A 51,832-nucleotide genomic window follows, 5' to 3' on the forward strand; every position below is an offset into this window, starting at 1 on the left:
AGGGCGGGGGGATGTGCTTGGTAGGCAACTGATTCTCTTGAAAAGGTAACTAAGAGCTAACTGCAGCCCAGATGGCTACGGAGGGCAGGGGCTTTCTTCATATTTCACTCCTTTCTCGCCTTTGGTATCTCGCTCTCCTCTTTTCTCTCTTCTCTCTCTTCCCCCAGTCTCCCCGCTCCACGCCGTCTCTGTCTCTTTCTCTCTTCCCCCCATCCTGTCTCTTGTCTCTGTCTCTCCTTCTCTCTCCGCCCCCGCCCTCCCCCCATCCCGCCTCCCTGTCTCTCTCTGCGTCTCTGTCTCTCTTCCTACCATGAGCCGCTGGGTCAGAAAACTCGAGAGTGGCTCTGTACCCTTCTGCAGCTTCGGAACCATCAGAGCCACGTCAAAAGGAGACTCTCGAGGTCTTGCCTAAGAACCACCGGGTGCACCGGGTTAGGCCCCGAAGCTCCGCAGCGAGCCTGGGCCCCGGGCAGCTCCGCCCCGCGGAGAGCCCCGCCCCTTGCGCTCCGCTTGGCCGCGATCCAACCCACCCAGCCTCGAGCCCGCTCGGTCGTTCTCCGAGGGCCCTCGGACGTAGGGCACGATGGCAGCCCCTTCCGAGGCCCCGGTCACGCGGCAGGTCAGCGGTCACGCCGCCCCAGCCCCAGTCCCAAGCGGCCCCCCGAGCTGGCAGCCCCTGGCCGCCGCCGTGGCCGAGCTGCCGGTGCTGGACGCCTCCGGGAGGCCTGTGCTGTTTGGTGAGCTGTTCCGAGAGCGCCGGGCTATCGTGGTCTTCGTGCGGGTGAGCACGGGCGACGGGACGATCCAGCGCAGGGACCTCACCTGCAGGCAGGGATGGAGGTTGTTTCCACGGCCTCCCCTGGGGGGAGTTATATCGGGCCTCTGGAAGGGTCCAGGACCAGAGAACGGAGCCCGCCGGGCCTGACCCTTCCTCTAGTGGTCGTGCACTAAAGGTTTCTGGAAGGCGTACTCCGCTCTCGCTTCCTTGAACGGAAAAGGAAAAGCAGCCCGCCAAGCCAAGGCCATTTTCTCAGCGAGCGAAGAGGCCTAACAGAGACTGCGTGGGGCCCAATTTCAGTGCACATTTGGGCACCCTTGACATCTCTAACCGTCTTGGGTGTTGCATTACGTCACGCATAAGTACTTGGTTATTTCTGACTCCGAGAGTGTTAGTTGCTAACTTGTCCTTTTTGCCTGTGTTGGGATTTCAGCATTTCCTGTGTTACATCTGCAAGGAATACGTAGAAGATCTGGCCAAAATCCCCAAGAGTTTCTTACAAGTAAGTTTCCCTAGAGTGAGCAGCAGCGTGCCCGCTTCTGGGCGGCCTGGTGAAACTCACCTGCAGTTTATGAGGAGTGTGATGGCATGAGGGGCGGAATGCACTGCCTCTCCAGCGCAGACGCTCACAAATCCAGATTATCACCATCCCACACATCTCCCCAACACCTCCAAAAAGGGAAGAGACTCATTGGAAGTGTATTTCTGTCCTATTCATTACTGCCTGACTATAAAAGTACTAACCGTAATAATAATTTTGATGTTACCTGATAACCTACCTATTCTCAAATGTTGATTCATAATTACCAAAAACAGAAATGCTAGAAATATTTTCTTTTCTTCAGTTTTATAATACAGACACTCCAAATAGTTGTTCATTACAGGAAGTTACTAGTATAACTTAAAGGTGAAAAATTTGTATCCTTAATGGAATTACAGTTCCACATTCTTGTGACAGCCACGTACAGGTGTATTTCTTCAAGCATATAGAGATTTGTCCCCAGGTTAGCTTTTTAGTGAAAGCATTGGTAGCTTCTGTAAAATTAAGATCTGTTTTCAGCAGACCTTGTCAATTGAGATGTGAAAGAATAAAATTGTCTGATTAAATAACCCTACTTTAATAGTTTTTATTCTAGTTCAATGTATGCCTTTTGGGAAAATGTAGAGAATTACTATTATTTTTAAATTCTTACTTAGCAAAAGAATCATCTGAATTAATTGAATATTTTAGCATAATTGCTTTGACTCATACCATTCTTCTGGAAGCCTATAGATGGCATTAAAATGGAAGAAAAGAATTGAATTAGGGGAAGTTATAATTAGGGGAAACATAATTTCTAATAATATGTATATGTACTTTTTCTCTCCTAAAGGAAGCAAATGTCACTCTCATAGTGATTGGACAGTCATCCTACCATCATATTGAGGTAAATATATAGCCAATTGGGACCCTAACAGGCTAAATCTGTTTTAGACATAAAAATTATATAATTACTTAAATCACTGAAGTGTTAGTCACTCAGTCATGTCCAACTCTTTGCAACCCCATGAATTTATAGCCTGCCACACTCCCCTGTCCATGGAATTCTCCAGGCCAAGAGTGGTAGCCATCCCCTTCTTCAGGGGATCTTCCTGACCCAGGGATCGAACCTGGGTCTAAGTTTGCTAAAATTTAGTCAGATTATCACTATTTTTCTCTCATTTGTCTTGATAAAAATTCCAGCTATACATTTTTTTTCAGGCTTTCTGTAAACTAACTGGGTATTCTCATGAAATCTATGTTGATCCTGAGAGAGAAATTTATAAAAGATTGGGAATGAAAAGAGGTGAAGAAATTGCCTCCTCAGGTAAGACATGTCTCAAGTAGGAAATGCTAATAGTGTATTTCACATTTCACATAAGTATATATATGCATAGGGGAACAAATGGTAAATTCATAAATCAGCCTGCTCTTTATCATTCTAGTAAGTGGTCCAGATTCATGATACTCTAAAAGATTCATTTCCTGGATGTAATGACATGGAAGGCTGTTGGTGAATTTCTAAATGAATGAAAAAATGCAAGTTCAAAGCAGTGTTTTCAGTATGATTTCATTTTTGTGAAAATAAAAACCATTTTCATAAACATAAGTATCTATACTATTATATATGTGTATGTGATGAAAATTGTTTTAAAAGACATTGCAATGTTTACCCCAAGACATAGGAGTGAGAAAAGTGGCTTTTATATTTTTTTTTTCACAATGAGTATATTTTACTTTTGTATTTAAAAGAAAAATAATATTGCTTAAGTTAATATATTTTCATACCTCAACACATGGCTTTGAACACTCTTATGTTCTTTAACTGATGAAATGTTAGTTTTCATCTAAAGCCCAACTCAAAGGGGCTGTAAATAGCTCTACCAGCAGAAACAATTGCTTCCCTCATTTTTTTTTAATAGCACCTTGTACTTTATTATATACTCTATGATCGAACTTAAGGTGATTAGTAGAATAGTTAGTTGAAAGGTTTGATGTTTTATTCATCTCTATATGGTCCACATTCCCTGCCCTTGCACAGTTCTTTATAATTAAAAGTGCCATAAGCTTTAGGTGAACTATTGATATGTGTTTTAGATAAAAGGAACTTGGCTTCTGAAATACCAAGCAAGAGAACTCAACTAGAACCCAGATCACTTATTCTCAACAAATGTTGAGAATGACACCCATGGCACCCACTGTGTTGGCTGTTCCCAGGACAACTGTGACAAAAGACGCAGCCCCTGCCCTCCCAATGCTCATAATCTGCCCTGGGAGAAAGAAGCAAACAGTTAATTACATTACAGCTTAGGGCTTGTAAAAGAGGAGAGCATGTATTGGCAATACCTGTAATACAGAAATGCCTGTAATACCAGAAAGGCACAGGGAGAGAAGAATCTGGGAGGTCTTCTTAGAAATGGTGTTGTCTAAGCTCACTCTTTAAGGAGTTAGCTGGATGAAGTAAGGCTGGGAATGCTGCAGCTGACAGAAAGTAGCACATCAGTATGAAAAATTTTGACTCTTGGAGAACTGCAGTTCTCTATGTCTGGCCAGAGCCTAGGAGCCAGTTGGGAATTGTGTCAGCCAAGGGACTGAGTCTGGGAACAAGCCAAGGAGTTTGGATTTGTTCTCAAGGCAGTGGGGGAGTCATAAAAGTGTTTGAGTGGAGAAGTCTTGTTGCCAGGTAGAGAAGCAATTGGAATGTGCCAAACAGGAGATATCAATTGTCATTGGTATTCTTGACAAGTTTGTAGTAACAGGCTAGAAAGAAATGACAGGGCCTGAAGTAGAGACACAGAGGGACAGATCACAGAGCTGCTACTTATGAAGCGGAGTTGACATGATCCCTTCCTTTACTAATGTTTTTGAAGAAAGCGACCTAAACTTTATTAAAACTAATGATGAGGTACCATAGATAAAGAATTTGTTCTTTTTTTTCTCCTCTCTTTTTAGTATAGGAAATTGCAACAGTACAGATTGTGAATGTTAATCTTTGGTAGACTACTTTCCTGTGCTGTATCAGAGCCTCAGCATATGTAAGGTCTGTTTATCATTTAGCTGCTTTTGATATAAACTGTGAGTTTTACTTTAGTAACACCTCATCATTCATTGCCTCAATAAAGAGAGAGAATTGCAAAAAAACATGAATTTAAAGCAAAATATATGCTTATAATTATAAAGAAACTATATTCAAATCATTTAAACTCCTTTGATCTGTGTCAAACAACTCTTTTTCCAAACAGAAAACATTAGGTGCTCATGAAATCATTTTTTAAAGTTCCCACCTGAAAAAGCACAAGTCTTAGAATCAGTCTAAGAATAATCCTACTTGAAAACAACATTGAAAATAAAATATAATAATTTAAAATTAATGGGACAGGTTATAAAGACAAAGAATAAGAAAATAAAGCCACTAAATTCAAGGAAGTAATGGGTTTACCTGATATTTCATTTTGCCTTACTTGATAATAAGCCAGTTTATGGTATTAAATCTATAGTGATTGCTATAGACAGCAGATAAGTGCATGCAGGAAACATGCTTCTTACAATACTTAATCTAATATTTCAAATTCAAATTCTGGTCTTGAGTCCAAGAATCAAAGTAAAGAGGAAAAAATTAAAAAAAAAAAAAAACAGGAGTTTTACACATAACTAAATTCATACTGGCAAAATTAGATTGTGCTTTACAGCCAAGACTGTGAAATTCTAGGTTGTGGAATCTTCTTCTATTGAATTTTTAAAATTTCAGAAATATTAAATGACCCTTCTTTGGACATAAGGGGATAGTTTGGATTTATGAACATTTATTTTAGGTATAAAATCCTTAAAAACATAAACTTTAGTCTCTTTACCCATATCTCTAAGTTAATGAGAATGTATTTGTTTCTTGGTAAGATGAATGAATGTCCATCCTCCTATAAACATGAAAGAAACAGAAAAGTTGGAGAGATGAAGAAAATAATAGTTATCTGGATATATTAAGAAATCAGGCAGGTCAAAGGCAGCATAATCATTAAAGTAAAAAGCCCAAAGCACTAGTTGAAGCTGGACCCCAGGGCTGAGGGGTTAGCTCTGTGCTGTGACTCCCACAGGAGAAGATAAATGGGACTGGTAACTGGTGTGCACTGGTTGACATGCACTTGGAGAGGCAGGAAGACTTGGGCTGCAATGTCTCACTGCTCTGTCACTCTCTGGCCTTAGAATTGGTGGAGTCCAGATTTTTTTTTAATAAAAGGCAGGGGTAGGAAAAGGATAAGTTATAAGAAAGGTAGTTTCTTTACTCAAAGGTAGTGAAAGTATCAGTCACTGTGAGAAAGGAAATAGAAAAACTGACAAGCAAAGATGGAGAGGTAGCTATAGTTACTGTTGTTACAGCTAAACCTCAAAGTCTCAGTGGCATATAAAGAATGAGGTTAGTTCCTATTCATTCACATTTCAAGAAGGATATTTCTATTGGGTGCTTCTCCAAGCAGCAATTGAGGGACACAGTAGGAAAGACTCAGGCCTCTTCCATCATGTGGCTCTGCCATTGTCAATCCAAATTCCAAAGGATGTATTTAGGTTGGTGCAAAAGTAATTGATGTTTTAGACCATAAATTTTAAATCATAAGTAGACTCAAACACATCTTTATTAATCAAAGTAGGAATCATTACAATCAACACATTTTTGCCAACAAGAAATAAGTTGGTTTATTCCTGTAGTGTAGAAATCCATTCTTTGGGATTCAATGAACTCTTGGAAAGCATTTTCTGCCTCCTGCTGGCTGTGGAAGCATTTTCCTCGCTGAAGAAGTGGTAGTCAGTTGGCAAGAGGTCAGGTGAATATGGCGAATGAGGCAAAACTACGTAGCCCAATTCATTCAACTTCTGAAGCATTGATTGTGCTATGTGTGGGCATTATCATGGAGAAGAGCTGGGCCCTTTCTATTGACCAATGCCAGGGGTAGGTGTTTCAGTTTTTGATGCATCTAATCAATTTGCTGAGCATACTTCTCAGATGTAATGTTTTCACCAGGATTCAGAAAGCTGTAGTGAATACAGTGACCACGACCTTTTTGTGGTGCAAGTTTGGCTTTGGGAAATGCTTTGGAGCCTCTTCTCTGTCCAGCTACTGAGCTGGTCATCACCAGTTGTCATATAAAATCCACTTTTCTTTGCACATCGCAATCCAATTGAGAAATGCTTCCTTGTTGTTGCATAGAATAAGAGAAGACAACACTTCAAAATGACATTTTTAAAAATTTCCCGTCAGCTCATGCGGCACCCACTCATTAAGCTTTATCACCTTTCCAATTTGCTTCAAATGCCCAATGACTGTAGAATGGCCTATGTTGAGTTCTTTGGCAACTTCTCATGTAGTTGTAAGAGGATCAGCTTTGATGATCTCAGTTGGTCGTTGTCGGCTTCCAATGGCTGGTCACTACGTTCCTCATCTTCAAGGCTCTTGTCTCCTTTGCAAAACTTGAACCACCACTGCACTGTACATTAATCAACAGTTCCTGGGCCAAATGCATTACTGAGTTGTTTCTACTGCTTTATGATTCATTTTAAACTCAAATGAGAAAATTGCTCAGACTTGGTTGTCTAACATCATTTCCATAGTCCAAAATAAATATGAAATAAATAGCAAGTAATAAGTCATTAGCAAAAAAACATAAAATGAGAAATGTGCATTAAAATGATATATAACATAACCACATTTATTAAGAATGTATTCCAAAATCAAATGGCAAATTTCAACAATGCAAAAACTGCAGCTATATTTGCACCAACCTAATAGAAGAAACATGGATAATCACCTCTGGAGAGGTTTTTAGGAGATGCTGTGGAAGTGGCACACATTATTTTACTCATTGGTTTGATTGTAATCATACAGCCCTACCAAACCCCAGGAAGACTGGGAAATGTCTAGTTGCGGTCCCAGAAAGAGTAAACAAGTTTCGACCAGCATATAACAGTAGTCTGTGCCACAATGTCATCTGAAGAGGAATGTAGTTATCTATTACTAGGTAAGAGACGAAACCAAATATACATGGGGATTAAAAAGGAAAGTGCTGCCAGTTGGAGAATTCTATAGCTGACATTTTTCAGTGGCAGAAAATTGTCTGGGTCAGTCATCACTTCTTCTTTTAAAGCAGTAGTTCTCAACTGGGGACAATTTTGACCCCTCCCCCCTGCCAGGGGATATTTGCCACTGTCTAGAGACATATTCAGTTGTCACAGCTTGGTGAATGGTGGTTGCTATGGCATGTAGTAAGTTCAGAGAGCACGGATGATGGTATTCACCCTACGTTACTCAGGACAAAGACTTATCTGGTCTAAAACATCGGTAGTGAAAGGCCGAGAAACTGTTCCTCGAAGGAAGAGAAAAAGGCAAGTCAAAAGTAAGATAACACATAAGAGAGAGACTGTTTTCTAAAAATACTAACATTATCTTAACATCAAGTCAAATATAAAATGATAACATCTAAAGACAATTCCTAATATTTCAGGACAGAGCCCCCATGTAAAATCAAATATACTCTCAGGAAGCATTCGGAGCCTGTGGAGAGCAGTAACTGGCCCTCTTTTTGATTTTCAAGGAGATCCAGCTCAGCAAGGCGGAACACTCATTTTAGGTCCAGGTAAGCATCAAAGCTCAGCTTCAGCAGTGTGCTTTTCATGCTTTCTAGAACTCAAGAGGCCATCCACTTTCTTTTTAAAATAGCCACCATGTAAAAGTGGACATGGCAGCAGTCAGGATGCTCTGCTTTCACAGGGGACATCATTGGTTTTCAAACACTCCTGTATATTGTTGCTGTCTGTTTACTGGACGTACTGTGGCCGTCATTCCATGCCTGAGGGATTCCAGGTATTTGGGATAGGGAAAATCAGTGGTGCTTCGGTAATTTGTATGTGGCTATCATACTCTTTAAAAATTTCAGTGGAGGTGAGCAGACGACCCACAAAATGCAGAACAATTATACCAAAGAAATTCTTGCACTGTTAAGAACGTTCTAGGACCCACAACAGATTTCCTAACCTGGGGATCTGCCAAAGGGACTGAGAACCCCCAGAGAATTTGACTTTGGAGGCCACTGAGATTTGATTACAGAAGTTACACAGGACTAGGGAAACAGACTCTTGGAGGGCACAAACAAGACCTTGTGCACACCAGGACCCAGGAGAAAAGAGCAGTGACCCCACAAGAGACTGACCCAGACTTGCCCGGGAGTGTCTAGAAGTCTCCGGTGGAGACATGGGTTGGTGGTGGCCTGATGCAGGGCCGGGGGCACTGAGTGCGGCAGTGCATCCACAGGACCTTTTGAAGGAGGTCACCTTTATCTTCATTACCTCCACCATAGTTTGGTCTCAGGTCAAACAACAGGGAGGGAACACAGCCCTGCCCATCAACAGAAAATTGGATTAAAGATTTACTGAGCATGGCCCTGCCCCTCAGAACAAGATCCAGTTTCCCCCACAGTCAGCCTCTCCCATCAAGAAGATTCCATAAGCTTCTTATCCTTGTCCTTCATAGGGCAGACAGAATGAAAACCACAATCACAGAAAACCAATCAAACTGATCACACAGACCACAGCCTTGTCTAACTCAATGAAACTGTAAGCCATGCTTTGTAGAGCCACCCAAGATAGATGGGTCATGGTAGAGAGTTCTGACAAAATGTGGTCTACTGGCAAAGGGAATGGCAAACCACTTCAGTATTCTTGCCTTGAGAACCCCATGACAGTATGAAAAGGCAAAAAGATATGACACTGAAAGATGAACTCCCCAGGTCAGTAGGTGCTCAATATGCTACTGGAGAAGAGTAGAGAAATAACTCCAGAAAAAATGGAGAGACAGAGTCAAAGTTGTGGATGATCCCAGTTGTGGATGTGACTGGTGATGGAAATAAAGTCCGATGCTGTAAAGAGCAATATTGCTTAGGAACCTGGAATGTTAGGTCCATGAATCAAGGTAAATTAGAAGTGGTCAAGCAGAAGATGGCAAGAGTAAACATCTATATTTTAGGTGAACTAAAATGGACTGGAATGGGTGAATTTAATTCAGATGACCATTATATCTACTACTGTGGGCAAGAATCCCTTAGAGGAAATGGATTTTTTCAGCATTATGTTTCCCATGTAGCTTATTACAAAATATTGAGTAGAGTTCCCTGTTCAATACAGTAGGTCCTTGTTGATTACCTATTATATATATAGTAGTGTATATATGTTACTTTCAGACTCCTAATTTATTCCTCCCCCCATCTCTCCCCTTTGGCAACCATAAGTTGAAGTCTGTTTCTGTTTTGTGAATAAGTTCATTTGTATCATTTTTTTTAGATTCCACATGTAAATGATGTCATATGATATTTCTCTTTCTTTGATTAGTTCATTTAGTATGATAATCCCTAGGTTCATCCATGTGGCTGCAGATGGCATTATTTCATTCTTTTTTATGGCTAATATTCCATTGTGTATATGCGCCACATCTTCTATATCCATTTCTCTGTTGATGGACGTTGGGTTGCTTCCATGTCCTGGCTATTGTAAATAGTGCTGCAGCGAACATTGGAGTGCATGTATCTTTTTAAATTATGGTTTTCTCCAGATTCATACCCAGGAGTGGGATTGCTAGATCATATGGTAGTTCTTGGGGTTTTTTTAAATTTTTTATTTCTTTATTTTTGGCTGTGCTAGGTCTTTGTTGCTATGCAGGCTTTTCTCTGGTTGTGGCAAGTGGCAGCTATTCTCTAGTTGAGGTGCACAGGCTTCTCGTTCCAGGGGCTTTTCTTGTTGCCTGCGGAGCACTGTAGCACTGAAGCCCTACTGTAGGGCTTCAGTAGTTGTGGCCTGTGGGCTCAGGAGTTGTGGCTTTGGGGCTCTAGAGCAGAGGCTCAATAGTCGTGGCATGTGGGCTTAGTTGCTGCTCAGCATGTGGAATCTTCCTGGATCAGGGGTTGAACCCATGTCTCCTGTATTGGCTGGCAGATTCTTTACCACTGAGCCACCAGCGAAGCCCTATATTTAGTTTTTTAAGGAACCTCCATACTGTTCTCCATAGTGGTCGTACCAGTTTACATTCCTACTGACCCTGTAAGAAGATTCCCTTTTGTCTACACCCTCTCCAACATTTATTGTTGGTAGACTTTTTGATAATGGCCATTCGAACCAGTGTGAGGAGATACCTTATTGTAGTTTTGATTTGCATTTCTCTAATAAGTAACAGTGTTAAACATCTTTTCGTGTACTTTTTGGCCATCTGTATGACATCTTTGGAGAAATGTCTCTTTAAATATTCTGCCCATTTTTGATTGGTTGTTTGTTTTTTGATTTGAGCTGCATGAGCTGTTTGTATATTTTGGAGATTAATCCCTTTTGGTTGCTTCATTTGTACATATTTTCTCCCATTCTGTGGGTTTTCTTTCCATTTTGTTTGTGGTTTCCTTTGCTGTGCAAAAGCTTTTAAGTTTAACTAGACTTAATTTGCTTGTTTTTGTTTTGTTTTCATTACTCTAGTGGAGAAGGCAATGGCACCCCACTCCAGTACTCTTGCCTGGAAAATCCCACGGATGGAGGAGCCTGGTAGGCTGCAGTCCATGGGGTCACAAAGAGTCGGACACGACTGAGTGACTTCACTTTCACTTTTCACTTTCATGCATTGGAGAAGGAAATGGCAACCCACTCCAGTGTTCTTGCCTGGAGAATCCCAGGGACAGGGGAGCCTGGTGGGCTGCCGTCTATGGCATCGCACAGAGTCAGACACGACTGAAGTGACTTAGCAGCAGCAGCATTACTCTAGGAGGTAGATCCAAAAGATATTGCTCTAATATATGTCAGAGTGTTCTGCCTCTGTTTTCCCCTAGGAGTTTTATAGTATGCAATCTTATCTTTAGGTCTTTCTTTAATCCATTTTGAGTTTACTTTTATATATTGTATCAGGGAATGTTTTAATTTCTTTTACATATAGTTGTCCAGTTTTCCCAGCACCACTTATTGAAGAGACTGTCTTTTCTTCATTGTGTATTCTTGCCTTCTTTGTCATAGATTAATTGACCATAGGTGCTTAGGTTTATTTCTGGGCTTTCTATCCTGTTCCATTGATCTATAAGTAGCTTCACTGATCAATTTGGACCACCTAAAATTCCTTTGGCTTCCCTCTGCTAAATGGTTGGGCATTGGAGCTCAACCATGTTCAAGTATTGAACACCCAAAAAGCCTAACTCACTGTCTCATAAACTAATTTTTCTTGGTTCTTCTTTGTCTTTAAAACTGTCCATATTAGTGAGTGTAGCTGCTCCAAGTTATAAAATTAACATTTACTTTAATAAATTCCACATGTCTAAAAGGAAGTCTTTAGAAGGAAGATTTTGACCAAGTATTGTAACTTTTTGTTGCTGAAGCATTATAGCTAGCTAAAATCTTTCATTTTATTTAATCTCCCTTTTCTTCTCACAGATTTACACTAGTTAGACTAGCCAAAAAACAAGCCTTGTTTTATGAGAATGAATCCTATAAATTCTCCTAGAATGACATTGAGTCATACTTCTGAATGAATTATTTCCATCCTCAGACTTGTAAGGCATTATTTTTTGAGTCCCTCATCTTTAAGTTTTGACATCATTTGAGCATGCATTCTGTTGTTTAAGAATGAAGAGCACACAGAAAGCATCATTTGTGTGCCAGGATGGGAACAGACTTAATAAAGAGAAAATTTTGATACTACACTTTGGAAAAATTATAGCTCCTTTAAGGAAAGAGCTGGGTTTACTTACTTATACAAATATCTTATCACGGTTAACCAAGTATTTTATTTTGGAATCCCTTAGAAGAAATGGAGTAGCCATCATAATCATCAAAAGAGTCTGAAATGCAGTATTAGGATGCAGTCTCAAAAACGAAAGAATGATCTCTGTTTCCAAGGCAAACTGTTCAGTATCACAGTAATCCAAGTCTATGCCCTGACCAGTAACACCGGAAGAAGCTGAAGTTGAATGGTTCTATGAACACCTACAAGACCTTTTAGACTAATACCCAAAAAAGATGTCCTTTTCATTATAGGGGACTGGAATGCAGAAGTAGGAAGTCAAGAAACACCTGGAGTAACAGGCAAATTTGGGCTTGGAGTACAGAATGGAGCAGGGCAAAGACTAGTAGAGTTTTGCCAAGAGAACACACTGGTCATAGCAAACACCCTCTTCCAGCAACACAAGAGAAGACTCTACACATGGACATCACCAGATGGTCAACACCAAAACCATATTGATTATATTCTTTGCAGCCAAAGATGGAGAAGCTCTATACAGTCGGGAAAAACAAGACCAGGAGCTGACTGTGGCTCAGATCATGAACTCCTTATTGCCAAATTCAGACTGAAATTGAAGAAAGTAGGGAAAACAACTAGACCATTCAGGTATGACCTAAATCAAATCCCTTATGATTATCCAGTGGAAGTGAGAAATAGATTTAAGGGACTAGATCTGATAGACAGAGTGCCTGATGAACTATGGACAGAGGTTCGGGACATTGTACAGGAGACAGGGATCAAGACCATCCCCATGGAAAAGAAATGAAACAAAGCAAAATGTCTGTCTGAGGAGGCCTTACAAATAGTTGTGAAAAGAAGAGAAGTGAAAAGCAAAGGAGAAAAGGAAAGATATACCCATTTGAATGCAGAGTTCCAAAGAATAGCAAGGAGAGGTAAGAATCAGTGATCAATGCAAAGAAATAGAGGAAAACAATAGAATGAGAAAGACTAGAGATCTCTTCAAGAAAATTAGAGATACCAAGGGAACATTTCATGCAAAGATGGGCTTGATAAAGGACAGAAATGGTATGGACCTAACAGAAGCAGAAGATATTAAGAAGAGGTGGCAAGAATACACAGAAGAACTGTACAAAAAAGATCTTCATGACCAAGATAATCATGATGGTGTGATCACTCACCTAGAGCCAGACATCCTGGAATGTGAAGTCAAGTGGGCCTTAGGAAGCATCACTATGAACAAAGCTAGTGGAGGTGATGGAATTCCAGTTGAGCTATTTCAAATCCTGAAAGATGATGCTGTGTAAGTGCTGCACTCAATATGCCAGCAAATTTGGAAAACTCAGCAGTGGCCACAGGACTGGAAACAGTTTTCATTCCAATCCCAAAGAAAGGCAATGCCAAAGAATGCTCAGACTACTGCACTATTGCACTCATCTCACACGCTAGTAAAGTAATGCTCAAAATTCTCCAAGCCAGGCTTCAACAGTATGTGAACCATGAACTTCCAGATGTTCAAGCTGGTTTTAGAAAAGGCAGAGAAACCAGAGATCACACATCTGCTGGATCATCGAGAAAGCAAGAGAGTTCCAGAAAAACATCTATTTCTGCTTTATTGACTATGCCAAAACCTTTGACTGTGTGGATTACAATAAACTGTGGAAAATTCTGAAAGAGATGGGAATACCAGACCACCTGACCTGCCTCTTGAGAAACCTGTATGCAGGTCAGGAAGCAACAGTTAGAACTGGACACAGAACAACAGACTGTTTCCAAATAGGAAAAGGAGTACGTCAAGGCTATATATATTGTCACCCTACTTGTTTAACTTATATGCAGAGTACATCATGAGAAATGTTGGACTGGACAAAGCACAAGCTGAAATCAAGATTGGTGGGAGAAATATCAATAACCTCAGATATGCAGATGACAGCACCCTTATTGCAGAAAATGAAGAAGAACTAAAGAGCCTCTTGATGAAGGTGAAAGAGAAGAGTGAAAAAGTTGGCTTAAAGCTCAACTTTCAGAAAACTAAGATCATGGCATCCAGTCCCATCACTTCATGGCAAACAGATGGGGAAACAGTGGAAACAGTGGCTGACTTATTGTTTTGGGCTTCAAAATCACTGCAGATGGTGACTGCAGACATGAAATTAAAAAACACTTACTCCCTGGAAGGAAAGTTATGACCAATCTAGACAGCATATTAAAAAACAGTGACGTTACTTTGCCAACAAAGGTCCATCTAGTCAAGGCTATGGTTTTTCCAGTAGTCATGTATGGATGTGAGAGTTGGACTATAAAGAAAGCTGAGTGCCAAATAATTGATGCTTTTGAACTGTGGTGTTGGAGAAGACTCTTGAGAGTCCCTTGGACTGCAAGGAGATCCAACCAGTCCATCCTAAAGGAGATCAGTCCTGGGTGTTCATTGGAAGGACTGATGTTGATGCTGAAACTCCAATGCTTTGGCTACCTGATGGGAGGAGCTGAGTTATTTGAAAAGACCCTGATGCTGGGAAAGATTGAAGGCTGGAGGAGAAGGGCATGACAGAGGATGAGATGGTTAGATGGCATCACCAACTCAATGGACATGAGTTTGAGTAAAGTCCAGGAGTTGGAGATAGACAGGGAGGCCTGGCATGCTGCAGTTCATGGGGTCGCAAAGAGTCGGACACGCCTAAGCAACTGAACTGAACTTATTTGATAAAAAGCCTATAACTCAAGGTCTGCTTGTAAAGTCCACATGCTGAACTCCTACAAGTGGTAAAACAGAGTTGATGGGTTTATGATCCAATTTTCCAGTTTATTGTGATCCATACAGTCAAAGACTTTGGCATAGTCAGTAAAGCAGAAATAGATGTTTTTCTGTCCATGTGTGACATTACAGATTCTCTCAATTTCAAATGAACCTTGGGACATGACCTGAAATATGGGAATGTCATATCCTCGTGCAATGCCTATCTTGTTGACCCTCCCCAGCCTTTGAGGAGTTATGGAACCATAAAGAGGCTTTGTACCACTGGTTGAATAGCATGCTGAGAGACATCAGTTGTCAAAAATGTGGTATCTGTGGGTTTATGATATTTAATCTACAATGGTTAGTGTGGATAGCATATAGGTACAATGCAGAAAACAGGCCTCTTATGATATTTAGTAATCTAATGTTTTATGTTAAAATTCTGGTCTTGATTCCAAGAATTAAAGTAAACAGGATCTAGACTATACTACTATTTCATTTGAGCATGTAGAAGAAATATATTATATAACTGATTGTCTTAATGCTCTTATTTTTCAGCCTCTTTTAGTCTATGGTTATAATATATGTAGGCTATTAAATTGGTAATTAGGAGTAAATTTTTTAAGGAAGTGATTTATTCTGTTATCACATTTAAGAAACAGATGATTTTCTGGTTTGATATGTACACTAGTTCCATATTCTTCCTATCTGTCTGACAAGCTGTTTCATTTAATTACATTTAATGAACTGTGGTGTTGGAAAAGACTCCTGAGAGTCCCTTGGACTGCAAGGAGATCCAACCAGTCCACTCTGAAGGAGATCAGCCCTGGGATTTCTTTGGAAGGAATGATGCTAAAGCTGAAACTCCAGTACTTTGGCCACCTCATGCAAAGAGTTGACTCACGGGAAAAGACTCTGATGCTGGGAGGGATTGTGGGCAGGAGGAGAAGGGGACGACAGAGGATGAGATGGCTGGATGGCATCACTGACTCGATGGACGTGAGTCTCAGTGAACTCCAGGAGTTGGTGATGGACAGGGAGGCCTGGAGTGCTGCCATTCATGGGGTCGCAAAGTGTCGGACACGGCTGAGCGACTGAACTGAACAGAAGGTTATAATTTAAGAGTCTTTCCCTTTGGAGCTCATAAAGCATTAAGTACCAACCTTATTTAACCATAATTTTTGTCATGCTTTACTACCTTAATTAAAATTTATTGCCTCATTATATGGAGAATGCTATGTACTCCAGGTAAATAACTTTTTCATTTGGACTAATTAGAAGTTAAAATACTGCTCTGATTCTAGAAAGCAGTACATCTAATGAATAACCCTATATGTTAACCTTTACCTTTTATTCTTGTTCTCTTCTAGGTAACAACATCCATTTTATACACCATGATAGGAATAGGTTGGATCATAAACCCATCAACTCTGTTTTACAGCTTGTAGGAGTTCAGCATGTGGACTTTACAAGCAGACCTTCAGTTATCCATGTGTGACATTACAGATTCAATTTCAAATGGACCTTGGGACATGACCTGAAACATGGGAACGTCATATCTCGTGCAGTGCCTATCTTGTTGACCCTCCCCAGCCTTTGAGGAGTTATGGAACCATAAAGAGGCTTTGTACCACCGGTTGAATAGCATGCTGAGAGACATCAGTTGTCAAAAATGTGATATCTGTAATTTTATAGCTTTTAAGGTTTTATTTTATATAACAATTTTGGTAAAAAAAAAAAAAAAAAAAACTAAATTTTACTTACACAAAGTAAGTACACTTACACAAACTTTAAAAGCTATAAAATTATAAATGCCATTCTTTATTTTGCCTTATGCTATATCCATTCAATGAAGATATTTTTGGCCATTAATCATACATTTTTATAAAGAACATATAAGGAGAAAGGGAAGTAACCAAGAACATTTGATCCATTGAGAAAAGCAGGAACTCAAACTCTGTAAACAGCATAATCGTATTTTTGTAGGTATACTTTTATATTTTTGTTTGTGTAAAAAGAAGGACAGGAAGTAAACACACCAGAGTATCATCAGTAGGTATCACTAGGTGGTAGGATTACAGGGGTTTTTTTTTTCCTGTACTTTTTTATATTTTCCAACTATTCTGTAATGAACATGATTTATTTTTTGGCAAAGAAAAGGTCTTTAAAAATTATATGAAGAATATGTTCCTACATAGCAAGCTCCACAAAGGTGCAGTTATACAGGCTGCAGGCCATACATTTCTAATTCTTTACTCAGAGGAAACACAGCAGACCAAACCTACGTATAGCCTACGTGCACAGGCTTTGAGCACACACCCAGTATCTATTTCACTAGGATTTTGTTTAGGGGGACAGGGGTTACTAGTAAAAGGAGAAAAATATGTTTGCAATATTTGATACGTGTTTAATATATAATCAATATGCTTTTTGAAAGGAAATTTTAAGAATTGTTTAAACTGAAAAAATAAGAAATTTTGTAATTTAAATGTACACTATGATTTGGTTGTATACTCTCAAACAGCTTCTACTTCCCACCCCCAAGTTGCTTTTATTTAGTGAACAATTGTCATCTTTTATTTTTCTAGAGTCTTAATATCTTTAGTGGGAAGTGTCCTAGGAATTCTGATGAAAAGTACAGCAAGATTAAAATATTGATAATTATTAGCAAGTATAATACTGCTTTGAACTTAAAATACTTTTATAACAAGCATATAAAGGTCATACACAAAATATACTTTAAAGTGTCCAAAAATCTGAATCTATTTTCATGTGTATATAGACAGAAATCATGTTTTTAATAATGGAAATGGGATAGCTCATAAAAATTAAAATTAAGGTGTTTTGGACTATTTTATTAAGTAAGGAAACATTGGTGGCCCACATCCCTTTAGTAACTTTAGACTTAAAACTGCTGAATCATAGCTGACACAAAATTTATATGTTTACATTTATATTGTATTATAAAAATGTACATATAAAAATGCTATATTTTTTAAAGATACATAAATGCTTCAGCGAGGAACAGTTATATAAATACAGTGCAAGTGTAAATTGCCTACCCAAACAAACTGAGAGAAGCTGATGTTGAAAACAGTTTTTTAAAAAGCAAGCATGGCAGTTTATACTTTATTGTTATTGCCCACCATTAAGCAGACATTAGAAATGTTTGAAGTCTTGAGTAACTGGTCTGTAAGTCAATCTCTGCTGTCCTCACAACAGTGATTTTTTTTTTTAGTGGGTCCTGTATGTTTTGATTTCTTCTATTTAGAAAGTTGGAAATCTTTAATGAATTTATTCAACGAATGATGTGGTGAAAAAAAAGACTATCACTTTTGAAGCTTTTAGCAAATTTATGATTGAAAACTAACCTTACATTGAAATTGTAAGACATTGAAGACATTGAAATTGTCCCCTAAGAAGAAAACTAAACAAAATAAATAATGAAATAATGAAAGCTCAAATGGGATAGAGATATAATTTTAAATTCTATAACTTTGCTTTATAGTTTCCAAACATGATATGCTATGCTATGCTATGCTAAGTCACTTCAGTCGTGTCCAACTCTGTGTGACCCCGTAGACAGCAGCACACCAGGCTCCCCCGTCCCTGGGATTCTCCAGGCAAGAACACTGGAGTGGGTTGCCATTTCCTTCTCCAGTGCATGCAAGTGAAAAGTGAAAGTGAAATTGCTCAGTCCTGTCTGACTCTTAGCAACCCAATGGACTGCAGCTTACCAGGCTCCTCCATCCATGGGATTTTCCAGGCAAGAGTACTGGAGTGGGGTGCCATTGCCTTCTCCATATGATATAGCTCCTACTTCTAATTGGGTAAAAGTGAATTCTGCATCAGAAAGAAATGAATTTTTGTTGTTGTTGTTTAGTCACTAATCTGTGTCCAACTCTTTTGCAACTCCATGGACTGTAGCCCACCAGGCTGCACTATCTACGGGATTTCCCAGGCAAGAATACTGATTGTTGTTGTTCAGTGGCTAAGTTGTGTCTAACTCTCCATGGACTGCAACATGCCAGGCTTCCCTGTCCTTCACTATCTCCCAGAGTTTGCTCAAACTCATGTCCATTAAGTAAATAATGCCATCCAACCATCTTATTCTCTGTTGGCCCCTTCTCCTCCTGCCCTCAATCTTTCCCAGCATCGAGGTCTTTTCCAGTGAGTTAGCTCTTCCCATCAGGTGGCCAATGTATTGGAGCTTCAGCATCAATCCTTCCAATGAGTATTCAGGGTTGATTTCCTTTAGAGGGCTTCCCTGGTGGCTCAGATGGTAAAACATCTGCCTGCAATGTGGGAGACCCGAGTTCTATCCCTGGGTCGGAAAGATCCCCTGGAGAAGGAAATGGAAACCCACTCCAGTACTCTTGCCTGGAAAATTCCATGGACAGAGGACCCTGGTAGGCTACAGTCCATGGGGTCACAAAGAGCTTCAGACATGACTGAGCAACTTCACTTTCTTTCTTTTCTTTCCTTTAAGATTGACTGGTTTGATCTCCTTGCTATCCAAGGGACTCTCAAGAGTCTTCTCCAGCACCACGGTTCAAAAACATCAATTCTTCAGCACTCAGCCTTTATGGTCCAACTCTCACATCTGTACATGACTACTGAAAAAAACATAGCTTTGACTAGACAGACTTTTGCTGGCAAAGTGATGTCTCTGCTTTTTAATATGCTGTCTAGGTTTGTCATAGTTTTTCTTCCAAGAAGCAAGCATCTTTTAATTTATGGCAGCTGTCACTGCAATGATTTAGAGCCCATGAAAATAAAATCTGCCACTGTTTCCATTATTTCCTCTTCTATTTCCCATGAAGTAATGGGACCAGATGCCACAATTTTCGTTTTTTGAATGTTGAGATTTAAGCCAGCTTTTTCATTCTCCTTTTTCACCTTCATCAAGAAGCTCTTTAGTGCCTCTTATCTTTCTACCTTAAGAGTGGTATCATCTGCATATTTAAGGTTGTTGATATTTCTCCAAGCAATTTTTTTTTTTTGCTTTTGTGTAGCAGAATTTTATTAAAATATGAAAAGGGACAGAGAAAACCTCTGACACACACATCAGAAGGTGGAAGGAGAGTGCCTCCCTCACTAGTGTTAGCAAGGGAGTTATATACTTTTTAATTAGTAATTACAATAAATCAAAAGATTGTCTTGAGGTTGCAAAGATCTTACTAGACCCACTCCCATAATTCACATTTTAAGATAACAGAATTAGGCAGAAGGTTTTCAGGGAAGAGAAACTGTCCTCAAGCAGGATACATTGTTGTTATATAATCCTTCAGTTCAGTTCAATCGCTCAGTCCTGTCCGACTCTTTCCGACCCCATGAATCACAGCACACCAGGCCTCCCTGTCCATCACCAACTCCCAGAGTTCACTCAAACTCATGTCCATTGAGTTGGTGATGCCATCCAGCCATCTCATCCTCTGTCGTCCCCTTCTCCTCCTGCCCCCAATCCCTCCCAGCATCAGGGTCTTTTCCAATGAGTCAACTCTTCGCATGAGGTGGCCAAAGTATCAGAGTTACAGCCTCAGCATCAGTCCTTCCAATGAACACCCAGGACTGATCTCCTTTAGGATGGACTAGTTGGATCTCCTTGCAGTCCAAGGGACTCTCAAGAGTCTTCCCCAACACCACAGTTCAAAAGCATCAATTCTTCAGTGCTCAGCTTTCTTCACAGTCCAACTCTCACATCCATACATGACCACTGGAAAAACCATAGCCTTGATTAGATGGACCTTTGTTGGCAAAGTAATATATCTGCTTTTCAATATGCTATCTAGGTTGGTCCTAACTTTCCTTCCAAGAAGTAAGTGTCTTTTAATTTCATGGCTGCAGTCACCATCTGCAGTGATTTTGGAGCCCCAAAAAATAGAGTCTGACACTGTTTCCACTGTTTCCCCATCTATTTGCCATGAAGTGACGGGACCAGATGCCATGATCTAGTACAGAGTTTAAACTGAATTGTTTGTTGTGTAATCATGAGTTTTAGGCTTAAAGAAAAAAGTTCTATGTGACTAAGCCTAAGGAATGTAGAGGGAAAAAAAGATGTTTGTCCTTTCCTCCTCCTTGAGAATTCCAGACCCCTATCTCCACTTCGAGAGCCCCAGACCCCTTCTCTTCAGGAACCCTGGACTTCTTATCAACCTGCCTAGGAACTGATTCTCTCATTCCCTCTTTTCTTTTAGGAGAATTATGTTGCCAAGGGAAAGGAGTGTCATTTTCATTCCATAACTACTTCCTGTTGTTGAGGGGCATGGTCCCTAAATTGTTGAGGCAACATATTCTCCTAACCCTCATATTGAGGCTTTCCGATCCAGGGGTCCCAAGTAATTGTTGGAGGAGGTTGTGGCACTGGTAGGAGCCTGGACAACCATTTGTAACTTAAAAGCTTTCAAACAGTTAGATACAAACCCAGTTGCACAGTTACAGATGCAGGGAGCAAACAGTAAAAACAGAACAATTATAATTATTATGATTATAAGACAGTTTTCCACCATGGGGAGCTAGTTACTGTTTCCCAAGTGAGGTGACTGAGGCTTTAGGAGAATCCATCGCCTGAATCATCTTGTTCATGTGTTTAGTAAAGAGAGTAACATCAGTACTCATATCTGGTATATATGTACAACATTGGGTATAAATAATGGCACAAGTTCCTTCTGGTGCAGCCATTAGAATATCTTAAGGCCAATCTGTTTTGTAAAACCACCTTTCTAATTTTGTATTTTTTCAGTATTAAGGGCTGAAAGTTAGAGCATCAACTGGTAGCATAACATATCATCTGTAGTTTCCAGAGAGGGAACAAATATTGTAGCCAGATAATCATACCAGTGAAATACAGATCTTACCCAACAAGTTTTAAGGTGTGGCAGATTAGGAGGCTTCTCTGGAAGTTCTGAAAATATGAAGCTATGAGGAAAAGTTAGACCTAGGGTGTATCTTCATATCCAGCCAGGGGAAAGCCACACCCATAGGTAAGAACCACATATCCAGTAGGTCCCATTGGGAGCAAACCAGCGTGACTGAGGGATCCAGTCCCAATCAGTTCCTGGCCAGGCAAAAGGAGGACCTAAACTGGGATTGGAAAACACAGGAATGTATATGTCATGAGGCAAAAATCTCACTTGTTTCCAATCATAATTAAGTTGTCAGCTAACTACTGGGGATGGCTCTATTTTTTCCCAGCATATAGGAGCATTAAATAGTAGGCGTCACTTTTTAGGAGTTAGCTGTATCACCTCATCCCATATTTGATAAACATCAGGTAGAAAAACACCAGATCTAGACCCATTTACCTTCTTATATGCAGCAAAATAGTAAACCAAATTAAAACATATCAAAGTTAAAAGTTACATTATGTCCATAGTTACATCAGTCCATCTTAGGATTGTCAGATGTCATCAGATCAAGAAGAGGCATCACATATGATTGTTGTTGGTGAAAGTATTCTCAGAGTTGAAGAAAGTCCTTTCCTTGAAGTGGAGAAATCCACCATGAGAAGTCTTCAATTGATGAGGAGGAGTGCTCCACAGACCCAGCAATTAGACCGATTGTGGAAGGGGCAGGAAGGTGCTGTCTTGAGGGTCAAACGGCAGGCTCAGGACTTTTGGAGTCAGCAGAAGCAAGCCCACCCAGATTCTCAGGCCCACCTCAGTTCCTGGCTCAAACAGTGGCTTGTTTGACTCAAAGGCTGGGTCAGGGGTTAATCTCCCGGTAATGTCTGTTGAAAAGCTAAAAGCTGAGTCACATAGTTAATTTTAAGGCTTCAGGATCTATGACAATTTCTATGCACAAAAACAGTCTGTCATAGAGACAGTCCCTTCTACTTAGGAGCAGTTTGAGCCCTCATTAAAGCTATGGATAAAACTTTAAACCAACTGCCTTGTGTTTCCTGAGTTAACTTATGCAGATGTCTCTTAATAATGTCATTACCTTTTTTCTACCTTTCCCGAAAGTTGGGGTCTCCAGGAACAGTGTAAGTGATATTCTATTCCTAGAGCTTTCAACACCCCTTGAGTTACAGCAGCTTTAAAGGTGTGCATTGTTGCTCTGTCCCAAAGAAAGGCAATGCCAAAGAATGCTCAAACTACCACACAATTGCACTCATTTCACACGATAGTAAAGTAATGCTAAAAAATCTCCAAGCCAGGCTTCAGCAGTGCATGAACCATGAACTTCCAGATGTTCAAACTGGATTTAGGAAAGACAGAGGAACCAGAGATCAAATTACCAACATCCACTGGATCATCGAAAAAGCAAGAGAGTTGCAAAAAAAAAAAATCTATTTCTGCTTTACTGACTATACCAAAGCCTTTGACTGTGTGGATCACAACAAACTGTGGAAAATTCTGAAAGAGATGGGAATACCAGACCACCTGACCTGCCTCTTGAGAAATCTGTATGTAGGTCAGGAAGCAACAGTTAGAACTGGACATGGAACAGACTGGTTCCAAATAGGAAAAGGAGTACGTCAAGGCTGTATATTGTCACCCTGCTTATTTAACTTATATGCAGAGTACATCATGAGAAACACTGGGCTGAAGGAAGCACAAGCTGGAATCAAGATTGGTGGGAGAAATATCAATAATCTCAGATATGCAAATGAAACCACCCTTATGGCAGAAAGTAAAGAACCAAAGAGCCTCTTGATGAAAGTGAAAGTTCAGTTCAGTTCAGTTTAGTCGCTCAGTCGTGTCCAACTCTTTGCAACCCCATGAACCACAGCACACCAGGTCTCCCTGTCCATCACCAACTCCCGGAGTCCACCCAAACCCATGTCCATTGAGTCAGTGATGCCATCCAACCATCTCATCCTCTGTCGTCCCCTTCTCCTTCTGCCCTCAATCTTTCCTAGCATCAGGGTCTTTTCATATGAGTCAGCTTTTCACATCAGGTAGCCAAAATATTAGAGTTTCAACTTCAACATCAGTCCTACCAATGAACACCCAGGACTGATCTTCTTTAGGATGGACTAGTTGGATCTCCTTGCAGTCCAAGGGACTCTCAAGAGCCTTCTCCAACACCACAGTTCAAAACCATCCAGTTTTCGGTGCTCGGCTTTCCTTATAGTCCAACTCTCACATCCATACATGACCACTGGAAAAACCATAGCCTTGACCAGATGGACCTTTGTTGACAAAGTAATGTCTCTGCTTTTTAATATGCAGTCTAGGTTGGTCATAACTTTCCTTCTAAGGAGTAAGCATCTTTTAATTTCATGCCTCAAAGTGAAAGAGGAGAGTGAAAAAGTTGGCTTAGAGATCATGACATCCAGTCCCATCACTTCATGGCAAATAGATGGGGAAACAGTGACAGACTTTATTTTGGGGGGCTCCAAAATCACTGCAGATGGTGACTGCAGACATGAAATTAAAAGATGTTTAACTCCTTGGAGTTATGACCAAAAGTTATGACCAACCTAGACAGCATTTTAAAAAGCAGAGACATCCTTTTGCCAACAAAGCTCTGTCTAGTCAAGGCTATGGCTTTTCCAGTAATCATGTATGGATGTGAGAGTTGGACTATAAAGAAAGCTGAGTGCAGAAGAATTGATGCTTTTGAACTGTGGTGTTGGAGAAGACTCTTGAGAGTCCCTTGGATAGCAAGGAGATCCAACCAGTCCATCCTAAAGAAAATCAGTCCTGAATATTCATTGGAAGGACTGATGTTGAAGCTGAAACTCCAGTACTTTGGCCACCTGATGCGAAGAGCTGACTCATTTGAAAAGACCCTGATGCTGGAAAAGATTGAAGGCAGAAGGAGAAGGGGCCGACAGAGGATGAGATGGTTGGATGGCATCACCAACTCAATGGACATGAGTTTGAGTAAACTCCGGGAGTTGTTGATGGACAGGGAGGCCTTGTGTGCTGCAGTCCATGAGGTCGCAGAGAGTCGGACACCTCTGAGCGACTGAACTGACTGTTGCTCTGAACTTTAGAGTTTAAGATCCCACTTACATCATGAGAAGTCAGTATAGTAAGATTTTGCCCGTTCATTAACCTCCAGCTTTAGTGGATACTGCTTTTGATGTGACAATAGGTGAGGGCCATTGAGCTTGATAAAGATAGAAACAGCATTTTGTGTTCAACCCACAGTTTTTCCATCAGTCCACACTAGTATTTAAAGTTTGTTCCATTAAAAAGAGCTGGTTCCATATTCATGAAAACAGAGGCCTGGACCTTGCTCAGTTTATCCATCCCCAGAAGGGGTGAGGGAGACTCTGGCATGATTAGAAACTCGTGAGAAAATAGCACAAGAGTCCCAGTTGCCACTTAAAGGAAGACTGACATAACGTTTGGCTCATCAGACAGTCCCATTACAGTAGTGGATCAGGAGGAAAGCAGGCCAGGGGCTTCAGTGAGCACAGAGAATGTTGCCCCAGTGTCCAAAAGAAATCGACTGATTGACCTTCCCCACAGTTATTAATACCCGGGGTTCCTCAGGTGTAATTAGGATGGGAGCTTGTGTGGGGAACCCCCGGCACCTTCAGTCCAGACTGTCTTGAGAGTCCGACCCCTGGGGCCTACACCTTGGAGGGCAGTCTCTTTTCCAGTATGGTCCTTTGCAGACCGGACCTGGAGCCGGGACAGCTTAGATGCCTGAGGGCAATCCCGCTTGAGATGCCCCTCCTTTCCACAGTCATAGCAAGTCCATCCCTTTTCACCTGGGTTCCTCTGGGCATTTTTTCCTCAGGCTGTTTCATAGCAGATCTAACCACCACGGTTGGAGCTTCAGTCTGTTGCCTGGTTCTTTTTTGCTTCTTCTTTTCCTCCTTATATTCTCTACCATAATATATCATCTGAGCCAGCTGTAACAGTTTTTCTAAAGACTGATTTGGTCCAAATGCCTGTTTTTTTTTTTTTTTTTTTAAGTTAACAGCAGATATCTGGAGCTGACTGAGTGAGAAATCTTTTAAGATCATTCCTCCTTCTGCACTTTCAAGATTGACGTCAGTAAACTTGTGGAGAGCCTCCCATAGTCTATACTAGGAGTTTATCAGGAGTTTCCTTCTCTCCCTGTTCTGTCAGCAGGCTTAGCATAGTTTAAAGTCTTAGCACGTGCTCGCTTGAGTCCTTCAAAAATACATCTGACAAAGTGGCTCTGTTATAGGAACTGCTTGACTCCTAGTAGGAAGGAGGGCTATTTCATGTTCCCTCTTTCCCTTTGTCTCACATTCAAGCCATTCATCTCCAAAAGTAGTAGCTTCCCCCAAAACTAGAGTCAGGAGTCAGCGTCTGTCCCAAGACATACATTACATCTCTCCAAGTAAGCTCATAAAGTAAAGTTAGTCCCGTAAAGGCTTCTGTGTACTTTTTGGATCCTCTCAATAATCTCGACCACAATTGGTACTGTTTGAATTTCTATTGAGACAGAGGCAACCCCTCCTGGAAGGGTGCCCTGATCACTCAACCTGTTCAGTTGGGAGTCCTGGATACAGAGGCAAGGTAAGAGAATGAGAGGCAGCTGAAGATTCCACACCAAATCTGCACCCTTAGGACACAAGCCTGGCATGTCTCACAGAGAGATAAAGAGCAACACATATGGGACTTCTACCCATTTCTCTTGTTTCCTACAGAACCGTTCTAGTTGTAAAACAGTAATAATTGAGATCCTTCAACAGGTCAGCATTCCCCGTCTTCCAAAGGATACTGTGGCCATTTAGTATCACAGAAGATCAGGCATGTCTTTTTAAATTCCAGGGATCAAACTTGTCCCAGCTTTTTTAAAAAATACATTTTAAAGGCATGGTTCTGGAATTGCTAGCTCCCATCTGTAAGAGAAAAAAAGCAGCATCCACAGCCATGGCTTTTTTCCACCGGAAGCATCTTTCCTTGCTCTAGATGGGGTGTAGACAAGACTCTCCACTGAAGCTTTCCTTCCCTGGCCAGACTTAGTCTGACCCTTACCAACACAGGTGTCTTACTTGTCCCTCCTGGTTCTACCACCAAGGTGGAGTGGAGATGCACCAGGGGTAGACCTGATGGCATCCCAGACTAATTTAGTTCCATACCACCAAGACCTTTGTTTGCTTTGCCCTTTTCTCTGATATGACCCAGAGTGTAACAGAGTAGCTTTCCCGGAATGTTTCCCAAGCTAGTACTACTAGGGAAAGCATCCATCTTACATGTGCCCATGCCCATTCCTGAGTACAGTCCTGACCTTAATAGAAGCAGTGAGTCATTGCCACATCAGTATAGCAAAAGAGGTGGTGAAGGATTGACTAGTGAGGGAAAAGTGATTTTTTTGTCCTCGAGCTACTAGGACCAATCTTTCCAGTTCATTTCCACAGGTTCCACAAAAGAACACCTAAGGAGTTGAGACAAAAGCCACCAGAGAGCCTCCTATGGTCCACTAAGAGCTAGCGCTACCAAAGGAAGAAAAGCCCACTGTACTTCCAATCTGAACAGATCCTGCAATTCCCAATCTGTGTCCTCAAAAACCTCATGGTCACCATCAGTGCTTCTATCAATATAGATAGGAGCCACAGCCATGATGAAAGACTCACTTTCAGATCACTGGCCCCTGAGGCAGGCAGCCAAGCTAGTAACCTCTAGCCTGAGAGACGTTCCTAGAGCTAGAGTTCCACCTCGTTCCATACATGCTCCTAGTTCCTTTCTAGCAAGGATTGCCTAGTTTAGCAAGGCTAAGTGCTTGCATCAGTTCAGTTCAGTCATTCAGTCATGTCCAACTCTTTGCAATCCAATGGAGTGCAGCACACCAGGCTTCCCTGTCCATCAACAACTCCCAGAGTTTACTCAAACTCATGTCCATTGAGTAGGTGATGCCGTCCAACCATCTCATCCTCTGTCATCCCCTTCTCCTCCTGCCCTCAATCTTTCCTAGCATCAGGGTCTTTTCAAATGAGTCAGTTCTTTGCATCAGGTGGCCAAAGTATTGGAGTTTCAGCTTCAACATCAGTCCTTCCAATGAACACTCAGGATTGATCTCCTTTAGGATGGACTGGTTGGATCTCCTTGCAGTCCAAGGGACTCTCAAGGGTCTTCCACAGTTCGAAATCATCAATTCTTTGGCACTCAGCTTTCTTAATAGTCCAACTCTCATATCCATACATAACTACTGGAAAAACCATAGCCTTGACTAGATGGACCTTTGTTGGCAAAGTAATGTCTCTGCTTTTTAATATGCTGTCTATGTTGATCATAACTTTCCTTCCAAGGAGTAAGCATCTTTTAATTTCATATCTGCAATCACCATCTGCAGTGATTTTGGAGCCCCCCAAAATAAAGTCAGCCACTGTTTCCACTGTTTCCCCATCTATTTGCCACGAAATGATGGGACCAGATGCCATGATCTTAGTTTTCTGAATGTTGAGCTTTAAGCCAACTTTTTCACCCTCCTCTTTCACTTTCATCAAGAGGCTTTTTAGTTCCTCTTCACTTTCTGCCATAAGGGTGGTGTCATCTGCATTTCTCATGATGTACTCTGTATATAAGTTAAATAAGTGGGGTGGCAATACGCAGCCTTGATGTACTCCTTTTCCTATTTGGAGCCAGTCTGTTGTTCCATGTCCAGTTCTAACTGTTGCTTCCTGACCTGCATACAGATTTCTCAGGAGGCAGGTCAGGTGGTCTGGTATTCCCATCTCTTTAATTTCCCTGTCTCCCATTTCCCTGTCTCCTGTGAATTTTCCACAGTTTATTGTGATCCACACAGTCAAAGGCTTTGGCATAGTCAATAAAGCAGAAATAGATGTTTTTCTGGAATTCTCTTGCTTTTCGATGATCCAGCGGATGTTGGCAATTTGATCTCTGGTTCCTCTGTCTCTTCTAAATCCAGCTTTAACATCTGGAAGTTCACAGTTCACGTGCTATTGAAGCCTGGCTTGGAGAATTTTGAGCATTACTTTGCTAGCATATGAGAGAAGTACAATTGTGCGGTAGTTTGAGCATTCTTTGGCATTGCCTTTCTTTGGGATTGGAATGAAAACTGACCTTTTCCAGTCCTGTGGCCACTGCTGAGTTTTCCAAATTTGCTGGCATATTGAGTGCAGCACTTTCACAGCATCATCTTTCAGGCTTTGAAATAGCTCAACTGAAATTCCATCACCTCCACTAGCTTTGTTCATAGTGATGCTTCCTAAGGCCCACTTGACTTCACATTCCAGGATGTCTGGCTCTAGGTGAGTGATCACACCATCTTGATTATCTGGGTCATAAAGATCTTTTTTGTACAGTTCTTCTGTGTATTCTTGCCACCTCTTCTTAATATCTTCTGCTTTTGTTAGGTGCATACCATTTCTGTCCTTTATTGAGCCCATCTTTGCATGAAATGTTCCCTTGGTATCTCTAATTTTCTTGAAGAGATCTCCAGTCTTTCCCATTCTATTGTTTTCCTCTATTTCTTTGCATTGATCGCTGAGGAAGGCTTTCTTATCTCTCCTTGCTATTCTTTGGCATTCTGCATTCAAATGGGTATATCTTTTCCTTTTCTCCTTTGCTTTTGACTTCTCTTCTTTTCATAGCTATTTGAAAGGTCTCCTCAGACAGTCATTTTGCTTTTTTGCATTTCTTTTTCTTGGGGATGGTCTTGATTCCTGTCTCCTGTACAATATCACAAACCTCTATACATGGGATCTAAGTAAAAATACACAATAACAGCCTGGATCACAAGTCCTTTGAAAGTCTATGATCCAACAGATTAGATTAGTAGTTTTGATTCCCCACGCAATTATGAAGTGGTCAAAGAGACCAGGAAAAGCTGACCGAGAAAGAAAAGTTTGGTCCACATGCTTCACCCATTTCTGGCTGCTCCCCTTGCAGGGATGTTGGGTGTCTCTTGGCATTGGCAGGTTGGTTAAAAAGCCTAATAAGGCTCCCCTTTTGGAGGCTGTCTTTATTCATTACAAGGCTCTCCTAAACCGCAGAGCAGGGCTCAATGCTCACTTCGTGCAGGGTGTGTCATTCATTCACACAAGCACACCATAGAGCTAGTAAAGTAAAGCAGAAAACGTGAGTACTGAGAAAGCAGAGAGGCTAGAGCTCTGAGTGTTCTTACCTTGTCTTAAAGATCCCGGACGAGCCCTCAAGATGATAGCTTACCATGAACGGTGTCTGATTCTTCATCTCCGAAGAAGATTTAGCTTTGGGACCAGGGACCAGGCTTGATCACTCAAGAGCTTTCGTGTAGCAGAGTTTTATTAAAGTGAAAAAGGGACAGAGAAAGCGTCTGACATAGACATCAGAAGGGGGACGGAGTGTACCCCTCCAAGGAATCTTGATTCTATCTTGTGATTCATCCAGACAGGCATTTCTCATGATTGTATATAATTTTCTCTGCATATAATTAAATAAGCCTTGAAGTACTCCTTTCCCAATTTTGAACTAGTCTCTTGTTCCACGTCTGGTTCTAACTGTTGCTTCTTGACCTGCAGGTAAGTTGATCTGGTATTCCCATCTCTTTTAAGAATTTTCCACTGTTTGTTGTGATCCACACAGCCAAGGCTTTAGTAAAATCAATTAAGCAGAAATAGATGTTTTTCTGAAATTCCCTTTTTTTATGATCCAACTGCCTTTTCTAAATCCAGCTTGTATATCTATAAGTTCTTGGTTCACGTACTACTGAAGCCTAGCTTGAAGGATTTTGAGCATTATCATGCTAGTATGTGAAATGAGCAAGATTGTATGGTAGTTTGAACATTCTTTGGCATTACTCTTCTTTGGGATTGGAATTAAAACCAACAGTTTCTAGTCCTGTGTCCACTGCTGAGTTTTCCAAATTTGCTGACATATTGACTGCAACACTGTAACAGCATCATCTTTTAGGATTTGAAAGAGCTCAGCTAGAATTCCATCACTTCCACCAGCTTTGTTTGCAGTAATGCTTCCTAAGGCCCATTTGACTTCACACCCCAGAATGTCTGGCTCTAGGTGAATGATCACACCATCTGCCTGGGTCATTAAGGCCTTTTTTGTACAGTTCTTCTGTGTATTCTTGCTACCTCTTCTTAATATCTTCTGCTTCTGTTAGGTCTATTCCATTTCTGTCCTTTATTGTACCCATCTTTGCATGAAATGTTCCCTTGGTATCTCCAATTTTCTTGAAGAGAGCTCTAGTTTTATTTCTTTGCATTGTTCAGTTAAGAAGGCTTTCTTATCTCTCCTTGCTATTCTCTGGAATTCTGCATTCAGTTGGGTATATATTTATTTTTCTCCTTTGTCTTTCACTTCTCTTCTTTACTCAGCTATATGTAATGCCTCCTCAGACAACTACTTTAAAACTACAATCCCACAACCTCCAGAACAAAAACCAGAATCACAGAAAGTTAACCAAAATGATCATATTGATCACAGCCTTGTCTAATTCAGTGAAGCTACAAGCCATGCCATATAGACCCACCCAAGACAGATGGGTCATGATAAAGAGTTCTGACAAAATGTGGCCCACTGCAGAAGGGAATGGCTAATCACTCCAATATTCTTGCCTTGAGAACTCCATAAACAGTATGAAAAGGTAAAAAGGACACCAGAAAATGAGCGCTCCAGGTTGGTAGGTGTCCAGTTTCCTGCTGAGGAAGAGCAGAGAAACAGTTCCAGGAAGAATGGACCAAACAGAAACGATGTTCAGTTGTGAATGAGTCTGGTGGTGAAAGTAAAGTCTGATGTTATAAAGAACAATATTGCGTAGGAACCTGGAATGTCAGGTCCATGAATCAAGGTAAATTGGACATGGTCAAGCAGGAGATGGCAAGAGTGAACAGTGACATTTTAGGAATCAGTGATGTATAATGGATGGGAATGGGTGAATTTAATTCAGATGATCATTGTCTACTACTGTAGGCAAGAATCCCTTAGAAGAAATGGAGTAGCCCTCATAGTCAACAAGAGTCCAAAATGCCATACCTGAGTGCAATCTCAAAAATGACAGAATGACCTTGTTTCATTTCCAGAACAAACCATTCAACATCATAGTAATCTTAAGTCTAGGCCCCAACCACTAATGCTGAAGAAGCTAGAGTTGAATGATTCTGTGAAGACCTACAAGATCTTCTAGAACTAACACCAAAAAAAGATGTCCTCTTCATTATAGGGGATTGGCATGCAAAAGTAGGAAGTCAAGAGGTACCTGGAGTAACAGGCAAGTTTGACCTTAGAGTAAAAAATGAAACAGGGCAAAGGCTAATAGAGTTTTGCCAAGAAAATACACTGGTCATAGCATATACCCTCTTCCAATAACATAAAAGACAACTCTGTACATGGACAACACATATGATCAATACTGAAACCAGATTGATTATATTCTTTGTGGCCAAAGATGGAGAAGCTCTATACAGTCAGCAAAAACAAGATCTAGAGCTGACTGTGGCTCAGATCATGAACTTGTTATTCCAAAATTCAAACTTAAATTGAAGAAGTAGGGAAAACCATGAAAATCCCATGGATCACAGAGCCTGGTAGGCTACCATCCATGGGGTCTCAAAGAGTCGGACACAACTGAGCAACTTCACTTTCATTTTCAGGGAAAACCACTAGGCCCTTCACGTATGACCCAAATCAAACCCCTTATGATTATACAGTGGAGGTGATGAGTAGATTCAAGGGATTAGATCTGGTAGACAGAGTGCCTGAAGAACTATGGACAGAGGTTCATAACACTGTATGGAAGCAGTAACCAAAACCATCCCAAAGTGCTATATCAGATCAGATCAGATCAGTCGCTCAGTCGTGTCCAACTCTTTGCGACCCCATGGACTGTATCCCACCAGGCTTCTCTGACCATGGGATTCTCCAGGTAAGAATACTAGAGTGGGTTACCTCTTCTTCCTCCAGGGGATCTTCCTCAGGGATCAAATCTGTGTCTTACATCTCCTGCATTGGCAGGTGGGTTCTTTACCGAAGTGCCACTTGACAAGCCCCATTTTACGTATAGTAGTGTGTATATGTCAATCTCAATCTCCCAATTTATCCCTGCCCCCAAAATATTTGTTTTTAATATGAAAAAATTAACTGGAAAATACCTTCATTTAGAAAAATTTATCCTGAGCTTACCAGGTACCTCAGTACCTATAAATATAGAATATTCTCAGATTGAAATGTGGACTACAGAGAAGAATCAGATGAAGAGGTCTACAATTCTAAGTCATTTTACTACAAAATTCAATTTTAGATAAGGTTTCAAGGAATTTTATGTAAGAATTAAAAATAATAAAACCATATTAAAATAGTTTTCAGCAATATATCAATGACATGGTATTAGAGACAAATTCAGCTTACAAATGGACTAAAGTATATAAATATGGGCTAAGCATAATTATTCTACTTATTCCCTTTTTTTTTTTTTTGGCCATGTGGCTAGTGAGATCTTAACCTCCTGAACAGGGATTGAACCCAGGCCCTCGGTAGCAAAAGCACAGCATACTAATCACTGGACAACCAAGGAATTCCCTTTTTAAAGTTCAGATAGTCAGTATAAAAAGGTTTTAAATGTTTAGAAAAAAATTTAATAGTTTTTGAGTAGACTATTATAGGTCCCTTCACATTGAAACAATTGTCAATATTTTAAGAAATTATATAATCTTAATTATTTTTGTGGATTTTTTTCACTCTCAAATGTTTGAGTTTGCACTGTAAGTTAGTTACATGGTCACTGTATTGATCATTGTTGATGGATGAAGCAACAAAATTAATAAAACAATAAGAATCAAGTATCATTTATTATTATAGCAGTAATGAAGAGCAAGAATAGTTGGCACTTCCCTGGTAATCCAGGGATTAAGACACCACAATTCCAATGCAGAGGGTGGGGATTTAGTCCCTGGTCTGGGAACTAGGGTCCCACATGCAACACAGTACAGCCAAAAAAGAATAAAGAATAGTTGAACAATAGACATAATAAGCTTGATTTAATTAACAGATAAGAATTAAAAACACCCATCTAGATGTCCATTAATAGAAGAATGGATAAAGAAATCATGAAATATTACTCAACCACAGACAGGAATGAATTTTAGTCAGTTCTAGTGGGATGGATGAGCCTAGAGCCTGTTATACAGACTGACATAAGTCAGAAAGAGAAAAACAAATACCGTATAATAACTCATGTGTGTGGAATCTATAAAAATGGTACTGATGAACCTGTTTGCAGGGCAGCAATGGATTCGTAGACATAGAGAACAGACTTATGGACATGGGGTAGGTAGGCAGGAGAGGGTGGGATGAAAGGAGAGAGTAACAGGGAAATATATACACTAACATATGTAAAACAGATATCCAGTGGGAATTTGCTGTATGACTCAGGGAAATCAAACCAGATCTCTGTGACAACCTAGAGGTATGGGATGGGGTGGGAGAAAGGCTCAAGAAGAAGGGGACATATGTATACTTATGGCTGATTCATGTTATTGTATGGCAGAAACCAACACATTATAAAGCAATTATCCTCCAATCAAAATAACAAAACACCATCATTCTCAAGAACACAGAAAACATTGACCATATATTATCCCTTAAAGTAAATCTCGATAAATTTCAAAGACTCAGTTTCATATAGACCATGTTCTGTTACCACACTGCAACTAAGTTAGAAATCAACAACAGCAACAACAACAAACCCTCCATAGACATTTTTAAGTTTAAAAAACAATGCTTCATGGGACAAAATAGAAATTGTGAAGGATGTTAAGAGTAATAACAATACTCTGAATAATAACAATATTCTAAATAATAACAATACTCACAGAATTCTTCAAAAATATTCTATTGTAAATTTATACTCATATCAGGAAAGATAAAAGGGCTGAAAATGAATGGACTAAGGGTTCAACTTTAAGTTACAAAAGGGGCAAATTAGGGAATTTCCTGGTGGTCCAGTGGCTATGACTACATGCTTTCACTGCCAAGGGTACAGGTACAATCCTTGACTGGGGAACTAAGAGCCCATAAGCTGCATGGTGAGGCCAAAAACCAAAAAACAAAACAATCATAAAAAGGCAGCAAACTAAACCCGAATAATAAAAGAAAGGACATAAGAAAAGTTAGGTTGGCCTTTGATTATGTAAATAGAGACAAAGAAATAATAGAGAGATACAACAGGCTAAAATCTAGTATTAGGTAGACAAATCTGTGACAAAACTGAAAAAAGAGGAAGTATAAATATTAGTAGCAAAAAAAGGGTCCTAACTACACACATAGCAGAGATTAAAATATAAAAACACTGAATAACTTTATGCCAATACATTGGAAAAGTTTAAAGAAATGAATATATTTTACCTAAAAAGTAGCTTTTCAAAAGTCTTAGAAGAAATAGAACACCTGTGTAGCCTTATAACCATTTAAAAACTGAACTAACAGTTTCCTCTTACAAGTAAAACACCAGATCAAGAAGTAAATTCTACCAAATTTTCAAGAAAAAGATACTTCATATCTTCTTTTTTTTGAAGTATAGTTGAATCACAATCTTGTGATGTTGTGTTAGTTACTTCTGTACAACAAAGCGACTCAGTTACAGATATTTCCAATCTTATAGAAACTTTCTGAGAATAGAAAAATGTGACTAATTTTACCTTGGCTCCCAGGTGGCACAGTGGTAAAGAATCTGCCTGCCAATGCAGGTTCAATCCCTGGGTTGCAAAGAGCACCTGGAATAAGAAATGGCAACCCATTCCAGTATTCCTGCTTGGAGAATTCCATGAACAGAGGAGCCTGCAGGCTGCAGTCCATGGGGTCACAGTTAGACAAGACTGAGCAACTGAGCATGCATGCATTTCAATCAGACTAGACAATAAAAGATAGGAAAATTATAGTTTGGACTCTCCCATGAACAATTGCAAAATTCCTAAAATGAATATTGGCAAGCAGAATCAAGCAATATATAAAATATTTAATTATCACAATAGAGTTTATTCCAGAAATGCAAATTTGGTTTCACAGTAGCAATTAATAACTCGATCACATTATCACATTTAAAGAAGAAAATATATATATATATAGCTATTTCAAAGGGAAAAAAAAGCACATGATAAAATTTAGCATCTGTTCATATTAGAAAAGAAAACCTTAAGAAATCTAGGAATAAAAGGGAATTTCCTTAATTTTATAAAATCTATTTGTCAAAAACCTATGATAAGTATAGCCATAACTCTTCCCCTTAAACAAAGGAATATGATGACACTGCTCATTTTTACTGCTAACATTTGACATTATACCAAATTTCCAGCTACTTCAAAACCACAATGAAACTAACAAAATGTATAAGAATTAGAAAAGAAGAAAAACTCTCACTTGTCACATGTGCCGTAATTGTCTACATAGAAAACCAGAAAGAACCTAGAGACAAATTCTTAGAAATGGTAAGATACGTTGCTGAATAGACGTCAATGTTCCAAATTTAGATGCATTTCTACATACCCTTAATAAGAAGAAACCTAATTTTATAATCATTTATGGGAATTCCCTTACAGTCCCGTGGTTAGGATGCTATGGTTTCGCTGCCAATGTCCTGGGTTCAAATACTGATCAGAGAACTAAGATCCTGCAAGCTGTGCAGTGCAGCCAAAAAAATAAATCTATAAATAAACATATAAAATAATGTATAAGAGCAATAAAACTTATAAGGGACCCAGGAATAAATCCAACATATTAAACCTGAGAAAACTATAATTACTTTATTAAAGAAATATTTAAAGGACCTGATAAGTATAAAGACATAACATATTCACCAAGAATTCTTATCCTAAAAATGTTAGGTGTTCCCAAATTGATCTTCAGATGCCTACCAATCCTTGCAGAGTTTTTCATGGAACTTGATATGCTGGTTCCAAAATTTACGTAGAGAGCAAAAAGAAAAGCTAAGTCATTCCTGAAGAACAACAGGCAAGAACTGTGTTATTCTAGAAGATATAAAAATTCAGAATATAGCCATAACAGTTTAAGATGGTGCGGAATTGGCAAGATGTATATACACATATGGAATAGGTTAAAAAACTTATATATGTTCACAGGCACTTGACACATGACCGAGTCTTGCTGCTAATAACTGGAGAAAGGATAGAGAATTAATAAATAAACGGTGCTGGGATATTTGATTCCATAGGATAAGATTAATACATTAGCACCATATTTGTGTGTGTGCTTAGTAACCCAGTCATGTCCAACTCTTTGTGACCCTATGGACTCCAGGCTCCTCTGTCGATGGGATTTCCCAGAAAAGAATATGGAGTGGGTTGCGATTTCCTGCTCTAGGGGATATTCCCGACCCAGGGCTCAAACCTGTGTCTCCTGTGTCTCCTGCATTGAAGGCAGATTCTTTATACACTGAGTCATCGGAGATCGGTTTTTCAAATCACTATTATTTTCAACCAAATCTAATTCTCTTTAATGGATTCCTAACTCACACCAAACACACAAGCTTCACAGGAATTAAAGACTTAAATGTGAAAACCAAATGTTTTTATTTTTATTTCCTATAGAGGAATGTATTTTGAAATTAGAGAAGGAAATTCTTAAATAAGATTTTAAAGAAAACAAAAATCATAAATGAAAGATTGAGACATCAATCAAATCAACATCTTCTAGTCAATGAGTAGCAAAGAAGGAGAAAATAAATTGGGAAAAGACATACACAATGCATGTAGCAACAAAAAATGATTAATATCAAGAATACATTAAGGGACTTCCCTTGTGGTCCAGTGGCTAAGACTCCACACTCCCAATACAGGGGGCCCGGATTTAATCCCTGGTCAGGGAACTAGATCCCACATGCCTCAACAGAGAGTACACAGGCTGCAACTGAAAAAGACCTCACATGCAACAACTAAAAAAGGTCCTGTGTGCCACAATTAAGATCCAGTGCAGCCAAATAAATTTTTCTATATCAGAAGTTCTACAAATCAGTTTTTTTTTTAAGTTAAATAATATAATAGGATAAATAGGCAAAAGAAATCAATCACTTCAAATTTAGAAGACATAGTGCACAAGATTACTCTCCCTTCTGACACCAGCTGCCACTTCAAGGGGGTCCCAAAACCGTATTTTCAGGTTGGATAATTTGTTAAAAGGACTCACTGTGGGGGTGGGGGTGGGGGTGGGAAAGAGGCTCACGAAAGAGGGGATATATGTATATGAACATATAGCTGATCCACGTTGTTGTACAGCAGAAATTAACACATTACAAAGCAATTATACTCCAATTAAAGATAAAAAGGACTCACAGAATTCACTGAAAGTTGTTATACTCACAATTACAGTTTATCACAGGGAAAGGACTAAAATCGTTAGACCTTAAAAATCTTTAAAAGATTTAAATGAGCCAAGGGAAAAAAGCACATAGGGCCAAGCCCAGGAAAGTACCAAATGTAGAGCTTCTAGTTGCCGTCTCCCCATGGGCACTGTTTCTTTCCCGGCATCGATGGTGATCAAAGGCATAGGGTACCGCCAACCAGGGAAACTCATCCAAGCCAGTATCCAGAGTGTTTACTGGAGCTTCACGGTTAACACCCCAGAAAGCTGACCTTGGTCTCCAGAAGTTAAGCTGATACCACATGACTAAAAACTTCTACCATAAACTGTATGTTTAAAATTGAACAAATATTCCTTACAACACTATAAATTAAAGCTATGCAATGTGTTACTTTGATATATACGTGTAATATGATTGCAGTTGTAATGAAATCTATCACATTCCATTATTATAGCACATGTGTGTACTTAGTTGCTCAGTTGTGTCTGACTCTTATATCAAGAATACATTAAGAATATCAAGAATACATTAAGGGACTTCCCTTGTGGTCCAGTGGCTAAGACTCCACACTCCCAATACAGGGGGCCTGGATTTAATCCCTGGTCAGGGGGGTTGTAGTCCAGCAGACTCCCCTGTCCATGGCAATTCTCCAGACAAGAATAGTGGAGTAGGTTGCCATGCCCTCCTCCAGGGGATCCTCCCAACACAGGAATCAAACCCAGGCAGATTCCTTACTGTCTGAGCCACCAGTGAAGCCCATGAATACTGGAGTGGGTAGCCTGTCCCTTCTCCAGGGGATCTGCCCAACCTGAAATCGAACTGGAGTCTCCTGCATTGCAGGTGGATTCTTTACCAGTTGAGTCACTGCAACACTGTTATTTATATTCATATACTATGTATTATAGTATATGAATTATTTACTATGGCTTATTTACTACTTGCTGGCAGTTTGTACATTTAAACATCAGTCTTATCCCCTCACCTCTCATGCCCTGGTAACTACCATTTTGCTCTATGTTTGTTTTTTAATGAGTTTGACTATTTTCAGTTCAGTGGCTCAGTCGTGTCCAACTCTTTGCGACCTCATGGACTGCTCCACACCAGGCCTCCCTGTTCATCATCAACTCCCAGAGTTTACTCAAACTCATGTGCATTGAGTTGGTAATGCTATCCCAACATCTCATCCTCTGTCCTCCCTTTCTCCTCCCACCTTCAATCTTTCCCAGCATTAGGGTCTTTTCCAGTGAGTCAGGTCTTCCCATCAGGTGGCTAAAGCATTGGAGTTTCAGCTTCAACATCAGTCCTTCCAATGAATATTCAGGACTGATCTCCTTTAGGATGGACTGGTTGGATCTCCTTGCAGTACAAAGGACTCTCAAGAGTCTTCTCCAACGCTGTAGTTCAAAAGCATGAATTCTTCAGTGCTCAGCTTTCTTTTAAGTGCAACTCTCACATCCATACATGACTACTGGAAAAACCATAGCCTTGACTAGATGGACCTTTGTTAGCAAAGTAATGTCTCTGCTTTTGAATATGCTGTCCAGGTTGGTCATAACTTTTCTCCCAAGGAGGAAATGTCTTTTAATTTCATGGCTGCAGTCACCATCTGAAGTGAGTTTGGAGCCCAAAAAAGTAAAGTCTGGCACTGTTTCCACTGTTTCTCCATCTATTTGCCATCAAGTGGTGGGACCAGATGCCATGATCTTCGTTTTCTGAATGTTGAGTTTTAAGCCAACTTTTTCACTCTCCTTTCACTTTCACTTTCATCAAGAGGCTCTTGAGTTCTTCTTCACTTTCTGCCATAAGAGTGGTGTCATCTGCGTATCTGAGATTATTGATATTTCTCCTGGCAATCTTGATTCCAGCTTGTGCTTCATCCAGTCCAGCGTTTCTCATGATGTACTCTGCATATAAGTTAAATAAGCAGGGTGACAATATACAGCCTTGACAGACTCCTTTCCCAATTTGGAACCAGTCTGTTGTTCCATGTCCAGTTCTAACTGTTGCTTCCTGACCTGCATACAGATTTCTCAGGAGGCAGGTCAGGTGGTCTGGTATTCCCATCGCCTTCAAAATTTTCCACAGCTTATTGTGATCCACACAGTCAAAGGCTTTGACATAGTCAATAAAGCAGAAATAGATGTTTTTCTGAAATTCTCTTGCTTTTTTGATGATCCAGTAGATGTTGGCAATTTGATCTCTGATTCCTCTGTCTTTTCTAAATCCAGCTTGAACATCTGGAATTTTATGGTTCACATACTATTGAAGCCTGGCTTGGAGAATTTTGAGCATTATTTTGCTACCATGTGAGATGAGTGCAATTGTGTGGTAGTTTGAGCATTCTTTGGCATTACCTTACTTTGGGATTGGAATGAAAACTGACCTTTTCCAGTCCTGTGGCCACTGCTGAGTTTTCCAAATTTGCTGGCATATTGAGTGCAGCACTTTCACAGCATCATCTTTTAGGATTTGAAAGAGCGCAACTGGAATTCCGTCACCTCCAGTAGCTTTGTTCATTGTGATGCCTCCTAAGACCCACTTGACTTCACATTCCAGGATGTCTGGCTCTAGCTGAGTGATCGCACCATCTTATCTGGGTCATTAAGATCTTTTTTGTACAGTTCTTCTGTGTATTGTTGCCACCTCTTCTTAATATCCTCTACTTCTGTTAGGTCCATACCATTTCTGTCCTTTATTGAGCCAATCTTTGCATGAAACCTTCCCTTGGAAGCAACCTAGATGTCCATCAGCAGATGAATGGATAAGAAAGCTGTGGTACATATACACAATGGAGTATTACTCAGCCATTAAAAAGAATAATCTGAATCAGTTCTAATGAGGTGGATGAAACTGGAGTCTATTATACAGAGTGAAGTAAGCCAGAAAGAAAAATACCAGTACAGTATACTAACGCATATATATGGGAATTTAGAAAGAAGGTAACAATAACCCTGTATACGAGACAGCAAAAGAAACACTGATGTATAGAACAGTCTTTTGGACTCTGTGGGAGAGGGAGAGGGTGGGATGATTTGGGAGAATGGCAGTGACATATGTATAATATCATATATGAAATGAGTCGCCAGTCCAGGTTCAGTGCACGAAACTGGATGCTTGGGGCTGGTGCACTGGGACGACCCAGAGGGATGGTATTGGGAGGGAGGAGGGAGGAGGGTTCAGGATGGGGAACACATGTATACCTGTGGCGGATTCATTTTGATATATGGCAAAACCAATACAATATTGTAAAGATAAATAAAATAAAATTTAAAAAAAAAGAAACATTCCCTTGGTATCTCTAATTTTCTTGAAAAGATCTCTAGTCTTTCCCATTCTGTTGTTTTCCTCTATTCCTTTGCACTGATCACTTAGGAAGGCTTTCTTATCTCTCCTTGTTATTCTTTGGAACTCTGCATTCAAATGGGTACATCTTTCCTTTTCTCTTTGCTTTTTGTTTCTCTTCTTTTCACGGCTATTTGTAAGGCCTCCTCAGACATCCATTTTGCTTTGTTGCATTTCTTTTTCCTGGAGATGGTCTTGATCCCTGTACAACATCATGAACTTTCGTCCATAGTTCATCAGGCACTCTGTCTATCAGATCTAGTCCCTTAAATCTATTTCTCACTTTCACTGTATAATTGTTAGGGATTTTATTTAAGTCATACCTGAATGGTCTAGTGGTTTTCCCTACTTTCTTCAATTTAAGCCTGAATTTTGCAATAAGGAGTTCATGATCTGAGCCACAGTCAGCTCCTGGTCTTGTTTTTGCTGACTGTATAGAGCTTTTCCATCTTTGGCTGCAAAGAATATAATCAATCTGATTTCAGTATTGACCATCTGTTGATGTCCATGTGTAGAGTCTTCTCTTGTGTTGTTGGAAGAGGTGTTTGCTATGACCAGTGCATTCTCTTGGCAAAACTCTATTAGCCTTTGCCCTGCTTCATTCTGTACTCTAAGGCCAAATTTACCTGTTACTCCAGGTGTTTCTTGACTTCTTACTTTTGCATTCCAGTCCCCTGTGATGAAAAGGAGAACTTTGGTGGGTGTTAGTTCTAGAAGGTCTTGTGGGTCTTCATAGAACCATTCAACTTCAGCTTCTTCAGCATTACTGTTTGGGGCATAGATGGATTACTGTGATATTGAATGGTTTGCCTTGGAAACAAACAGAGATCATTCTGTCGTTTTTGAGATTGCATCCAAGTACTGCATTTCAGACTCTTTTGCCCCTCAGAACAAGACCCAGTTTCCCCCTCAGTCAGTCTATTTTAGATTCCACCTATAAGTGATATCATACAGTACTTTTCCTTGTCTGTCTGGCTTATCTCACTTAACACAATGTACTGAAGCTTTATTAACATTGTCACAGATGGCAGGATAAGCCCCCTTCTTGTAGCTCAATAATATTCCATTGTGTGTATATGTATGTGTGTATATATGCCTGTGGGTATATTTCACATTTTTTTATCTATTCATTTGTTGTTGGGCACTTAAGTGCTTTCTTATCTTGGCTATTGTGAATAATGCTGCATATATCTCTTCAACATCCTAATTTCAGTTTCTCTGAGTATATACCCAGAAATGGAATTTCTGGATTGCATGGTAGATCTAGTCTCAGTTTTTGTTTTCCATAGTGATTGGACAATTGTTAATCATATCATTAGTCTATCTGGTATGACCTAACAGTCAGCAAAAACAAGACCAGGAGCTGACTGTGGCTCAGACCATGAACTCCTTATTGCCAAATTAGACTTAAATTGAAGAAAGTAGGGAAAACCACTAGACCATTCAGGTATGACTTAAATCAAATCCCTTATGATTATACAGTGGAAGTGAGAAATAGATTTAAGGGACTAGATCTGATAGATAGAGTGCCTGATGAACTATGGACTGAGGTTTGTGACATTGTACAGGAGACAGGGATCAAGACCATTCCCATAGAAAAGAAATGCAAAAAAGCAAAATGGCTGTCTGAGGAGGCCTTACAAATAGCTGTGAAAAGAAGAGAAGCAAAAAGCAAAGGAGAAAAGGAAAGATATAAACATCTGAATGCAGAGTTCCAAAGAATAGCAAGAAGAGATAAGAAAGCCTTCCTCAGCACTCAATGCAAAGAAATAGAGGAAAACAACAGAATGGGAAAGACTAGAGATCTCTTCAAGAAAATCAGAGATACCAAAGGAACATTTCACGCAAAGATGGGCTCGATAAAGGACAGAAATGGTATGGACCTAACAGAAGCAGAAGATATTAAGAAGAGGTGGCAAGAATACACAGAAGAACTGTACAAAAAAGATCTTCATGACCCAGATAATCACGATGGTGTGATCACTGACCTAGAGCCAGACATCCTGGAATGTGAAGTCAAGTGGGCCTTAGAAAGCATCACTATGAACAAAGGTAGTGGAGGTGATGGAATTTCAGTTGAGCTATTCCAAATCCTGAAAGATGTTCCTGTGAAAGTGCTGCACTCAATATGCCAGCAAATTTGGAAAACTCAGCAGTGGCCACAGGACTGGAAACAGTCAGTTTTCATTCCAATCCCAAAGAAAGGCAATGCCAAAGAATGCTCAAACTACTGCACAATTGCACTCATCTCACATGCTAGTAAAGTAATGCTTAAAATTCTCCAAGCCAGGCTTCAGCAATACATGAACCGTGAACTTCCTGATGTTCAAGCTGGTTTTAGAAAAGGCAGAGGAACCAGAGATCAAATTGCCAACATCCGCTGGATCATTGAGAAAGCAAGAGAGTTCCAGAAAAACATCTATTTCTGCTTTACTGACTATGCCAAAGCCTTTGACTGTGTGGATCACAATAAACTGTGGAAAATTCTGAAAGAGATGGGAATACCAGACCACCTGATCTGCCTCTTGAGAAATCTGTATGCAGGTCAGGAAGCAACAGTTAGAACTGGACATGGAACAACAGACTGGTTCCAAATAGGAAAAGGAGTTCGTCAAGGCTGTATATTGTCACCCTGCTTATTTAACTTATATGCAGAGTACATCATGAGAAACGCTGGGCTGGAAGAAACACAAACTGGAATCAAGATTGCCGGGAGAAATATCAATCACTTCAGATATGCAGATGACACCACCCTTAGGGCAGAAAGTGAAGAGGAACTCAAAAGCCTCTTATGAAAGTGAAAGTGGAGAGTGAAAAAGTTGGCTTAAAGCTCAACATTCAGAAAACGAAGATCATGGCATCCGGTCCCACCACTTCATGGGAAATAGATGGGGAAACAGTGGAAACAGTGTCAGACTTTATTTTTCTGGGCTCCAAATTCACTGCAGATGGTGACTGCAGCCATGAAATTAAAAGACACTTACTCCTTGGAAGGAAAGTTATGACCAACCTAGATAGCATATTCAAAAGCAGAGACATTACTTTGTCAACAAAGGTTCGCTAGTCAAGGCTATGGTTTTTCCTTTGGTCATGTATGGATGTGAGAGTTGGACTGTGAAGAAGGCTGAACGCCGAAGAATTGATGCTTTTGAATTGTGGTGTTGAAGAAGACTCTTGAGAGTCCCTTGGACTGCAAGGAGATCCAACCAGTCCATTCTGAAGGAGATCAGTCCTGGGATTTCTTTGGAAGGAATGATGCTAAAGCTGAAACTCCAGTACTGTGGCCACCTGATGCGAAGAGTTGACTCATGGGAAAAGACTCTGATGCTGGGAGGGATTGGGGGCAGGAGGAGAAGGGGACGACAGAGGATGAGATGGCTGGATGGCATCACTGACTCGATGGACGTGAGTCTCAGTGAATTCCGGGAGTTGGTGATGGACAGGGAGGCCTGGCGTGCTGTGATTCATGGGGTCGCAAAGAGTCGGACACGACTGAGCGACTGATCTGATCTGAAGCCCTGGCAAACAAAAACACTCCTGTCAGACATTCTAAAGGCTTAGAGATTATCTCTAAGAAACTGGGAGCAAAGTCCAGACCTCTTTCGGGGAAAGACCAGGTTCTTTACTATGTAACCACAAATTCATAGGAGAAAAAAAATCTCGTAAAAGGCTAATAAACATTTGAAAGTATGTTGAACCTCACTAGTAATTAAAGACTTGCAGATTAAAAATACAATGATATACTATTTTATACTCTGGAATTTGGTAAAAAATAAAAAGTATGACAATACAGGTGTTGGGAATATAGGTTCATGAGTACTCTCATACACTGACAGTAAAAGCATAAGTTGGGGAAACAATTTGTAGGACAATTTGGCAATATCTAATTATAAAATATATATATATATATGTTAGGTAGGTAGATTAGGGAAAAGGAGTCCAAAATGGCGGTGGCTAAAAGACAAGGAAGGTCCGAGGACCAGAGTGAAAACTTCAGGCAGAACAAACAGCACTCCTGGCTAAGCCCAATTTGCATAGGGCAGGCCCAGGTGGAAGAAAAAAAACATACAAAAGGAGGAGCCAAAGCGCTTTCTCTCGGACTCTATCTCCCGTGTGCGCGCACGCTCTCTCTCTCTCTCTCTCTCACTCTCCTGCTATCTTCTAAATAAAATAGAGCTGTAACACTGATTTGCCTAAGAGCTGTAACACTGATTTGCCTAAGAGCTGTAGCACGGTTTGTCCAAGACCCGAGAGCTGTGACGCGCCGAGGGCTTTAATGTCCGTCGCTCCAAATCTTTGTTGTGACGAGACAAAGAACCGAGGAACATACACTCATGTGACATATATATATATATATATATATATATATATATATATATACAGCTCTAGAACCAGTCTTATATAAACTAGATGAAATGCACAAGAGTGTCTACAGCAACACTGTTTGTTCATAGCTATAAGCTGGAGCTTCCTTGGTGGCTCAGTCAGTAAAGAATCTGCCTGCAATTCAGGAGACCCAGGTTCAATCCTTAGGTTGATAAGATTCCCTGGAAAAGGAAATAGCAACCCACTCCAGTACTCTTGCCTGGAAAATCCCATGGATGGAGTAGCCTGGTAGGCTATAGTCCATGGAGTCACAAAGAGTCTGCACAACTGAGTGACTTCACTTTCACAAGCTGGGGACATCCTAATGTCCATCAGCAGGAAAACAGATGAATTGTACAGGGCTTCCCTGGTGGCTCAGATGGTAAAGAATCCGCCTGCAATGCAGAAGACCCAGGTTCAGTCCCTGGGTCAGAAAGACACCCTGGAGAAGGGAATGGCTACCCACTCCAGTATTCTTGCCTGGAGAATTCCATGGACAGAGGAGCCTAGTGGGCTACCGTCCATGGGATCACAAAGAGTCAGACACAACTGAGCAACTAACACACACACACAGAGGTTTTAAATAGTATATATTGCCTGAAGTGAAGTGAAGTGAAATCGCTCAATCATGTCCGACTCTTTGCGACCCCATGGACTGTAGCCTACCAAGCTTCTCTGTCCATGGGATTTTCCAGGCAATAGTACTGGAGTGGAGAATGACTAAATGTATTGCAGTTTTAAAGAAATGTAAAGCAATGATAAATAGTAAGAATAATGAAAATATTTTAGGAGATGAAGGTGGAGGTGATTAGAGTGGCTATGAGGGGCTATGGCTGAGTTGGAAACATTTCATTCTTAAGTGGTGTGGTAGGTACATGGGTATCTGTAGTGTCATTCTTAATACCTTTTGTATTCTTAAATGGTGTGTAGTACTTTTGAAAATTAAATGTATAGGTGTACACACAGATACATATATATATCATTGTTGTTGTTCAGCTGAAAAGTTGGGTCCAACTCTTTTCAGCCCTCATGGACTGCAACACACCAGGCTTCCCTGTCCTTCACAATCTCCTGGAGTTTGCTCAAACTCATGTCTCTTGAGTCAGTGATGCCATCCAACCATCTCATCTTCTGTTGCCCCCTTTTCCTCCTATCCTCAATCTTTCCCAGCACCAGGGTCTTTTCAAATGAGTCAGCTCTTCACATCAGGTGGCCAAAGTATTGGAGTTTCAGCTTCAGCATCAGTCCTTCCAATGAATATTAAGGATTGATTTCCTTTAGGATTGACTGATATGATCTCCTTGCAGGCCAAGGGACTCTCAAGAGTCTTCCCCAGGACCACAATTCAAAAGCATCAATTCTCTGGCGCTCAGGGGTCTCCTGCATTGCAGGCAGATTCTTTACCATCTGAGCCACCAGGGAAGCCCAGCCTTCTATATATATATATATATACATATATACACACACACATAAATATATATGAGAATATACATATTCATATATATATATATATACCATAGCCTATTATGTAAATGTATTCATTGCTTTGTGCCTTACATTATTACCCAATAACTGCCTTTACACCTTATGCATTGAAAGAGATGTCAGTCATCAATTTTATATTTATACATGGAAAGTAGAAAAATAATTTGTACACCTTTAGAACATATAGCTCTACTTTCAGTTCTTACTTAATAACACAGAGGTGTCTTTCTTATTTGGGATCTATGCTGCACTTCTGCCTTGTCAGTGATGTAGACTGATAATCAAGGAAAAGATGTTTTTGAGTTCTTATTATGTGTTAGGTATTATGAGAGACTTAAGGGACAGATAAAGCAGAATTTCTGCCTTTAAGCATTCAGAATATATCTAGGTAGAACAGGGAGAATATCAAGGTAACAACAACAACAAAAAAAGGATAATTTGAGGTAGTCGTGTCCAACTCTTTGTGACCCCGTGGACTGTAGCCCACCAGGCTCCTGTGTCTATGGGATTTCCCAGGCAAGAATATTGGAGTGGGTTGCCATTCTCTTCTCCAGGAGTCCTCCTGACCCAGGGATCAAACCCTGGTCTTTGGCATTGCAAGCATATTCTTTACCATCTGAGCTACAAGGGAAGCCAGTAGAGTACTAAAATAAATAATTACTGTGCAGGGGCAGTAAACCATTTAGCATTTTGAAGAAGGTTTTGCAGTGGAATGCAGGAGATTAAAGTGCTTGAAGAAGGTTTGCACATGAATTTTTAAAAACAGCTCACAAGGACCGTAAGTGTAATTAGTCTTATTCATCATGAAGTGTTTGATCAAAGCTCTTTTGGAAGTAAAGCTTGTTTCTAGAAAATTATTTCAAATATTATGCCACTCTTCTTATAATGCCATTTTTAAAAATAGGTTGCACTCAGAATATTTTAAAGATTTCTTTAGAAATAATTCCAGCTCTGTTATTTAACTTCACTCCGAGAGCAGCCTGTAATCACTGACATTTCCAGACTTTGACTCCCAAGGACTTAAAATGCCATATGTGAATGTATTTACTGATTTGATGTAAACAAAAAATAGCTTATATTTCCAATCAACGTGCCTACCTCTCTTATAACATTCATCTTTCTTGCCACCTAAACCTGTGTGCTTTCCTCTCCATTTTATAAAACTGAAAGCTCAACTTTTGATGTACTGTGTTACTTATTTCTATATTGGCAAATATAAGGGCCTCCTGTGAATTAATTCTGTTTGCCAAACAAGAGGAAAATGGACTAATAGAAAATACTTTAAAAAATATAGTAGAGACTTCCCTGGTGGCCCAGTGGTTAAGAATCCATGCTCCCAGGGCAGAAGGGCCCAAGTTTGATCCATGATGGGAGAACTAGATCCTGCATGTTGCAACTAAAAATCCCACATGCTATGATGAAGATCCTGCACCCAACGATGAAGATCCTGCATGCTGCAACTAACACTGGGGCAACCAAAAAAAAAAAAAAAAAAAATTGAAGGGAATTCCCTGCTGGTCCAGTGCTTAGAACTCTGCACTTTCACTGCTGAGGGCACAGGTTCAATCCCTGGTGGGGGAAGTAGGATCCTGCAAGCTGCATGCATCGGCCAAGAGACACAAACAAACAACAACAAAAAATGACAAACATGAAAACCAGAACAAAACAAAAAATGTATCAGAGATATTTTTCCAGGAAAACATACAGATAAGTACATGAAAAGATGGTCAACACCATTAATCATCAGGGAAAAGCAAACCAAAACTACAATGAAATATCACCTCACACCTGTTAGAATAGCTAATAATAAAAAGACAAGAAAGAACAAATGTTGGTGAGGATGTGGAAAAAAGAGAATCCTTGTGCACTGGTAGAGGGAAGGTAAATTGGTACAACCGCTGTAAACAACACTATACTGATTCCTCAAAACATTAAAAATAGAACTACCATAAGATCCAGAAAAATGAATGAAGGAATTCAAAAAGTACAAATTCCCAGTTACAAATAAAAAATCATGGGGGTGTAATGTGCAATGTGGTGACTATAGTTAATAGTAACTTTATTGCATATTGGACATGGTCAAGCAGGAGTAAATTGGAGGTGGTAAGAATAAACATTGACATCTTCAGTTCAGTTCAGTCGCTCAGTCGTATCTGACTCTTTGCAACCCCATGAATCGCAGCACGCCAGGCCTCCCTGTGCATCACCAACTCCCGGAGTTCACTCAGACTCACGTCCATCGAGTCAGTGATGCCATCCAGCCATCTCATCCTCTGTCGGCCCCTTCTCCTCCTGCCCCCAATCCCTCCCAGCATCAGAGTCTTTTCCAATGGGTCAACTCTTCGCATGAGGTGGCCAAAGTACTGGAGTTTCAGCTTTAGCATCATTCCTTCCAAAGAAATCCCAGGACTGATCTCCTTCAGAATGGACTGGTTGGATCTCCTTGCAGTCCAAGGGACTCTCAAGAGTCTTCTCCAACACCACAGTTCAAAAGCATCAATTCTTTGGCGTTCAGCCTTCTTCACAGTCCAACTCTCACATCCATACATGACCACTGGGAAAACCATAGCCTTGACTAGATGGACCTTTGTTGGCAAAGTAATGTCTTAGGAAACAGTGAACTAAAATGGACAGGAATAGGCAGATTTAATCCAGATGACCATCATATCTACTACTCTGGGCAAGAATCCCATACAAGAGTCTGAAATGCAGTACTTGGTTGCAATCTCAAAAATGACGGAATGATCTCAGTTCATTTCAAAGGCAAACCATTCAACATCACAGTTGCCCCTACCACCAATGCTGAAGAAGCTGAAGCTGATCAGTTTTATGAAGACGTCCTAGAACTAATACCAAAAACAAGATATTGTCTTCATGATAGGGGATGGGAATGCAAAAGTAAGAAGTCAAGAGGTACCTGGAATAACAAGCAAGTTTGGCCTTGGAGAACAAAATGAAGCAGGGAAAAGGCTAACAGAATTCTGCCAAGAGAATGCACTGGTCATAGCAGACACCCTTTTCAACAACATAAGAGACAACTTTACACATGGAGATCACCAAATGGTCAATACCAAAATCAAATTGATTACATTCTTTGTAGCCAAAGATGGAGAAGTTGTATACAGTCAGCAAAAACAAGACCTGGAACCAAGTGTGGCTCAGATCATCAGCTTCTCATGGCAAAATTCAGACTTAACTAAAGAAAGTGGGGAAAACCACTAGGTCAGCCAGGTACGATTTAAATCAAATCTCCTATGAAGATGCAGTAGAGGTGATGAATAGATTCAAGCGATTAGAAATAGTAAACAGTGTGCCTGAAGAACTATGGATGGAGGTCCATAATATTGTATAGGAAGCAGCAAACAAAACTATCCCAAAGAAAAAGAAAAGGAAGGAGACAAAGTGCTTATCTGAAGAGGCTTTAAAAATGGCTGAAGGAAGAAGAGAAGTGAAAAGCAAAGGAGAAAGGGAAAGGTACACCCAACTAAACGCAGAGTTCCAAAGAATAGCAAGGAGAGGCGAGAAGAAGGCCCTCTCCAATGAACAATGCATAAAACAGGAAAAAACAGGAGGGGAAAGACTAGAGATCTCTTCAGGAAAATTGAAAATATCAAGGGAACATTTTGCCCCAAAATGGGCACAGTAAAGGACAGAAACAGTAGAGATCTAGTAGAAGCAGAAGAAATTAAGAAGAGATGGAACGAATACACAGAAGAACTATACAAAAAAGATCCTAATGAACCAGATAACCACGATGGTGTGATCAGTCATTGAGATCCAGACATTCTGGAGCATGAAGTCAAGTAGACCTTAGGAAACCCTGCTGCCAATAAAGCCAGTGGATGTAATGGAATTCCAGCAGAGCTATTCAAAACCCTAAAAGATGATGCTATTAAAGTGTTGCACTCAATATGTCAGCAAATCTAGAAGATCCAGCAGTGGCTACAGGACTGGAAAAGGTCAATTCTCATCCCAGTTCCCAAGAAGGGCAATACTAAAGAGTGTTCAAAAACCATCAGACAATTGCACTCATTTCCCATGCTAGTAAGGGCATGCTTAAAGTCTTGCATGCTAGGCTTCAGCATGATGTAAACCAAGAGCTTTCAGATGTCCAAACTGGATTTAGAAAAGGCAGAGGAACCAGAGATCAAATTGCCAACATTTGCTGGATCATAGAAAAAGCAAGGGAATTTCAGAAAAGCATCTACCTCTGTTTCATCAACTATACTAAAGCCTTCCACAGTCAAAGCTCTTCAGAAGATAGGAATACAAGACCATCTTACCTATCTCCTGAGAAACCTGTATGTGGGTCAAGAAACAACAGTTAGAACTCTGTATGGAATGACTGATTGGTTCAGGATTGAGAAAGGAGTATGACAGGGTTGTCTGTTGTCACCTGGTTATTTAACTTATATGCTGAGCACATCATGAGAAAGCCCGGGCTGGAATTAAGATAGGCAGGAGAAACATCAATAACCTCAGATATGCAGATGATATCACTGCAATGGCAGGAAGCGAAGAGGAACTAAAGAGCCTCTTGATGATGGTGGAGGAGGAGAGTGAAAGAGCCGGCTTGAAACTAAATATGAAAAAAAACTAAGATCATGGAATATGGCCCCATTACTTCATGGCATATGGCCCCATTACTTCATGGCAAAT

General features: G+C 40.2%; 1 protein-coding gene across 6 annotated transcripts; it reads left to right on the top strand.

Annotated features, from left to right (window-relative positions):
- Positions 1–495: 495 nt before the first annotated feature.
- On the top strand, positions 496–19,551 carry PRXL2C (peroxiredoxin like 2C). 6 transcript variants are annotated; one of them, XM_070375290.1, is made up of 7 exons: positions 496–781; positions 1,212–1,280; positions 2,152–2,205; positions 2,520–2,625; positions 7,880–7,921; positions 10,797–10,862; positions 16,150–16,893. In XM_070375290.1, the coding sequence occupies exons 1-7, from the start codon at positions 584–586 to the stop codon at positions 16,275–16,277; spliced, it is 663 nt and encodes a 220-aa protein (XP_070231391.1). In that variant the 5' UTR covers positions 496–583; the 3' UTR covers positions 16,278–16,893. The 6 variants fall into 6 exon arrangements, with proteins under 6 accessions (XP_070231391.1, XP_070231389.1, XP_070231393.1 ...); XM_070375288.1 differs by having other exon boundaries at positions 497–781; positions 7,790–7,921; XM_070375292.1 differs by lacking the exons at positions 10,797–10,862; positions 16,150–16,893 and adding an exon at positions 19,269–19,551 and having other exon boundaries at positions 497–781; positions 7,790–7,921.
- The last annotated feature ends 32,281 nt before the right edge of the window (positions 19,552–51,832 follow it).

The sequence above is a fragment of the Bos mutus genome, chromosome 8, assembly GCF_027580195.1.
Source record: "Bos mutus isolate GX-2022 chromosome 8, NWIPB_WYAK_1.1, whole genome shotgun sequence".
Classification (NCBI taxonomy): Eukaryota; Metazoa; Chordata; class Mammalia; order Artiodactyla; family Bovidae; genus Bos; species Bos mutus.

Coding starts and splice junctions, on each gene's coding strand:
- PRXL2C (XM_070375288.1), top strand. CDS start 584: ATGGCAGCCCCTTCCGAGGCCCCGGTCACGCGGCAGGTCAGCGGTCAC. Junction 1,281..2,151: donor TCCCCAAGAGTTTCTTACAA/GTAAGTTTCCCT, acceptor TCTCTCCTAAAG/GAAGCAAATGTCACTCTCAT. Junction 7,922..10,796: donor AACACTCATTTTAGGTCCAG/GTAAGCATCAAA, acceptor TCATTACTCTAG/TGGAGAAGGCAATGGCACCC.